Below are 72089 nucleotides of genomic sequence, written 5' to 3'. Positions count from 1 at the left end.
GATTTTCTTGCTAAAAAATATCTCTATTTCTTTTCTTTTCTTTCTTTCTTTTTTTTTTTTTTAATTTCTTTCTCCCTTTCTTTATTTTTTGCGTTTCAACCCCTACATCACAAAAATAGCAGCAAGATATTATCAACTCAAAATAGCAAAAATTGAATTTCTTCAGTGAAGAGCCTTAAGCTTTCTCCACTCAAACTTCCTTTCCACTTCCAAAATACAAAATTCTATATTTAATTCTAAGAAGAAAACAAAAACTTTCGACTTTGAAAACAAAAATCTTAAAAAAGAAAACAAAAGCAAAGAGGAAGAAAAATAAAACTCTTTTGAAATCGATATATATCCAATGTTATAGAAATGTTTTAAATCAAGATTATCATAACAATAATTTTCGCTAACAGAACATTTAAGCAATAGTAAAATTTTTAAGGCCTCAAATTTGTCTTACAATACATATAGTTCAAGGAGCTCTGTTTCTTAAGATAATTCCATGTATTCATAAATAATAGTTATGCGTATATAAATTATGCTTACACAATAAATTATTTATATAGAAATAAGATTTTTTAACATAAAAATCAGTAGAACTATATTTCTATACTTCTTGCTACCAGCATTGCCAAGGGAAAAAAAAAAAAAAAAAAAAAAACATTTACTAAAATTGAACAGCTTAAAATATAGCATCTTAAATTTTTTGCGTTCACAATCTCTTTTCAACATTCCCACAACGCCATACATGCTTGAAAACATTTTCTAGGGACATAAAGGGTACATATTAGAGTTGAAATAAAATAGTTCGAAATAGGAATTATTATATTTAAAATAATTAGGAAAAGCAAAAGACTAGTCTGTGTCCCACCCATTGTACTGACTACGCCATTTTTTATTTTTCATATGAAAGCTCATAAACTCTAGATAAGTCATCATATGTTTTAATCCCACTCCCCAATTTCGGGAGTATCTCAAAATAATCTCTTCAATCTCTATAAGGAAAAAGAAGCCATGACATAATCCTTCAACCATAAGTTTGCCGATTTTGCCGCTTTGAATTTCATATGAAAACTCATTGTTCATTAATATATCATACATGGTCGCATATTTCCACTTTCCAAATACAAAAGATATGGAAAAAAACCTCCCCAGTCCCAACAAGTGGACCAATTTCGCCACTTCACAGGAAATAGCTAAACAAATGGAATGCTCTATCTTTAATAAACTAGTGCTATTTCAGATAATTTTTTCAGTCGTAATAAGATTTAATTTATTATTATTTATAGATATAATTAAACTAATATTATTAATATTGTGGGCGAACAGTTAGGGCTAATAATCAATTATAAATAAAAAATGCTAGTTAAATGCAAAATGTAGCAAAGTTTCTTGCAAATTTAGTTTCTTTGCAAAACTTAGTGGAAATTCAAAACAGGGTCGCTTTTTGTTATAGTTTTATTTAATGCAGAATACATGTATGTAACCCCATTTAGGGTTCAAGTCCAATTTTTAGAAAGTCCTAGCCAATAATGAAAAACTTTTTATGATATGGAGATTTCAGGTATCACACTTTTTCATCTTTCTTATTTCACATCTTATAAAAAATATGACAAAAAAAATTACAGTCCTCAAAATTTTAACATAATATTTTGATGAATCTCCATAGTTTGACCTCCAACAGAGAGGAAAAAAATATTTGAAATCATGTCGATCTATCTACTTATGATTATGAATGACTCAGGATAAAATTTAAAATGAGCCTTAACAAGAAATTGAACATTTCTTCCAAATCTATTTATGTATGAATACGATAAAACAAGAAAACAAGTAAGTTGCTCGGTGTGAAATCTGACACATATAGAATGGCAATAAAATAACTTTCATATTTGCAGACTAAATGAATAAAAAGGAATGAGCCAAATTTTTTATAAAGTTTATCCAAGACACAAATGATAAATTTCGAAGCCCCCAATACAAGCATACACAAAGCAACAGATATCACCGACAAAAGGGAATTCGGCGCTGTCAAAACGGACACAGTAGAATTATTAATTACCTTGCTTTTGTTTCCAACACATGCAGGGAAAATAATTATGCAATATTTTATTCATGTTCGAGTAATAAGAAATGTACATATATGAGAGTGCATTAGCAGCTGCTGATCTGTGTATAAAATATTGCATTAACAGCAAAAAAATGTGTGTGTTTTTATGCCTTACACAATTTGCATATAAAATTTCAATTCATTCTGTTCTTTAATTTTAGCTCGAAATGCTCCTCAAATGAGAAAATTATTTTGATAACCCTCTTTACTTTTATTACTGGAATTCTAAATTTGATTTTTATTTTAAACTAAATCCATAAATGAATAAACTTTCTGTTTGTGTATTTGTTTACTTATCTGTATGTATATGCAAGCTAGAATTTAAAACTCAGCAAGCACGATCAATGAAACTTGGCATACGGTCTCAAAGACCCAAATTATAGAGCTGCATCAAATTTTAGATTCAAATTATCAAAGAGAACAAATTTAAATTCTGCACTTGATTTTATTACTAGAATTCTAAATTTGTGTTTCATTTTGAATTAAATCCATAAATGAATAAACTTATTGTTTGTATATTTGTTTACTTATTTGTGTGTATATGCAAGCTAGAATTTACAATTCAGCAAGCACGATCAATTAAACTTGGTATACGGTCTCAAAGACCAAATTATAGAGCTGCATCAAATTTTAGATTCAAACTATCAAAGAGTGTAAACTCAAATTATGTACTTGATTTTTCTCATTATGCTACCAAGCAAAATACAAAATGTGTTGTATTGTATTGTTCAAGTATATGAAAAAGTCGTAGCGCTACAGAGGCCTGGTGGTAAAATCTCGGCTTCGGAACCAGAGGGTTTCAAGTTAGTGACCCGATTCCACCGAACAAACGTCGTTTAAGTGGGTCTAGTGCAAGCTAAATTCGTTCGGGCCAAACGTTCTCCCACTGGTGTGGTGTATGGTGATGGGGTTGCCAATTCAGATGCCATACTCGTCATCTGACCACGGTTCAAAATTACTAGGTCCGTCCCAAAATAGCCATAGTGTTGCTTTTAAACGGGATGTTAATATAACGAAAGATGGAAAGATCATTCGCATTGGTTTTCTTTTCAAATTTTCATTTATCAACTAATGATATTTAAAATTTTGAGAAAATTTGACCCAAGCTCAATCTTTGCTAGCTGAAATCATACACATCCGCTCGTATTTTTTCACAAATATATTGGCAAGCTAAATAGCACATAAACCGATCACAGACAGTTCCGAAATACTGCTTCTATAAATCAAATGTTTATGCTACACTTCATCGCAAAAATCCTTTCCATCAATTCGAACAGGCGTAATTTCAGACAGTTATATAGAGTGTTTCTGACCCCGGAAACTGACGCCATCTTTAACCAAGCATGACTCCAACAACTGCGGTCACGGTTAAACTGGCTCACACGAGTGTCGCGTGACTGTTCGAATTAAACACAACCGTTTCTTCTATTTTTCTCTTTTTTTCTCATTTTTTTCCCCATTCTCATTTTATGTTGACGTTAACTATTCCAGGTGATAAAATGTACCCCACCTTGAAAATTCACTGGAGTTTGTGTTTAACTGTAACTGCATTCATTCCAATGCTGGGTGTGGTTGCAAAAAAGATTTCAAAAGAGAAGTAAATAATTAAAAAAAAAGCATGGTTTTATTGGAATCGTGTGGTCGGCACGACATGTTATGTATTATTCAAAATCAGCAGAAAATGAGTTTTTTCGCTTTTTGTTGCCAGATTTGAAGTCTGAGTTCTCTCTGATTAGGGTACTTGGGTCTAGTTTAATGAGTTAGATACATCAAGGTCGTGTTTTGGACATTCAAGAGATTTCAGGCAAAGAATACGAGCACTTGTTTCCATTATTATTATCTCTTTAAAAAACAAGGCATAAAAATTGAAAGACTATGAAAGGAAACGAAATCTATTCTTTTCAGGATAAAGATATTAATTAACTTTAGTAACATATAAACAATTCATCTGAATTTTTTTAATTCTCTTAATCTAAAGAGTGATAGGTACTTAAATTTTCATTATGCGCGAATTATTATATGCATCAAGTTAGTAGCTCTCTCTTGTACCTTTTTTACATTACATTACATTAATACATTACATTTTACATTACTCTTAGTACATTTTTATCTATAATTTCTTAGTCTTTAATTGAAAAAACTAGTTTGTTCATCACAGGAAAGAATTCTTTGTGATCTCCTCACTCAGGTTTGGACTATATTCACACAAACATTGCATTTACGGAGGCGAAGGTGATCCAATCTATTTCGTAATAAAATGCCTTATGACCGAAAATTTTCATTTTATCAAAACCAGTATCGGAACTTCATCGTTATTGCGCCTAGTTAGAAAATATTGCTCAAAATAAGTTTATAATGTTCGCAAAATAAATCAAAACATGATATCATTACTGATTAAGGGTGACTTTCATCGCGTTTATAAGCCTTTAAAACATTATTTCAATACATTATTTTTTCACTTTGTGCGATTTACGTTTTTATTTCATCCTCTTCTATTTGTGATGAAGGGTCTTTTTTTTTTTTTTTTTTTTTTTTTTTTTTTATGACGGGATATTACGACTTAACCTTAGACCTTATCAGACCATGCCTTCTTGATGGATTATTATTAATAATACTTAAATATTCAAATTAAATAAATTTTTATTTATTATTTTATACGCATAATATAATAACGAAGTCCCTGGATTTTTTGATAAAACTGAATATTCTGAAACCATCGTGAAGCCAGAAAAAAAAATGACCCTAATTGACCGGATTTTTAACAAATATTTATAATTACAAAAGGGAACTTATTCAACGTAAAATCATTTTTTTTTTTTTTTTTTGCATTTAAATGATTACAACAATATGCAAATTACAGCAAATAAATAAAATACAGAGACGAAAAATTGAGGTTTTGCGATCTTAAAATTAAAAGTTGTGATTTCCGAAAACTTTTAACGTTAGTTGTCGAACCTGAAGTTTCTTTAATCTTCTCAAAAATCCGTGAAGATTAAATGAAGAGAGGTTTTTTAAAACTTATTTCGTGGAGATATATAAAGTATGTCCAAATAACCAGACAGGTCTCTTAAGAACAGAGGTTTATCCTAGACAAGGAGAGAGGTTTGTCCTACTCTTCTTCACAGTAATCTTACAGCAATGGTTTCATTACCGTCCTGCCTCTAATAAATGCATTGTAAATAAGCACGATAGGTAATACGCCGTATTTGGCCTTTATGCATATACAGGGAGTTCACCTAATCGTGGCCAAATAGCTAATTTTTGAACAATTTAAAACAAGCATTTACTTCCATTGGAAAAATGACCCAGACGATAAAGTAATATATTTCATACTATTTCAGTCAATACATAAGCTGCTGAAATATAAATTTTTTTAGACAGCAGGTTCATATCCCAGCTGTACGCAATAAAATGTTCTTGATACACTAAAATTTTAAACAAAAAAAATCATTATTCTGTTTAAAGCCATATCCCAACCGCATATAGTAAAATATTCTTGGCAAATAAAAATTTTGAACAAAAAAAAAAAAAAAAAAAAAATGCATTCTTCAACTTCAAGTCCTGTCCCAGCCGCGCATAGAGAAATATACTTGAGATACTAAAATTCTAAAATTAAAAAAAAAAAAAAAATGTTATTCTTCTTTAGCCCTAGTTAAACCGAATATGGTAAAATATTTTCAGTATACTAAAATTCTACGCATAAAAATGACATTCTTTTGTGACTAAAACGGAACGATTTAGAAGATTTTAATTTTATTGTTTTAAGCTATTAGGAGGTAGCTCTGTGCTTTAATTGTGAGATCTTCCTCTTGGTCGCTTTTAAACCAGTCTAAGAACGTCTGAAACAGGGATATTCAAAATTTATATTTTAGTCGCAGAGATGCGAAACTTATTTGTTCAAGACATTAATGTGTAAGAATATTTTACTAAATATGCTTAATATGATCTGAGGAATGTATAAAAATTAAATCTTTATATTTCTTTCAACAGTACCTTTATTGACCCAAACAACATAAAATATAATTTTTTACGTTATTTAAAGTTGGAAATATATGTCTGCTTCTAAAAGTTTATTTAGCTTTTGGGAAACAATTCGAATGAACATCCTATCCTGTATATACGGGATATTAAGACTTATTAAAAATATATACATTTAATTTCAGAAATGATGTTTAAATATGCATTTTGTATAGTTTTTTAATCTATTTTAATTAATTTTTTAAATATAATTCCGTCCTTCTCAATTGACACAGAATATATTCTAAAAGAAAAGTGGATAGTTAGTATTTCCTGTGTGAATAAATTTCAACATATTATTTGCTATATATAATGCTATCAATATATGAAATTATATATGATAGTATATATAATATATAATACTATCAACATATTATATGTTATTAATATCTGCTGCAAGTTGTGATTGCAAAAAAATATAAAAACCATTAAAATTTTTGGTTATAAATAAGTTTATTAAATTTTCTTTGTGATTTCAAAATCCCGCTAAGTCACAAAAGAAATACATACTAAATAACTGCTGTTCCATTTCAACATTGACTGATAAGTTAGATGTGATAAAATTCTGCCTTAAATTCAGAAAGGGAATTAAAATAAGGCTTAAAGTACTTATGCATTAAGTTATCTTTTTTTTTTAAAAAAGAATATTATAGTAGTATTTGTCAGTCATTACAAATTTTGCCATTAACTTCCAAACAACAATTTCTTTAAAATTACTAAATACGTCTGCGTGATAGAAAGAAAAATGAAAAATTTCTTCTCCATGTCAAACAAAATAATTTAAATTATTTGCTTTTATGTTTTTTTTTGTTGTTATATAATGTCCTTTCAACAAACATAACAACAGACTTTTTTAGCTATAAATGGATCAATTAAGTTTTCAGTTTTCGATATGTTCATACTAAAATCAACCATTTTTTTAAAAAATCACATCCAGAATTCTTGTTGATAAACCTCTTAGCCGCATAAAAAGGAAAATAAGAGTCCTTTATCTCATTTTTATTTGTTTCTCCTTATGTTGAGATTAGAACGTTCACCTTGATCGACAAAGATGACCTGTTCTTGACAATGAAGCTATCTCGTGCTTGAGAAATGACTTTTTTAAAATGTTATTTCTTATTTTAAGTAGAAGATAAAAATGACTTTAACCCATGCTTACTGCAGCAAAATTGATATGAGAGTAGAAAGTACTATGATTTGATCAATAATTTATGCTCAAGAGCAATTAGAGATTCAGCAATAATTTCTTTTTGGAACAAATTAACTAGAAACGCCACTTTTGAAGAAAGCCAGTCTATATAAGGTGAAGATTGGAATGAAAGTGAAACGAGTTTTATTTGATTTTAATTACGATTATTGTATTTAAAAAAACAACCAATCTTGATAAATTATGCTTTTTTCTTTTGTAACATTTGAGAGTATTTTATTTGAAGGATTTCGATTATACCTGGATATTATGCATGAAAGACAAATTTTAAGACTTTAGTTTGGCATGCATTTTTTTTTCCAATAGAATATGGATTAACAAAATCAAAAGGGGATTGCTACGAGTATGAAAACCCTTTGTGTTGCTTAATGTATATGTTACCGTTAAAGTATATAATGCATTTCATAGAATACCTAGTTATTCCATGAAATAACTGATCATGTCCGTTAAAGTGTGTAATATGTTATTAATTTGACACTTTAACTAGTTATTCTATGAAATAACTAGGTATTCTATAAATTAACTAATGAGAGACAGTTAAAGTGTAAAATAAACAATTTATCTATAATGAAATTAAACTAATGATAGACAATTAAAATGAAAAAGAAGCAATTTATCTAATTTATGCAGCGTATAAATGGTATTTATGGAAACGTACCATAAAATCATTTGTTACAACAAGGATTACTAAAATGACACTTGGAATTACAAAGAACATTATTTCTAAAACAAAAACATTTTTTATTTCTAAAACAAACAAACAAAAACATAAATGCAGTAGGGGTGGAAGGTAAATGTATTTGTCGTGCGAGATATATGATATAGATTATTTTACACTTTAACGGGCTGCAGATCGTTATTCTATGAAAAAACTAGTTAAACCGTGAAATACAAGAGAGTTTTACACTTTAACGGACACGATCAGTTATTTCATGGAATAACTAGGTATTCTATAAAATAACGGATTTCATACTTTAACGGTAACATATACAAAACCTGTTTAGTGGAATAAAATTCAGTAACGCAGTTTACTGAATTTTAAGCATGATTATCAACATGCGAAGCTTGTATCACTCAGGACAGCAAGTCTTTTCAATATTTACTTAAATTATACCAAACATTTGTAAATATAAGAAGAAATGACAAAAAAAGAAAAAAAGATTTATTTCATGGAGTCCCTAATGAGTTAACTTTAATACAAATGAATTTTTACTCAAGAAGCAATCATTCCTTCAGTTAGCCACTCAAGACCCAAATGCAAAGGGTGTGCTCACAGAAAAAAATAAAAACGATTTTGCATATCTCAAGTAATACACTTTGCATAATATTGTGATATTTAAAAACATAATATCATGAAATATTATTTTAAAATATTGTAACAGTGCAAAATATAAGACTTCTGTTATTTCGTTTAAAATTATGCCCCAATATTGTACAAATATAGTTTCATCGGTATTGTATAACGTAATTCCCAACTTATTTATTCCAATAATACAAAATTAACCTAAAATTACTTTTGTATATAATATACTTTAATAAAAATTGTTGTTATTATTATTTATCGTATCATTTCTCTGGCTATTCCATTTATAAGTTGCCTTGAGATTCGAATCAGGGACTTTTAAGGGACTGCTCTAACTAGTAGAATTTTCTATATTGCCCACATGGGACCACGCAATATTATATAAGATTCGGCATTTAATTGAAAAATTATTTCATCGAATTTATTAAAAAAGAATCAGAAATAAAATGGATTACTAAAATAATTTTTATATTATATATTATTATTATTATATTTTTATTATATTTATATTATTTTCAAAAGTTTCAATTTCTCTTCATTACCTAAATTTTCTACATCAACAGGATTGCTAATAAGAAATCCGATATCAATAACATTGCTCAATATTTCTCAAAATAGTTTGCAGTATTGAAGGGTAATAAGTTACATTTTCACGCCAGTTCATCAATGTTACATAAAAATGATGCAAATTAAAAAAACCAAGTTGTAACAATAATAATTGCTGCTAAACTGCAAAAGATATATATAGAGAGAGGGTGTTCATTAATTATTGTCGGGGTTTCCGTACCTCATAACTTCCGAATAAAAAATATTACGCAAAAACCGATTACGTATTCGTAAATTACAACTCAAAGAGTTTTACGTGGCAACAATGCGATCTTAGCGCATTTGCAGTCTGGGTAATTATGACGTCATAAATAAAAGCGATCGTGCAAGAAAAAGCAATGTGCGTATTGTGGTTTTTCGAAACTAAATCAGTCATAACTTCTCAACGTCGCTTCAGGACCATGTACAAGAAAGATCCTCCTTCGGATAATTCTATCAGACGCTGGTTAACACAATTTCAGGAAACTGGTAGCGTTCTACACCGAAAGGGAGCGGGAAGACAGAGCACCAGATATATCACCGCTGGACTTCTTTCTATGGGGGTTTGTCAAGAACATTGTGTACAAGACCCCTGTGCCCTCCCTTAATGAACTGAAGCGCAGAATTGTTACTGCGATTCAAAATGTTACCCCACAAATGCTGGAGAACACGTGGAGGGAAATCGAATTTCGTCTCGATGTGTTACGAGTCACGAAGGGCAGCCATGTGCAAATTCATTAATCTTTTTAATATCATTAATAAAATTCTTTGAGTTGTAATTTACGAATACGTAATCGGTTTTTGCGTAATATTTTTATTCGAAAGTTATGAGGTACAGAAACCCCGACAATAATTAATGAACACCCTGTATATATATGTATGTGCGTGCGTGTGTGTATAAAACATATATTTTTGAGCAATTTCGTTGCCGAAGATAGAGAAGACACTTTTTTTTAGGCATATAATTTTTAAACTTCGCTTTTATTCCATCCAGGGAGGCATACTTTATGTTCAAGAAGCGATGACGAACTGACGTCCGTTCAGAAGTGATACAGGAGCAGAAGAACGAAAATGACACAGAAATATTTATCCCCAATTATTTTATTGTATATAATGAGATTCAGATAGGGATTCTTTTACACGTTTCATTTTAAGTAAGGGGAATATAGGTATCTTTTAAGAGAATTGGCTTAGCTTGACAGATTTTTATCCCTTCACTCGGAGCGTGAGAGCAGCTGATTTAAGCATTTTTACAGAGCTTCCGTAGCATTAATTAAATAAAAAAAAGTTTAACTGGATCAGGAAATAAGAGAACATTTTAGAATTAAATTAATCTGGGTTAAATTAAGATAAAAATTAGGAAAATAATTAGGATTAAATTTAGATTTTAAAATATCTTTAAATATATAATATAGAAAACGACGTTGAACGTTTGAATTTCGGTTTAATAACAATTTTCAAGTATTTATTTAAAAGAAGGGGGTTCAAGAAATTCCCGAGAAAAATTATCCTAATTTTTAGTAAGTGAACCACTATTTTTAACAGATATGGCTAAATAAAAAGAACAAACCTACATTTTTAGTTGTATCCTTTGTATCACATCGTTCAACTGACCATCCCTAAGTAAGAAAAGATTGCCTTTCTGCCTATGTATTTCTTACTGAATGTCAAATGACAGAAAGTGATTGGGGACATCTCTAAGAGTATGGAGGTAATTTTAGGATTAAGAGAGGGAGAGTAAGAGAGGGAGGTAATTTTAGGATTTTTCCTTATTTTTCAGATTCTAAATAGTTGCTGAACGTTGATTTCTCTTATTTATACTGGATAAGATAATGACAATATGTATATCCAGTAGTCACTCTGCTGCAATATTTTCTCTATTTTATCTCCTGTTATAAATGGTGAATACAGGAAAAATATTCCGAATATAAGGAATATTCCGAACAAATATGTATATAATGGGGAATAAAGTTCATCTACTTGATTGAGCAAACTGAGTTTCGAATTCAAAAAGAAAAAAAAATTCAAATTTTTTTATACTATTGAATTAAAGATTTCATTCCCGTCCACACTGTCATATCACGAAACTTGCTTTTTGAAAAATGGCTAAAAAAAGCCGCTATCGGAAGAAACGATAGCCATTCCAATTTATTAGCTAGATTATTGCAAAAGAAAAGATAAATTTCAAGGGAATACTGTAAATGATAAGGTTTATGTTATTTTTCTCACTCTTAAAAACCCGTGATAAGATGGAAAGGGGTAGGGGAGATAACCCTTGAAGGAAGTAAAATAAGAGACTGAGACGCAAATTCTTAACTCAAACAGACACCAGTGCTCCCGTCGGCTGAAGTTCACATTTTTGTTGCTACTGGTAAAAGCAATTTAGATTTATATTTTTTTATTATGCTGACAATTTATTTTTTTATGTCTTATACCATAACCATTCTTTACTATATTTTAAAAAAACACCTTCATTTATTAATTTGAAATTTAAAATTCATTTACATTTAGAAATATAAACGATTTATAAAACCCTCTAGCCTTTTAGAAAAAGACTTTATGTTTTAGCTATTTTCAGTTTAAATCAGCCTTATTTTTTGTAATTATCTTGGATCATATTTGAAGTTCATTTATAATATTCAATTTCGCAATCTAGACAAGCCAAATGTAATCAATTATAGTTCTTGCACGGAACATTTCATTGTATAAACTGATTTAACATTTAGAGTTAAAAACTCAAAATTGTCACTTTTGATTTAAAATCTCTCTAAAATGATGGATAATGTCTGCATTGGAATGCAGAATTAATTAACTCTTTCAGCAATCTAAAATTTTCCCTTAAAAACACTTCGGATTTTGTGTTTAATGTACAAAATTTTATGAATAGTATTACTATGGGGGAAAAAAATATATTCTTTATATTCATAAAACATATGAGTAAAATCGCAAAATCAAGCTTAATTTTTTTGGAGCATAAAATATTTTTTTAATACGAAACTTCTATCACATAATCTTGTCTTAAGGTAGAAAAAAATAATGTTCTTCTGTCATGTCAAGTATACTAACTTACAGCATTGTTTTATGATATGATAAAGCTGGTTAACAAATTAAGAATTCCATCATTTGTTTGTTGGAGATCTCATGCTAAGTACCAACTTTATATGAAAATAATAGTGAGACGTGCGACGGATATTTCTATCAAAACGAATATCTATTACTGTGATATACGTAGCATTCACTGAATAAAATAAAACTAGCCTATAAAAAAATCCATGTTACCTTAATTTGCTTTAGAATCTTCATAACAGCAAATTATTTTTGTATTATTTCTTGTATATTTATTCTTTCTTTTGTATATTTATTTACATCTAGGAAATCAAAATATTTTCATTGAAATTGCTGTTATATTTGTGCTTCTAAAGCTAATCAAATAAGTAAAATCTTTGATCGGAGCATATAAGCAAGCGCGTCTGTACTGAATTACTTATCATACGACTAATCTTAAAAGAGGAGAATCGGGAATTACACACAAAACATTTCTGGAATATTTGTAAAATTCTGAACTCTACACATTGAGTATTTCTAAATGCTCACAAACATTTGATCAAATTTTTGAATGTTCGAAAATACCTCTCTTTGGAGATAGTATAGTCTTATTCAGGTCTTTGAGAATATTAGTATCTCAAAGTTTTGAAAATTGCCACGTTATTTCGTCATGATTTATTTCAGAAATACTTTAATAAGTTTGCATTATACATTTCTTTGGAGGTATTCATGTGAAATTTCACCAAAATGGCTGGAGTAGAGACTTTAAATAATTCTTGCATTTTCGAGATTTCTTTAGTCATATAAAAGACTGAATTAAGCTACTCGCCCACAAATGCATTACTCATCTCAATATGACGTAGTTTTCATAATTTTGAAAATATGATACAATTTACGGTAAATGATCTGTAACATGGCGATAAATGAATGGATAATAAAGCATTTGCTTAATCCTATATATAGATATATCAGATGCTTACGAGAAACTTTAGGTTTATACATATTTACAGTAATTTATTTATGTTAAATGATATGCAAAATGAGAAGCTGATTATTAAGCTAAAAAAAAATCAATATTTGGAACGGATCTTCTTAAACCCTGGATTGCAAAGCGCAGAAAAATATTAGAATGCTGACATTTTTCACAGGGTTCCTCCTTCCCTTTCTTGTTTTTTTTTTTTTTTTCCAGATCTCCAGACCCTGATAAAGAAGATTTCACTATTTTTTTTTCATTGGATATATTATCAATTTAAATGTCATTTTCTTTTCATATTTTCCAACTTCTGAGATATATCGTGAAAGTTCCTCCCCCTCCCTTTTACCAGTCAAAAAAAGATCCACGATTCAACATGAAGAATTACAGAAAAGTTAAAGACAGCATGAATTAAGCAGCAGAAAGCAATTCATGAAAATTATCAAAGTACTCGTAATGAAAATGATGATATTGCTTTTATTTTATTATAAAGAAGGTTCATTTCATAAATTGCAAATTAATTCATTCTAATTTTTTAATTTAATTTTTCAAGAATACAATATATTTCTAGAAGTTGAATCAAGCTTAAACAACGATCATATTTTCATTTCAATGTGCTACCATTTTACATTTCAGTATAGAATAAATCAAAACTCATAATTAAAAAATTCAACTATCACTTATATTTGTATCAGGGTTAAGAAGATGGATATAGTATATTCATAGCTGTTTTGAATTTTCATTCTTCTGATACTTTTTAGAGCATTGATGTTTGCCATATATGAGTATTTTAACACTATATTCATTTATCCTAGCATCCGATACGAAAAAATCTTTATAATGATGTTAGAAACAAGAAACTAATTCCCCACAATTTTGTTAAATTTAATTTAATGATTGTTTACTCTGAAAAAGCACACGGTTTTGCATCCTTTGATAAGAGAATTATCAATATTCTTATAAATTCCAATAAGAGTTCATAATTGTTAATCATAGTTATTTAGTAAATGTCTAAATTGGAATCTTGTTATTTTTACATTTTAAAATGACAAATATATCGACATATCTTCTGAAAAGGACACAATATGTTTGCTGCTTAATTTAACCCGATTGTTATTATCATCGGATAAAAAGAGACCTTTAAAAGATTTAAAACTTTTAAATACTTCATTAAATTATACATAAACTGCACTAACAATTGTGAGAAAAGATGAAATAAAGACTAAAATTTAATTTATCGGAATTTGCTTATCATCTGTCAAGTGTTCAAAGGGGAATAAGAATGATTTTTATCGAGTCACAGATACACAAAAAAAGTAAAATTAACTGCATAAGTGGTCGAATATTCAAAGTCTTGTTGTATTACCAATGTTACCTCGTTTTTCTCTCTCCATGGATTCTTCGATCATCCATGGATTCTAAAATTCATATGATGCGCGTCACTTAATGCAGACAGAAATTTAGCCCATTGAAATGCAGATATCAGATATACTATGGTGTGCAGAAATTCACTTGGAAAAATCAATAAATACACAATTCTACCTTTTTATAATATTCCAAAAAAATCCATTAAAAAAGAAAAAAGGAAAAAACATATAAGATTTTCTAGAAAATTAATTGTTCTTTCCCACTATTCACCCGATTTTTTCTACTTTTTTCATATTAATTCCAAATTATTCTATAAATTTTGCAAAAAATTATTTTTTAAAAATTTTTTAAAAAATATTCATTTTTATTTTTCAGAATTCTTGAATCAAGATGTCAACAGCTGGCAAGGTACAGTATGTCGTTCATTATCTTCCAACGGATGAAAATAAAGTAATGTCGCATTTTTTCGCATTAAAAAAAGAAAAAATATCCTCCTTTTCTTTAAAAAAATATCTATATATTGAAAATAGTTTTATGGAGAATGGTAATGGGCTGTTGACTGTTTAATAAAGTTAAATGATAAAAGATTATAAACGGTGTACTGCATCATACTCACAACTGCAATTGAAATTAAATGCAAAAAAAAAGTAAAATAGATATGATTAAAAATTAATGACTTGTCAACGATGTTACAAAATAAATTATATAATTAGTTCACATATTAAAATTGAATCAATATTCAAAAATTATAGAATTAAAAATAAAAATAAAGTATTTTCTAACAAATTAAATATTAAAGTTTTGTAAATCTAATGTGATTACATGATAAAAAATAATTTGTAAATACTTTTAAAATTATTTTTTACCGTACAATTTAACCAGACATATTTTACATTTTTGAAAATGGAATTAGGTAATCAATTTTATTCTAAATGCCTTGTGAGTAAGAGTTTTGAAATTTTGTTCAGTTATATGTTCTCAGTGAAAGCATATTATTTTGTTACTTTCAGAACTCAATTATTCAATTAATTAATTTATTTAATTACATTTTTATTTAGTAGTCGAAAAGTCATTTGGTAGTGAATTCGAGAAGTAAAATTGATTTCCAGAGTCCATAATATTTAAAATGTTGAATTATAAATTAGGACTAAAAAGTAAAAAAAATAATTAAAATTTAAACGATTACTTTTTAATAAAATTATACAAAAGAATTAAAAAAATATCTAAGTAAATTTATTTAATGAAAAAATAAACCAGTAAAACTAAAATTTAATTAATCGAATTTACTCTAAATTCCTCGTGATCTGCAGTTTTGAAATTTGTTCTGTTATATGTTCTCGATGAGAGTATGCTATTTTGGTACTTTCAGAACTTAATTATACAGTTAATAAATTTATTTAATTAAATTTTTATTCAATAGTTGAAAGGCCATTTAGTAGTGAATTCGAGAAGTAAGATTGATTTTGAGAATCCATAATATTTAAACTAACGAATTATAAATTAAGAACTAAAAGATTAGACTCTCTCCAACTCAAGAAAGCAATAGGTTGGCGTGTTAGATTTCATATCCTATATCCTCAACACCTTCTTCCTTCGAACGAAGCTCCTCCCCCTTTTTCTTGAAGACGGTGATGAACCAGATTCCCGCCCTTTCAACCAATGACTCGCGTGATTTCACAATCCTCTGAGGAGTTAGGTTACAGAACACCACTGACACACTTTCTCGCAGTGTTTGCAGCACGATAATGTGGCTCGTGTTGTCGATTCTGTGGAATCGAATAACTAGAATAACACACAAGATCTTTCTCTAGATAATGAACATTGTGAGGGGATGTTTATTTCCGCAAAGTTAATAATGGATTCTAAATAAAATTTGAAATTAAATGTTAAAGATATAGTAAGATATCTCAAACAATTTTTATCCACAGGTTTTTATACTATTTCGTGCCCCGCAGTGTAAAAAGTCTCGATTTCACCATAATATTTTATACAGCGACTCATGAAAAGTTCTAAACTAGTTCTAACCCAAAAATAACAATATAAGCATCTAACAGATTCTAACAATTCTTGATCAAAAATAAATCCCAACTCATCTCGATCAAAATACTCCATCCATATTTGAAACTCTTAAAAGATTAGACAAAACATTTAATCGAATTTTTGTTCAGTTATCTTAAACCAAATTTTAGAAAAATGAGTATCAGGCAATCCTCTATAAAACATCCTTCAACTATAACTAAATTAAGCCTCATGGGGCCTATAAGCAGACTTGTCTTTCCATTCTCCGACTTTCAAAGTAAGATTTTTTTATTTTAAATTATGTTTTTATTTAATTTAATCACTGTAAAGCATTTTTTGTGACATATAATATGGCAAATTGAAATAGCCAAACATTTATTTATGCTTTATCTTCCAATACGCTGTTTTTCATATCTCGCATCCGAAAAAAATTTAAACTTAAAAGAATTTTACACAAAATTATAAAAATGAAATAACTCTCTTGGCGCAGTCTTCAATTTTACGACGAAATTAACAACTAATCAGCCGAATGCAAAGAAAATCGGACTATACTGGAAGAAATTTGGCATTTCATTTAAATTTGGAACGAATTATAGATTAATATTCTGAAATTTAAAGACTTTAATTTGAATAAAATCATTCAAATAAATTGAAAACCAAAATTAAATTTCCCTTGAAAATGATTCAAATTAAAATTCTCTAGACCCTCTCAAAGTTGTGGAGCAATTAGAGAGTTGCCAACTTTGCTTATTTTCTAATCTTGAACCTTGATTCGGAGCACTGTGATGAAATTTTACAAATAAACATATTCAACTAATCTTTTCTGTGTATCATAAAAAAAAAATTGCTACATCTTCTTATTTCTTCTGTACTATAAAAGGATTATATCATATTCTTCAATCATAGATGGGTCACAGAATATTTTTGTAGCTTAAATGAAGCTGCAATTAGAAGAAAAAACTTAACAGATTGATTTGAATAAAGAATCATTTTCACCAATAAGTTTGCTCTCACTGTTATTTTTGCAGAAACGACTTTAAACTATATTTCCACCGAGCAAAATTTATTTCCATGTATTATAGCAATGTATCGTTTATACCAGTTTCCTTCTTTACAACAAGCCTCCTTCTTTAGTGCTTGCCATCGTTCAGATATACAATCTGAAAAATTCGCTTAATGTTTATAAGTAATTAACTTTTGTAAATATCCATGTTTTGGTAATTTTTTCACCTTTTCTCTGAACTGAAATGAATCTAGATCGTTCTTTTTCAGCCAATCACATGCAAGGCTGCAGTCACATGGAAGATCGGAGGAGGCTTCTCTATTGAGACGGTAGAAGTGGCACCGCCCAAGAAAGGAGAGGTCAGAATCAGGGTGAGTATAAAGTTTGACTATCATAAGAAACATATGAACAAGGCCAACTTTCGTTGAGATAACAAGAGAAGACTCTTACTCTTTGAATTATTTTGCTTAATTAAATAGTTTTGAATATGATTTTTGGGCATTAATAAATAATTCACAAATTAATTGATCTAAAACACATTTATTATCTTAATATAAATAAAAGTCATTGTGGCAACGTATGTTCCACACATGTTCCACATTTTCTAAACGTCTTGAACGATTTCAATCAAACCTTGCCCATTTATTCTATAGGACAAGAGAAAGAATCAAATCTTGAACTCGAATCATCACTTTTCAAAGTGAGGAAGTTAATTAAATATATAATTTATTAGAAAACTAAGATTGTGCTGTTTTTCTGCTGTAAACTCGGTACAATTTATTTTGCATAAAATATTTTAATACAGTTTTAAAAATCTGAAATTTTACCTTTTCAATAAATAAAAAAAATTCTGTGCTATTTTTTCTTAATAAAAAAATATTTAAAAAGATTTTAAAAAACGCATCCGATTTTGAAATCCAGTAACAAAAACCACGACTCCAATCAACTCCACCACTAATTTTTGAAATTTGGTATTTTTTTTAAAAGTATTGTTTATTTAAAGCAATTATTTAATGATGCCTAAAAGATCTGATATACTCTTCATTTCAAGCGAGGACAAGTGATCAAAACTCAAGGGCGGTCAGTCAAATGGTGTGATATAATAAAAGAATTATTTGTATTATAATAATTTATGAATAATTAGTTTTTTGCTTTTAAAATATTATACATGAAACTATTTATATTCCGAGCGGCGACACTTATATCATCTAGCTATAAATAAAAATTAGAAAGAACTTTTTACCTGTCGACCCTTTGAAAGATGCGGCATCATTTGTGTTTAGCTTGGAATTATAATGCATTACATCGGCTATGCGTTTTGAACCCCTTTCTATCAACCGAATGGATCCAAATTTTGATACGGAGCTTCATTCATGATGTCAAGACTATACACCAAATTTCATTTGCATGCTGTATCTGTAAGTGTCTTTGCCAAAATGTGCACAAATTGCTCATTAATGGATTTAATCAACTATTTAATGTATATTTATAATTTCGATATAGAAATGTCATTCTGATATTCACCCATACAGCTTGTTGAGCTTATAACTTATTTGAGCTATTGTGTTCAAAGATAGACAAAATCATTCATCCCCCCCCCGGATTCGGAAAGATCTGAAACGTGGACATTTATCAAAATCTAGAGGATACAATTTTTGATGACTTCAATATTTTCTCTTTGTATATTTCGTCTACGAGAAAGAAAAAATAAGCAATTTAATCTGATATATTATTTCTCAATTGCTCTTGCTATATTCAACAAAATATATTATGCTTACAAGTGAAACGAATGTCATATTAGCAATAAAAAAAAACCAAGAAATCTTCCTTCATTTTTTTTTCTTATTATTTTTTTTATTTTGGAGAGAGGGGTTAGGGTAAGATTTAGCAAATCTTTAAATGCCATAAAGACAACGTCATACTGAAACACACTTTTTCAAAAGCTTAACTGATCTTTTAAGTGTATTTTTCGCCGCTAAATGTAATAATTGAAAATAAAAGTTATGAACTACGACTTTATAAAGCAGTTACAAATAATTTTGCAGTTTTTATTAATTTATAATTATACTATTATGAAATCTTTCAAAAGTTGCCATAAAAAAAAACGAATTTTCCAAAACATTTGCTTCGTGTCTTTGTTATATTTAAGAAAAATGTTTAATAAGATTCAAATTTCTTGTCCGAAATATGACAACATGATAATATTTTAGCTTTGATTTTTAATATATATATATATATATATATATATATATATATATATATATATATATATATATATATATATATATATATATATATATATATATATATATATATATATATATATATATATATATATATATATATAGGTTGTAAAGGTATATTAAATATATTTTTAGAGCAACCAAAAGTGTATGAATATGGAGTTCGTATAATTTATTTATTTACTTTTATTATTTTGAATTTTATAATGTTGTAAAAATAATATTTTATGCAATAAATATGCTATATGCCGGAATTATTGAGAAAATGCCACAACATCGATTAATTTAAATTTAAAAACTATACTTAAAATTTCAAAAAATCTTTCCTCAGTAAGTAGTTGCAATCCTGGCACAATATTTGCCCTACATAATATTTTCAACTTTAAGTGCATCACGCATCTCACAGCATACAGATAGTATGCTAACCTATATATATATGATTACATTAAAATGGATCTTAGTACTTCAATAAAAGATATCAGTAAATCGTGGAATAAACATACATTCGAGCAATATTCGGATAAATAATGTTTTATAAAAGTAAATCAACCACAATATTTATTTCAGAAATCTGACATGATCTTTTTGGTTACTCGAATGAGAATTCGTAGCGCATTCATGTTTCAAATACTGCATTCTCATTAGAATTTATAATAAAAATTTTAATAGGATGAAAAATGAAAATATACAGAATGGTTGCTTTTTCATAATAATAGTCAAGTCTGTAAAATATTGATTTTGTATTCACTGCATGTTTATCGATTGTTTTCATTTTTCGAGTCACTCACCGCTTCACAATATTTGATATTTTGTATCTGCCGTTGTTGCCTTTTTACTACTATGTTCGTTCTCGGTTGCTATTGGAGGAGATGTTATGATATTTGTAAATAAATATCTTAGTTTTTAAATACAGAAACCATTTATGGTCAATAAATACTCAGACTATACGCCATTTTGATTTTCATCTTTAATGAAATAGGCATAATATAGCACCATATTACATATAGAGCAACCACTTTAATATGTTGATTTTTTTTGCCGGCTTTTTTCCCCCCTTTTGCCGAATTTAATGAAATAAAAATGAAATTACATCTTATTGATTTTAAGATTCTGAAACATATATTAAAATTTCACTGTCAGTACAGAATTAATATACCATTATGTTTTCATGTAAATCAAAGTAGAAGCAAACATATGAAAAAACATGAATAAAGCTTTGATCTCATTTCAGAGAACTCAGACGACTTGCACGTTTAAAAGAAAAAAAATGATTTTTTCAATTTCAATCTCATAAAATAGAAGAAATTTCGTTTATTTTAGAAATATATAATATGTATAAGCTTGAAAAGTTGAAAATTTTTGAATTGATTTTTAAAACGCATATAATAGGAACTCCTACGATTCAAGATATATTTTTTCTTCAAACACCTTTTTTTTTTTTTTTTTTCAATTTTAGTGAGCATATATAATTTTTTAATATAATAGGATATTTTATACTGCAGTATTTACAACAATTATGCATCTAATAAATATACTTTTTTTTATCCATTTTTACAAGCAGTATTTAAAAAAAAAGCTATTTACAACCAAAAATATCGTTCTCCTCCCCCTCTTTTTTTTTAAAAAATTTTTAATTCTCATGACATTTAATATTTAAAAATGTTTTATTTTGGATACATTAAAATGAAAAGAGTTCACCTCAATTATTCAACCTATAGTCACATATTATACTAATTCTGGAGTGATTTTATGCAGAATTCTATTTTTTGACCGTACTGATTATAAGTTATAAATTTAAAGATAATTGCACCATAATACATATCCAATTTTCTATTAGGAAACACATATTTTTATGCTATTGTATGATGAATAAAACAGCATCAAAGGTTTTTATATTTACGTCACATATAAGACTTATTTGCAAAAAGGTCCCTCCCCCTTAATTTATAATTCAGTTCTCGTTGTTAAAACAACTGAGCTTCCGTCAACTCAATTTCTTATATTTGAAAGTATTCTCTATCATTTCAACCTCGTCTTGCTTGCATTTAAACACACACACACACACACACACACACACACACACACACACACACACACACACACACACACACACACACACACACACACACACACACACACACAGATATATAGAGAGAAAGAGAGAGAGAGAAATCCATATTTTTCCATATGGATTTAATCCATATAAGATTTTCAGTCAATATGTGAAATAACTTTACAAGTAAAGATTTAATCACTATTTTGTGCTTTGATGTCGTCTTTTGTATTAAGAAGCAAGTACATGCATAAATATTGATCTGTTTATCTGATTACAAAAAAAAAAAAAAAAAAAAAAAAAAAAATGTTTTAAGACGGTTGAACGTCAATTAAGGGATCTAAATGTAATACTGCCATTCTTATTTAGAAATAAAATTTTGATTGAGATAATGTTAAGCAAATGAAAAACATCTAATTATCACTGTTACGCTTCAATTTTTTTAAAAGAATTTTTGTTCTGATTTTTCAAAATTAAAATTTCAAAGAACGGTTTTTAAAAAAATAGTGAGTATAATGGAAATGCAATTACTATTAAATTTATTTCGATTTAACTTCTGATAAGAAAATTGAATCGAAATGAATTTAGTAAAAAAGATCTTATTTAAAGCTTTCTTATATAAGCAAAAAAAAAAAAAAAAAAACAATGATAAAAAGGTACATTTTTATTACTTTACAAACAGAATTTACTTATTTTTATTTGAAATAATTTGAAAGTAAAAAATGAGTTTTAATAATTCAAAAACTTTTCAAAATATTATTAAAAGTTCAGAATATCAAAAAGCTTAAATTCATCGCAAAAAAACCTCCTTATGAGATAAAAAATAAAAATTAAAAAAATAAACTTCTTGGATTTTTAAGGAATAACAGCATGCAGGTAACACATTCATTAGAGATTATTATTATTCCTCTATATTTATTATAATAATAATTATTATTCCTCCAATTCCTTTATAATTATTCTTCTATAAATTATCCTATGAAATCACTTGTGATTTCATCCAAGAACATAATGTTTTGAATTATTTAATGTGTTAAAAAGCTAATGAAATCCCGCAAAAAATGCAATGAAATGATAAAAAAAATTAAACCAACAAAATATCAAATAATCAAGGATTTTTTTAAAAACTTTTTTTAATTTGTTCCTACACTTGGTAATTGCAGTCACATTAGCTCGATATTTTCAGTGGCTCTTTGTTGTTCCATTTTTATCAAAAATGGTTAGTAACTTTTCCTACAAGAACATGAAAGGTAGATGTAATTCACGATTAATTGAATGTTATACATCTAAGTAAACCTGACACAGTTACGAATTGGTAGAATGTGATTATTATCACATATCAAACATTTCTATTTCCAGCAGCAATTGCTCAACGTTTTTTCCCTCGTGAATACGCGACGTAGATACATATTTAAATTCATAAATAATTTTTTATAATCCTGTCATTATCAATCTGTGAATCTGGTTATGTTCATGTGTTATGCGCCTTATATTGTATATTCGACATATACACTATGCACGATACAAGCCATTATCACATGTTTCTATAAAATTATCGCAGTATTGGTGTTGGCAGAAAACTGAATGTCAGATAAGAGAAATTTTGTCCAATAACCTTATAATAACGGGTTGGGCGGTTTCAGCTAAATCTGTTACTTTTTATTTAACGACGAGGAATATCATTTAAGCTGTTAGGACGATTTGATTCATAAAATTGTCTTTATCAAGAAATTACACTAATAATTCATTTCTTTTACCGGAAATTAATACTTTTTAATGGTATTTGTTTTCACATCAGATGACGTCCACTGGGGTCTGTCACTCGGACTTGCACGTCATGGAGGGGATCGACAAGGATTGGCCTTTCCCCGGCGTCCTGGGACACGAAGGGGCTGGGATCGTTGAAAGCGTCGGCGAAGGAGTCACTAGCGTTGTACCCGGTGAGTTGGAAGGATTTGTAAGAACAATCAAATTCGTTGATATTTGACATCTAAAACTGAATTGCAAAAATGATGGTTGGTAATGTCCGTTTTTCATTGTAATATAATCTTGTGTGCCATAACTCTAACCGGAGTATCAAATTTTTTAGTCTCTTTCCTTAATCTGAGATATTTAAAAGTATTTTATTATTTTTAACAATGTTTTACATTTCTCCCGTGCTACATTTCCCAGTACAATCCAACATTCATTATTGAAATTATCAAGGCAGGTAGGAAAGATGAAAATAAGACGAAATTATGCAAAAAAAAAAAAAAAAGTATAATCGGAAACGCTAACTTAAGAAGCTAGAGGGCGTTTGCTCGTTATCATCGGAGTTGGAATGTCACTATTAATTATTTGAATTTGTGACAGCCTATAAAGAATCTTCAGTAGTTAAGAAATGAATAAAAGAACCACCACCACTTTAAATATCTTCGAAATTCTGTGCATTTTCGAAAGTGCTCGACAAATTCATGTGTTATCATTATTAAGCGCATTATTTGTAGGGTAAGAATGTGAGGCAATTTTTCTGTAAGTGAACATGTGCGCATATTTACAAAATGTAAAAATATCATCTAATAAAGAATTCCCATCTGTTATTGTCTTGCTGTTTCTGCATCTTCATGTATCCTTTGTCTGATTTGGATGCTGTTTCCGCTCTTATTCGTTTGCTATATTGATATCTTACTGTATCTTGATTTTGTGATTCTTGCTGCTCTAACAGATAGTTGTGTAATTTTGAAAACTGTTTATGAATACACATTGGATAAAGAATTGTTACAAAGAAATTCGGAGCAAATAATAATTTAAAAAATTACTAAATTTCATTAATTTGCAAAAAAAAAAAAAAAAAAAAAAATCTTTTGCGAAATAATTTATGTATAAAAATTATTCAGTTAACATCAGTATGAACGGCGTTATCTGATTCAAAGAATATCTCACCATCGCTCTTTTAATTTTTGAATAAAATAATAAATTTCTTTTTGAAATGCAAGATGATAAAACTCTTTTACATAGTGAAATAAACCATATACTTAAAAAAAAGATATTTTAAAAATAATGATTAATTTTGGTATTCGTTCTTTTATTTTTATTTTTCGAAGAAAAATGAGAAAAAAAAAATAATTTTGAAATAATGTCCGAAACGAATAATGATTTTCATAGTGAATAGAACAAACGACTTCGCATTTCATTAACCATTTCATAAGAAAATCTTCACTCGACTTAGTAAATTCACAAAAGATTTTTTTCCCGCTTATTCTAACAGTTTTTAAACAATTCTTTACTCTGATTCATTTATGGATGCCATATAATTTATACAATATCTTTAAAACTCTTTTTCTTGATAAGTTAAAAGTTTTATAGAATTTATAGATATTCTGCGAATTTTTAATTTATTGCATCACAATATGCTCAACTAAAAATTGAATTCATGTGTAATCTAAAAAGACATCACTGCACTCAGATAAAATTCAACATGAATATAATTTTGACGTAAATATTTTAATTTATAGCATTAAAAATTGTTCTATTTTCTCCCCTCTGTTTTTAAAACTGCTCTTCATTTTATTTTATAGGAGATACTGTTGTACTAGTTTTTGAAGCATATTGTGGCACATGCGATTTCTGCAAAGATCCACGTACTTGTATGTGCAAAACGCAAACAGTAAGCATTTCTTTGTTACACTGAATTTCCTTTATGCATTTATATCATTATTTTGTTTCACACTGCAATTCAGAAAACAGCCAATTCAGTGTTATTTATTTAATTCAGTTTGAATATTCAAAATTACAAATAATAAACTTCAAGGTCATTTTAACTGCTCTCTGTACCACAATTAAATGATATCTAAACATGAAATATATATTCTGGTACTTAGTAGATTATCATACTTAATAGCTGTCAACTATAACTATCAAAATTCAACTAATATTTCTCTAATATTAGTATTAGTCTTGTACATAAGTGACTATCACTGGAAACTAGTAATGCTTTGAAAGAATATTGCTATTCAGAATAGACAGCATTAAGATTTTTTCATCAATGTTAAACAAAGTGCGCTGTTTCGCGTTAATTTCCTAAATATCTATATATTATATTACATGGAAAAAATTGCATGAAATAGGAACAGAATTTCAGAAAAGTATCAAAGGCTGTAAAGACTTGTATTTTAAAGAATACAAAATTTTGTTTTGCCATTTACTCACAAATTTTGAATCAGTAAAATGTACACAGTACACTAATTAAGTATATAAAACATTTTAATTAAAAATAGCCCAGTAAAATGGCTTAACAAAAATACTGATTTAGGCCATTTATCGATATCTTTATAAGATTAAATTAATTTCAGTGACTTGCCTTTTAAGGCTCCTATGCCAGTTACAAAGGGGAAATACAAGTGTGTAAAGAACTAAAACTTTGAATGTGCAATTCGATAGAAGCGGTATTTTTACTAGGAGTTTATAAAGCTTATTCAAAATGTTTTCCATCCATTCCATATCTGAATAGTATAATAATATCCATCTTCATTCAACCAAGCCTAATTTTGTTGTTAAATGTTTGTAAGAATGCTTGTGTGGCAGTCTATTCAAAAAACAATATTATTTGTATATACTTATAAGCTGTATTATTATATTATTTGTATATACTTATAAGCTGTATTATTATATTATTTGTATATACTTATATTTCTAAGTCATGAAGATATGCATTTCCATAAGCAATAATCTCAATTCCTATTTTATAATTAATCTTGCAAGATAACATTTTTGATAAATAATGCATTTTTGTCATTCAGCTGAGTTTCGGAGTGTTCTTAATCTAATATACTTTGGCAAAGGTTGCATCATGGCAAGGAAAAAAAAAATGTATTCTTAGCGATACAACACACGACTGTATTTGCTATATTTTTTAGGGAAACAATAATATGCCACGCCTGTAAAGTGGCCTACCTATCCTGCATGCTGAGGTAACTTTGCATGTAACTGACAAATATATGATTAGGCTCCCTAAATACTTGAATAAAAGAGTGAAAACAATAATTACTATTTCGCGATCATTTTTAAATATTCGAAAATGTATTCTTTGAATTGTGTGTTTTACTTTTTTCATTTTTTAAATTGATTGTTTGCAGAGAAATCACTTGCAACTCGACGGCACATCTCGAATCACTTGCAAGGGACAACCAATTGCTCAAATGTCAACCATCAGCACTTTCTCACAGTACACAGTCACAAATGAAATCAACGTCGCAAAAGTAAGTGAAACAACCATATTTCAAATAAAGAATGTAAGAATGTGTTGATCTATTCATAGAATCGCTAACTACGGCTTAAAATGCCATAATTTGACCACAGTGTTTTTATTTTCCTTATTTATTTCATTTGAAACAGTAAATTTAATTGTGTGCTACGGAGACGTCAACTGAAAATTAAAGGAGAAGAAAATTTTATTGATATATGAACTCATTTGAATCATACATCTTTTATGTCGATGCCGTGCAACTACGAATTTCTATAACCAGTTATTTAAAATAATAAAAGAAAAAAAGATTTCTGGGGGCACAATTAACCGCAATATAACAATTTTAACATATTTAATAGAGAATATTAATAACAAAGAAAATTCTCCAAGAATTGAGTTAAAAATATCTATCTAATTAATTCATCATTTAATATATTAATATTATGGGGATTCTGTTTTGTTTGGTTATTTATGGAAAGAAAGTTTGTATTATGTTTTGAAGTTCGAATTGATTAAAAAATTCCGACTTTCATTTAATTGCAACAATGTCTTAAATATATTTAAAAAATTAATTGCATTTTTTTCTCAATAGCAAATAATAACGCAATATATTTCAACATTTTTTTTGAACGAATACACAACTCAGAGTTATGAAAGCGCTAAATTATATTTACAAAAAAAAAAAAAAAAAATCTATTTCAATTCTATCCTGAATTAAAAATTAATATACAGGGTGATCAAGAAATAACAGGTGGTGTTTGGAGCCCTGTAGCATGTTATGTACTGGAAGAAATATAACAAAATTTGGCCACCGTATACAATAAAGTATGCGGCTTCGATTTATTAAAAGGGGAAAAAATAGTACCAAAAAACGCCCATACGGGAAATCCTGGCGGAAAAAGAATACATAACTGCCAATGGAAACAGTAAATAGCAACACACCAAGTACCAATGAAAAACGTTTATTATAGCAACTTAAAAATTTAGTTCAAGTTAACCGCCAACTTGATGTTCCAATAATTACATGCGGTACACGAGGTTTTCGAAGGCGGCTCGCAGCATATCGCCATTTATTCGTCTGACAAGTAACTTTATTTGATCTTTTACAGCAGGAATGTCAGGAACATGTCCTTGATACACAACGCCTTTCAAGTTTTCAAGTAGCCCCACTACCACAAATTGCCAAGATTCAGAGCAGTGTCATCAGTTAATGGGTGTTATCTTATATGGATAAAATTTCAGGATCTTACGTAATATCTTCTGCACCGTCTAGAATGGTATATCTGTTTTTCGTGATATTGAACGTGCACTGCTGGTACTCTGCTTATTAGCTCTAGCCTGATCCATAACGGCAGTTGCAACTTTTTCAACTTGTTCCAGCTTGGCACCTTAACGTCCTCGGCCTGGTTGCCCACTAAGGATTCCTTTTATTTTAAATCTTTCAACCATTCTTCGTAAGTTAGTTATGGCCATCGGTCCTCTACGTAACTGTTTTAACCGCCGATATTCAGGAAGAGCAGCACTGAAAATTTCATCACGCTGATAAAACAGCTTGACTAATAAGGCGCGTTCACGTAGTGACAACACAATCTACGGACGAATTCTTGTAAAATGACTTAAATTCCCACAACCCTTCCTTTTATTTTCGATGTCATGCCACAAAGTACCCGTATAAGCAAATTACATAAAAAAGTTTTTAATCGCAGCGCCAGGATTTCCCCTATCGGCGTTTATATATATATATATATATATATATATATATATATATATATATATATATATATATATATAAATCGAAACCGCATGCTTTAATTTGTGTGGTGGCCAAAATTTGTTATATTTCGTCCGGTACATAACACGCTACAGGGCTCCGAATACCTCTTGTTATTTCTTGATCACCCTGTATATATTCTAATAGTTAACAAAAAGCTGTTGGCTATCCGCAGTTTACAAAAAAAAAAAAAAAAAAAGTCTACTATAAAAAAGAGCTACGATACTTTTCTTGTAAAGACATACGTTTTACAAAAAAAAAAAAAAAAAAAAAAAAAAGGTCAGCGATTAAAAAAAAAATAGCAACAATACTTTGCTTGCAATGACATAAGTTTGCAAAAAAAAATTATGTTTCATTCATAAAAAATAGCCACCATAAAAAATTATTCATACGACGAATAACATTCGAAATATTGCGTGTATAAGAGCTGCATTAAAAAGTCGTATTTTAAGTGTGTCGAAAGATTTTATTGCAGCAAAACACATGTATAAGTTAGCTCTACCTACTCGCAAAATTCTATACGTTTGTTGAATGCTATCACAATATTCCATATGTCGCTAGCTGTTCTGGATGTTATATCAAATTTTTGTGCGTTTTACTGTTTGTGGCTTTTGACACATTACTTTTCAATAAAAAGGGCAATAGTCAATATTTTAATTTTGAAAATATGTGTCAAACAGGATCTCGATTTAAAACTTAAAAATAAACTTCAATAAGAATAAATTATAGTCTTTAATCATAACTTCACATAACTTTAAATTTGTTACAAACTTCAAATGAATTCAAACTAAATTTAAATGCATTTTACAAAATTTAAACTAATTTGTTCCATTTCGTATAAAAACAAATGTGAGTAAATTTTATTAAGACCTTCATATACTTCGAATTCAAATGAAATTATGCTTAACATTTTTTTTAAAATTTTTAATGGACAAATCATGAATCATCTTTTAGAATTATTTTTTGCTATTGTAATGATTTTAATTTCATATTTATAAGGAAAAGCTGTATGATTAAGTTTAAATGAAGGCAATGAAATAAGTGATACAGTGGCAGATTTCTGACTATGCAAACAAGTTAGGCTAATGGGACTCACATGAATTTTGTTTAAAAAGGAATCAGTGAATTATAAGTTATTAAGATAATATTAACACTTCGTCAAGTATAATTGGTCAGGTTCATTGGTCTCTTTCAATGTTTATAAATATCAAGCCTCATGTTAAATAATCATTTGTACATATGTAATGTCGAGTTATCGTAAATCATAATAAATAAATAACGGCATACATTTTTACAAAGTTATCAGTATAAAATATTAACTAAAAATAAATAATTAACATATTGATTAAGTTAAAAATGTGCAAGCCCACAGCAGCCTATAACCACAAATTGTTTAAATCTCCCACTGAACGATATTGGAAATACATTTAAGATTCCATTCCCTTATAACTAACGATAATTTTAAAAAAATAAATAACAACGAACCGGTTAGCAAAACTCGTTTAATTTAAACCAGTTACTTCCAGATTATTTATTAATAATTCTATGAAATTCAAAATGAAGTATAAGAAATTCGATTTTTTTTTCCAGGTAAATCCAAAGGCCAATCCAAAGACCCTCGGTTTAGCCGGCTGTTGCATTCCCACTGGCTACGGTGCGGTCATGAATGCGGGAAAAGTCCCTCCTGGCTCCACTTGTGCCGTCTGGGGTCTTGGAGGAGTGGGCATGTGTGTCCTTATGGGGTGCAGGGATAGTGGTGCTTCCAAGATTATTGGAATAGACACAAATCCAAACAAATTTCCTTTAGGTATTCATCTGATTATTATTCCTCACTTTCCTGTAGAGATTATCGTAATGATATGGTAACTGTTTGTCGCAATTAAATTTGGTTTTTATATAATTTGAACAAAAACTGTATTCATTTTCAAGAAAAATGAAAAACTCATGCACTTTTCTTCAAGTTCAATATTTACGCTAACATAATTAGATAATTATTATTAAAGTATAAAAATTTTTATACAAAGAGAAGGTTTTAAGAAATTTCCGTTATCGATAATATAAATTAGTATTTCCTCTTTTTAAAAATGTATCAAACAATGTTTGTTTGGACGGTTTGGCCTGATTTTATTAACGCGCCCACAGCAATCATGACATAAGAAATATTTGATCATACCACCGCAAGATAAAATGTTAATATAAAATATATACATCCGTAGCAGTTAAAAGGTAACATACAATACCATAATAAAAGGAATATAATTTGTTTGAGAGCATGAAGAGACAAAGATGAAATTGAGATTATATAAGCAATTATTTTTGAAATGTACGAATAGATGTAAGCAATTAAGATAAGTTATTTAAATCAATGTTTTTGAATGAAATGTCTTTTAAATACAAGAAATAATTTCTTTACTTACTATTGCTCACTCTTTTATGTTTTTAATAAATATTTAGCCGTCATTTTGTGATAAGATGACACTTCTTTTTTTCAGCAAAGGAATTCGGGGCGACAGACTTCTTGAATCCGAAGGACGTAGATAATGTTCCCGAAAAGCTGGCTGAAATGACCAACGGAGGAGTAGATTTCTGTTTCGTATCTGTCGGTATTACGCCTGTCATGGTATGAGCTTTTATTGGCATTTAGTTCAGTGATCTTTTAAAGTTGGTTTTATTGTTTTTAGATGGATTTGGGAAGGATTATCTATTACAAATTATTTTTACATTATTAACAATATGTTGCTGTGTATAGATTTTTTTTCTTTATAACAATTTTAATGTATTATAACTGTATTAAATCTGATTAGATTCCTTGCAATAGTTTTTCGTTTCTGGTCATCAGTTCATTTAAAAGAAATTTTTTTCTTAATTATCGCAGTAATGTTTGAAAAATGTTATACAAAATATCTTAAAATTATAATAATAAACCTTTAAAAGAGATAAATAACATCTAAAGGTTCGAAACAGAAACTAAAGACCGGAAATGCCATCGGAAGATGATAAGTAGTGTCGATCATTCAAGCTGTCGTGCAAAGTATCAGTTGGCGAAAGATGGCAAAAAAGGAAGAATCGCTCATCCCATGTGTGGACGAAATTCCTGGACAGAAATATGGCGGACTCCACTTGCTTGTATATGTGTATCAAAATTTCTATCATTATGGGCATTCAAGGGTAGCTAGTTTACTGAGGGTAGATAATGATCAACGAGAATTCCCATCAAGAAAGAAACGGTATCGGATGAGGATGACAATAATCTTTGTATAGGACACATAACGCCAATATTTTAAGAGTCTCATTCCTTGCATTCCTTTATAGGGTTTAGATTCCGCATTCTGACAGTTTTCGACATTTACCTTTTACGTTGTGATTTTCAAAGAAATTTGTTGAAGACATGAATCTTCAAAACCTTATTTTGTTCACAGAAAAGATTGGTTTTTTTTTCTTACTTGGGAAGTCGAATTTCGTGTAGCATTGTTATTTATAGATATTTAAAGTCGTTCTGTTAAATCGAGTTTTCTACCAATCTTCTCTTTCTCCCTCTCTTTTACATTTTTGCTTTTTTGTGCTTCTAAATCTTTGCGATTATGAATTCTTATTAATTCCTCTTCGTTTTTGATCTACTCTAAATATTTTGAGATCTTCATTACAAACATACATTATCTGGTCTCTATAAATTAATTATGCCTTTTTCAAATATATAATTTGTTTCCAACTTTGAAGAAAAATCTTTTTTTTTTTTTTAAGTGTTTAAACTTCACGTCGTTCTTAACAAACTTAATAGTTATAAAATAGTGCCACACTTGCTTTATATGCGTCATATCTACTATGTTAGGTCAGCTTAATTTGTACCATTTTACGTAGACTGAATCAATTTCTTTCGGTATTAGAGGTTACCTGCCATTTAGGTTGCTGGGAAACCCCCATCCCAGTCTACTCCGATTCGCATCGATTACGAAAACCGCGGGTGTGAATCATGCTCCACTTATCCACCATCAACAAAATTAACTGCTGTATTCCTGAAATAACATGAATATTCTAATCTACTGAATGCAGATATTAACAAGCCCCTCCAGATACTAAGAAATTCTAATGTATACAAAACTACAGAATCTGCTTAATATCACTAATTATAAGTCTATTATTTTTCCTCCTTTTACCGCAGTTTAATTTACTGCATTTTCTTACAAACAAAAGATAGTATTATAGGAGTTGCATTAAACCATATTTTCACTGAGTGTCAAGGATCAGCAATAATGTTCAGCGAAATTATCGGACAAATCTAGCAAAGAAATTGCAAATGTCATTAAATAAAAGGCGCAATTTTTTTCAACCAATTCAGGTACTAGGGAATTTTAGTTTCTTTAATGTAACAATGTTTATATATGTTGGATACTATATGTAAATCACTCCATGCTACTAGCACGATGCAAAAATCTTTCAAAACGCTCCGCAGAGGAAATTGCTGGATTTAAAGTTACTAGATCGTCTAGTAGTACAAGGTAATTCATAAAGAAGTATACACTTTCCAGATGCTGTAAAACAGTAACAGTCAAAGACATGCACTACCTCAGTGAACTGTAAGATAGATGTATTCCTAAAGTTTGTCTTTTGCCCCTGACGGAAGTGACATAGGCAATAGCGTGCGTGTCATGTGACTAATCAGTTGAAATGTCTGCGTTCTACAGTGGAGAAGGCTTTTTGTGTTCTTCATGAGCAAACTGTCACGGGAGCCACTTTTTTTTTTTGGATATGTTAATTCTTTGCTTGATGCCACAGTTGCCGGATGACTTAACAATTTCATTCTCCAATTGGATTGTACACTACCACACTGGTCAGGTAAAGTGCGAGATTACCACGATGAACATCTCCCTCACCGATGGATTGGACAAGTCGCGGACTACAACATGTCACTTACCCAATGACCACCAAAAGTCCTGACCTTACTCCTGGTGATTTCTGTGTTGGGGTACACAAAGAACCCTCCCCTTCCTATTATTATAGCGGAACTGAAACAGCTACTATCGATGGACTTGATTAAGATAATACGCGTTTGGGTGGAAATGAGTTACCGACATATAGCGGTTCGATATATGTCGTGTGACGAAGGGGCCACTTATAGAACATATGTAACATTCTCTAACGAAATTCAAAATAATCTCATACAATTTTGTTATAGGTAGCATATAATATCTTACATTGTTTTTTTATTTATAGGGCATTGAAATGCATATTTCTGTATGAATCACCTGTATTACTATCATATATAGTAGGCATTCACGAAAAAAAGCTTTTCCAAACATTTATTGAATTATAGTTAGAAATTAATCATAATGTTCCTATTTTTCCTCAGTAATCCAGTGATACCAATTATATTTTTCAAACTTTAATACATTTTTTAATATATTTTAGGACAATACTTTTTTTTTGTTTTAATATCTGTATGTATACGAACACATGTTGCGATAATATTAAATAAATTTTTTTAAGTGCACGTTACTATGTTATAATAAGAATAAAATTTTAAAAATACAATAGAATACCTATAAATGAAGTGAATTCAGAGAATTCATTTCAGAGATAAAGTTAAAGTGAATTCAAAGAATTAAAATTTCAATATTCTTTCGATAAAAGGGGAAAGCTTAACAAAAATCATTAGAGGGCAAACTTGTATGATATTGACTTGGAAGTTTGTATCTTACATATTAAAAATTTGAAAATCTTTGCTGTAGATTAAAACTGAACGACCATTTGAGAAAATGTCATAAATATATACTTTCATCAATTTTATGCAGCTAATTTATCATGTTTCCCATAATGCTCCTTACAAATGCCATATCCAATCATTCACTTAAAATCTAAAAGTATACACGTATAAAAAATAAAAATGTATACGTATATACGTAAAACACAAAAATATGTATGTATATATACTGCAAGCTAATCTATATTAATTTTCAAAAAGGAAATGTTGAAATATGATTACAAAGAATTGCACTTAAATTTATTCTAGCTTCATCTGTTATTATTCATTTCCAATTCATTCTTAAATGACAAAACTGGAAGATGTCTTGATTACATATTTTCTCCATTACTGCCCATTAGAAACGATTTAAATCAGTTTATCCGAGTGATACATTTGCAGAACTGCTGCAGAAGCAATTTAAGCGCCGTTACACGTTTTACCACTCAATCTCTCTGGCCTCAAGACCTAAAGAAAAAGAATGCGGGGAGGAAGGGGGGGGGGCGAACGTCCTAGAAGACGTCTGTAACGTTTTACTTACTTGCCACGAGACATATAAAAAACAAAAAAGCTACCAAGAAACGAGATGGACAGAAAATCAATGAAAGAAAAGGCAGAGAGATGTTTTTCAGGTATCTGTCGCGTTTCATTTGCGGGTAGAACGGAATACCGAAATAAAAATCAATAAGGTACAAATTTTCTCGAATTATCTCGCTATGGCGATTTTGGTTCCACGCACTAGGATGGCACGTGTCTCAGAAGAAATTCATTAACCCACATAGTAGTAAATAATCTCAGTAGATGTTAAGATATTGTAAGTTGTAGATTCATTTCTAATTTGTTGAAATTAATAATTACAATATTCGCATATAAATACTCACCTAGACTTTACCGACAACGTTTATAAAAATATGCTTTTATTAGTGAACTAACATTTCGAAAATATCTTTTATCAAAAATATGACGCCAAAACAAAAGCGTAAAAACAAGAAGTGATAGAAATTCTCTAAATAAAAATGAGAAATTTAATCGCATTTATGATATATTTTAATTTTTAGCAAATGTTTAGAAATTTCATTTAATTTTCTTAACAGTATTATTTGTAGCGTGTCACTTATACGATTGTGCTTTGATCTCAGTAGTTTTAATAAAAAAAATATTTTCTTCTTCTTAGGATTAGTATATTTCATGATTCATCAATATAAATACTATGCAATTTTAAAATAAATTTTTAGTTCAAACTCTCAGCCAGATGATGCTACTCGTATGAAATCAAAATTTAACTAAAATTAATTGACTAATTTATTATTAAATTCTGAAAATTATTGCATTATGACAAATATCTATATAAATAATTTGTTTCCATATTCTAATTATGCTATATTCAGTTTACAAAACAAATCTTAGGTGTCACTATGTTGTTTGCTCACACAATATTATACATTAAGAATGGAAAGAATTTTTATCAATAAGAAATTAACTGCTCAATAAATTATCATGAAACCACCATTAAAATCTTCCTTATTCCCATTATTTATGAACAAAATTTGAAAAAAAAAAAAAATCTATTTAATACTTTAGAGTTAACAAGGAAAATAATAATTAATGTTTCAGTTTTATGTGTACTGATTCATATATTTTTATTTGAAAAATAATTTTATTTTGCATTTTAATCATTATTATTTTAATATATTCTTATCCAAAAATATTTGCATTCAACTGCTGTTGTATATCTATTTAATGCGTAAGATAATTTTGAAGTCATTAATAATTTTGAATAACTTCAAAATAAATCCATTTTTACATTGTATATGAGATTCAATTAAGATCTGCTCATTATAATATTACATTTCTTTCTTCCTTTTTTATCCCCATGTTCGAAATTTGTTACTACATTCCAGAAAAGTAATCAATTTCTATTGTAATTCTAAATGGCCACTTAATATAACTTGGTTTGTTTATATTCGATTAGTTAACATAAGCTTAATTTTTCTAAGTTCTCACTTTAAGTAGGTTTGCCCTTTCTATCATGCGTAATGTAACTCATCATTAATTTGCTTAATATCCCGATTTTCATCATCTTCGGAACTTTTCATACAAAATCAATAGAATTTCAGACAATATTTGCCATGGAAAATAATTCATTCCTAGATTAAATTACATTTTAATAAAAAAATTCTTAAAAGTAATATAGATATATTATACTTTTTTATGTAACTTGATGTGTATTTTCGTTTGTTCTGATTGAAAAAAAGAAAAAAAAAAAAAAAAAAACAGCTTTTTTACTTATAACATAAGTGAAAAAATAATGTCAAATTCTTTTATTCAATTTATGAAGGGTCAATTAATTTTCCTTGATGACTTTTTACTATCTCAATATTTTCATTATTTAATTATCAATTAATTATTTAATTTCATTCAATTTTAAAACTATAAGAAATAATAAAAGCAGAAACTTCTGCCTAAAAGTATGTTTTGGTTACTATACTAAAACAAACAAACAAAAATCTAACTATTTTTTTTAATTAAAACTTTAAGGGTAAGAAAAATAAACAATAATTCTTGCTGAAAACAATATTATAAAAGAATTAAGATACAATGAATATTAGTTAATGAAAAAAAAATTCCTTTCATTAAAAATTAAGACATATTATGAATATCTTAAGGAAAATATTATGATATTAATTATAGCAGTGCTTCATACTTTTCTGATTTTTGCTTTGGTTTCTAGAGTTTTGGTTAAAGATATTTTCTGCGTTTTAGTACACTAATTAAAATGCATTTTTATAAGCTTATTTTTAATTCTGTTATTTTTAAAATTACAATTTCTTTTAGCTAAAATGTAAGATAAAAGGATATTGCTTCTGTCAGATTCCCCTTCCCCTCGAATAATCTCTTAATATCAATTTAGTAAGTTTCCCATGTGCACTTTCATTTCTCTATCAAGATATTTTCTGCGGTCGCTGAATCGAATAGCGTTCTGGTCCCTCTGGAGTTGCACATGGGTTCCTCCTTTTTCCCGCGTTCATTGAGAGATACCTTTGCTGAGTTGTTTTTAGACAGAATCGGGGTTAAAGACCTCTCCCAAAAAAGCAATTTCTCTGTGCTATATGAAGGCTATTTAGGAAATTCATTAGCGCAGACTATAAACGCCTCAGATGATACAAAATAATTTTAGATAGTGTTAACAAATTGTCTCTTTGTGTGATACTAATCGTCTTTCTTAATGATGGTAAAATTCGCTGCGAAATAAACGGAATTTTATTCGGAAAATATTTTGTTTCCTAGTGTAAAGCTTTTTCTTATTTTGATTTGTGAATGTTTTTGTTTTTAATATCAAAAATAAAGCTTAAAAGTGGTGAACATTTCTTTGATATATTAAACATTTTTTTAATAAAATCAACACATTCAGTTAAAATATGGAGTAATCCTAATTAAGTTCGTTAAGTGCAGAGTTGATACTCACCGTTAAATTTGGAAATCTCAGCAAAATATTGAGCAAATTCGTTTTTTTTATTAGTAATAACAAGATATGTAATTCTTATAGAGATTAAGATTTATCGGAGTCAGACTGTATTTTTCGTTTAAGATAACAAAAATTTTAAAAAATTGTAAATGGTATTAATTTATTTACAATTAACTCTAAGATATTTAGAGAAAAAACAATTATCAATCATATAATTTTAAATCTAGTCTTCTAATAAAGAAATCAGTTCAGACGGTCATTTATAATACTTTTTAAATCGTATAGCATAACTAATTTATGAGTCTTTTTTTTATTTAGAGAAGAGAGTCTTTTCTTTATCTTAAGATAGGTGAATGTAGCTCAAGAATGGTCTTTTTCTCAACAGATCATCTAAAGCTAATTAACAACCAGAATCATCCTTACAATACGTTAAGTCTTCGAATACAATGACTTGTTTGCCACGTGCGCAGGATTATTTTTGTAACTAAACCAAATTAGCAATTAACTTGAAAGACAAAGTTCATTCGAAAACTTATCTCAATGGCTTTCATTTTCTTATATGGACTGAAATAACAAATTCTGCAAATAGGACGGGTCATCTAATTAGGAGGTCAAAAAGATAAATCAAGGATGAACGGAAATAATATTAAACGAATTTTAATATTAATTGACCCATAAAGTTAACGGACCTTCCTTTAATAGGTTAAATTATCAACATAAAATAAATATCAAACAATTCAAAGCAGTTAAGACGATCACTTACAAAGACTATTCATTTAGAAATTACTTTAGTTAATAAGAAACTGTTTACAGAAAGCAATTATTAAATGGTTAAACCAACCAAACGCTTTCACAATGCATACAACTTTTTCAACAGCTCGTGCAAATATTAGCTCTCACCGGAAGTTGAAAAAGTAATCTAAACATTAGCTGCAGTTTAAACATTCTAAAGTACCTATTCATTTACTAGTAGCACGCGGAAAGGCGTTCACGTGCTTGTATCTCATTAATCGATGAGGCTCGCCTATTTTGAAATATTATCTTTTACCTTGTTGCCTGCTGTATTACAACGTTTTCTCTGCTTATTTTAGTAATGGCGAAGAGTTACACAAATCGATGAACAGTCGGAGTTATGAATATTAACCAATGGGAGATAAAGGGTTATTTTGTATGTTCAAAAGGACATGGCTGATCGCCAGTTTTCCTTCGCTGTGTGAGAGCATCATTTTAACATATTTCATCCAGCCCATGACTTTTTTTGTCGCGAGTTTGAGCAAATTGATTAACTAGGGTGAATAAATTTAATAGACTGGATTAACGATAATGAGTACTGTAGAATGCATGCATTACAAACTTCTATTTATCTTTCGTTATATACTTTTATTTATCTTGTTTCAATTTTAATAAAGATGGTATTTTGTCATGGATTTTTCACTCATTCTCTGATGTGCTAGAGTAGGATTTCTCAAACGCGAGTTCGCAAATTGTACAGACTAAGTCTATGGCAAAGGATACCGACGTGCTCTCATTGGTTTAAGCCTTGGCATCTTTTTGGCAATGTTTTGACAAAAAGATGCCAAGCATACCGAAAAATATACCGAACAAAACATACCGAAATATATTTTTATAAAAATAAATAAAATTTGTGAATTTATCCCCCCCCCATTTTTTACGGTTTACATGTAATATTAATCTGGAACACATATACAGCGGAAAAGATCAAATCCTGAAACCTAAATGCAGGAAATATAAAAATTACAATTTATTAAAAATAATTTTTGTATGTGTTTCTTCTTAATATTATTTTGATATAACTAAAAGAATTAGCTACGAAATCACATATTCCGTTAAAGCTTACATATTTAACCGTTTTGGGCATGAAATAATCATCTCCCCATATGTATTTGATGGGAAAGTAAAAAACGTTCAGCAACAAGTTTCAATGACTGCATAAATTATCTAATAAAGGCACGAAAGTCATAGAAAAATAAGAATTATTTAATTGCTGCACCATATATTGAGTAATTACTTTCATATAGTTTTTATACTTGTGTGCATAAACAACATTAGTTATTTGTATTACTAGTATTATTGGTAATATTTATTATTATTATTAATAATTAGTATTAGTAGTATTACTAGTAATATTTAGAGAAAACAATTATATTAATAAAAATTAGATCTTGCTGATATTCACTCATATCTTCCATAAAACTAATGAAAGGTACAAGGTTTGAGCCAAATAAGCGAAAACTACACTATTTGCAAAACATTGCCAAAAAGATGCCAAGGCTTAAACCAATGAGAGCACGTCGGTATCCTTTGCCATAGACTTAGTCTGTACAATTTGCGAACTCGCTTCTCAAACTATGAAATATGTATCACAAATGGTACACATTATTTTATTTTGCTGATACTTAAATGTTAAGTCAAAAGATGCAAAATGATACTTCTATTAACTTTCTGCTTTGATTGTTATTATTCAGATACTTTAAACTAATGAAGACGAATCCCAACTTGTCGAAATTGATTACGATTAAGCATGCTCATTCCGCGCATTATTTTCATCAATATCAAATTTTAATATTTGCAATTTATGTTTTATCCCTTTCTATTAATTACAATATATAATCAATACTTTATTACAAAGTAAAAATTTCATTTGCGAAAATAACAGAGAAATATAAATTCAAAATATTTTACCTTTTTGTTATAAATACTTTTTTTTGATAATACATGAGTTTTTTATTCTTATTATATGTTGTATAGATCTTTAAAAAATCTAAGATCCGTTTTTAGAAGTTTGAAATTTCGTACATTTATTCGACTTCGATATTAATAGATTATTTTAATATATTTGTAACAATTAAACAAATTGATTTATTAATTAAGTTTGATTCCATATTTGTGGTGTTACTTGGCAGCGAAGATGAAAAAAAAATTGATTTCAATTTTATTTAATTTTGTGTTTTTTTTAAAGTTCTACTTTTTTAGTACACTAATAAAATTCTAATAGAATTGTTTTTATCATATTTATGCTTATCGCATAAGCTTCTTCGCGAATTCTGACGCCAATTTTCCTTCCTATCGAAGCAGAATTCAAAAAAACAATTATTACATTTATTTATTTAATTAACTTAAAGAAATTACAAATTTCAAATCAAAACGATGTAAACTAAACTTTCAGCGCAACAGTAAACTTTCAAATGCAGATATCTATAAACTTAAAATTTCTAGCTATTGCCTCATTGAATTATGGTATTATATATCATTTAGATCCGAAATCTTTTCAGTTCGTTCTTCCTTTAGTATAACTTCATTTGTAAGCGGTACGTATTTACAATAATTTAAATCATAGAGCGATTTCTAGAAGGGAGAATTCATTTTTCCCCCTCTACAGTTGTAATTTTTGATTCTTTATTATTCTGTTACGAGTGTATCCGCCTGTTTGGGTACTTTTCACATAATTGATATTAGACATATATGCATTTCACGATATCACATTCGAAAATGAGTTTAGCAAATTATGGCGCCAAGTCGAATAGTTTTTTTTTCCATTCGTATTCAATTTATAAAGTGAAAATCTTTTCAATTAAGATAATCCAAATTCTCCAGTTATAAGCAGTTTAAAATCTTTTGGATGTTTATAAATTTAATGAAACTGGAAAAACTAATGAACTAGTTCCTTCGCCTAATCAAATCACCAGTCCAATTTTTATTTTATACAAAAATCCATGATCTCTAAATATGTTCTCAATAGTTGCATGTAAATTTTAAATTGATTTTAAAATAAATTTGTCACAATTTAATTTAATCTATGATAAAAAAAAATGGCATTCTAGAAAATCGGCATTTAATCTATGATAAAAAATTCATTGACATTTAACTGTTTGTTTATAATTGAGTATTGTGATCCAATGCATGCTCGCATTTAAAATACTTTTCAGAATTTAACACAATATAATAAACATGTTAAAATACTCAAATTTATTTAATAACACATAACATCTATTTCTTTAGTTAAAATGAATCTCCCATTTAAGAGTTCATGGCTATGAATTCAAACAGAACTGTTCAATTTTACTAACTCCCCTCTCTCTCTAATAGGAGCAAGCTTTCATGTCCAGTCACCCTCAATGGGGCAAGACAGTGATAATCGGTCTTGCGGACATCGGCGAAACAATGAAAGCCGGAATCTGGGAATTAATTTACGGAAGGCAGCTCGTCGGAACTTTCTACGGATGTAAGTAACCAAGCGTGATTTCCTATTTCGCTTTCTAACGATGCATAATGCACTACCGAAAGAAAAAAAAAAGTGTAAGATTTCCCATAATTAACAAAATTCTGTCAAGATCTGCAAAAAAAAAAAAAAAAAAAAAAAAAGAAAGAAAGAAAGATAGTCGCTTTTTGTAAGTTTTTTTTAAAAGAATGATAATGTTTATAGGCTGGATACGATCAGTAAATTACGTAATGCATGCATTGAAAGAAAAAATAATGAAACTAGTGCTAAAAAGAGTCGCTATCGGATAGACAAATAAATATTCTTTTTGTAAATTGCGTGATATAAAAGTCGTTCTGCACAGAATGTAACAGTTAATGGAATCAGCCTAGACGAATGAAGATTGAAACATGCTACAATGTTTTAGACTAGAAGTAAAAAAAAATCGCTTATTTTTCCTTTTGGGATTTTTTCCAAAATTCTGGCTATTGATTTTTTTTTTTTAACAGTGCAAAATTACATTGAGACGCAACTCGATGCCAAGTGATCCCATCGAAATGACATGGTGTCGATTCCACATAAGCTCTTTCCGTGCCCTTATTGAGAATTGACAGTGACATGAATTTTATGAAATCACATAGTCTTTCAATTGGCTCAGAACTATCCCAATGTAAAATCGTCTTAAATTCTTCTTAAATATGGATTTCAATTGCAACAGAGAATGGACGTCTGAAATGTATGTAAATTGCCGCATTTGGGAATCAGTTGATTCTCTGGGAATATTGGTTGCACTTTATTTAAAACAAATTTCTTAAACATGCTGTTCATGATTTCGCCAACAAAATATTCTTAAGCGTTAAATTGTAACTTATGTTACAACTGTCTTATTTTATTCGCCTCATACTTGTTTTGTAAGTGCATGAACATTTTTAATAGGGTCAAATTCCTTGTGGCATTAAAATCTTTAGTGTCTGGGTAATCAAACTACAAATTGTCTTTTGCGGTAATACAGTTACACTTTTCGATGTAAAACTGCGCAGCTAAATTAGCTGAAACTTTTTGTTTTTAACAGTTAAAAAAACGACGCGATTAAATATTTTCTGAAACGGTGAGAACAGTTTAAATTTCATTGCAATAATTAAATTCATTGTTGAAATTTATGCAAAAAAATATTTTTCTTAATTCTTAAAATTTATATATATATAAAAAATTAAGACAATTAAGCAGATATCACGAAAAAAAAAACAATTTTTAAAATTCGAAATGGTGTAAACATAAATTTTAGGCACTGATTTTGAGACTTCTTTTTAGTTAAACGCTCAAGTCTTGTTTAATTTTTAATGCTGAGATAAATAAGTGTATTGCAATTAAGATAAATAACTGTACTTGCATTTCGATTAAAATACAGATGAATACCAGAAGTCTCATTTCACAGATTAAATTAAAATTATTAATTAATACAGAATCATTTAATGAAAATTAATCATTACGAGAACAGTCTTTATATGATTAGAGGCGTCTGATCTCTTTTACTGAGTTCCTAGACTTTCATGCTCTAAGTGGAGACATTTCTCATCTTTTTCCCTTTCTGACTATCCACATTTCATATAAAAACATGGTTACCAGTAGCGCGGACCGTACACGTTACGAAACACAGGCAGAATTCTACATATGGGTACTAAGAAATACTTGGACTCCAATATAGCTATTATTCAATTAGGCTATATATATATATATATTCGTTTTGATTATATATATTCTACACTATATATATTTGTTTTGATTCCAGCTTACAAGGCCAGACTGGGTATCCCTCAACTTGTAGACAAGGTAGTGAGCGGTCAAATCCAATTGGAGAAATTGATTTCCCACCGTTTACCTCTAGAAAAAATCAGCGAAGGATTCAACATGCTCAAAACTGGAGAATCGTAAGTAGTTTGTTCGATTTACCCACTTTTTTTCATCTTTTAAGCCTTTTTTACATTCTGTTATTTTTCTTTATAAATTTTCAATAAGTATTATTCTTTTATGATATCATGAGGCATATGATTTTTAAGAAAAATATTGGTTTGCTATAAAACCACTTGCGACAATTTAAACTGTTTTTTTTAAAAAAATACATCGTTTTTAATTTTATACCTTGTATTTAATAATGTTTTGTTAGCTTAATATTATTAATTCGCATAAAAAAATACATATTTAGAAATCACACAATCTGTTTTGTTTTTCGTTAGTTTAGCTTAAACATTTAACTCATGGATTATAGTTTTCTTATAAGAATTTTTAAAAACGGAGTTAAATATTAATCACAACAAAGTTTTTGATTAATATTTTTAATAATAATCAAAAATGATATAAAATATGTATAATATGAAAAGTAAATAGAAGTCTATATAATGACATTTGTAACAGCTTTTTTTTTTTTTTCCCAAATTTCTTGTGTTTAAAAATAGGAAGTTATAGATAAACAGCAACAACAAAGTCATTTGATAATTTTTGTCACTGACATTGATGATAGAATTCTGAGTTACCGAATTCATTTTGTAACACAGAATTATTGCTATTGCAATCTGAATTTACCGATGAATTCGATAACTAACAACCTATAGTTTCTCACAGGTTAAAATGCTGTTTATCTAAAAGTACCTTTGATTGTCCTTTGCACCTTTGAGGGGACTAATCCTTCATATCACTAACAGCTACAAAATCGCCAGTGTCAAGAAGTAGGATGACACTGGCAATTAGCGTAAATTGTCGACATGAAGGGCTACTAACTAGTAGATTTCAACTAAAAGAAATTTTATATATGACTTTTCCCATGGTGAGCAACCGTATGTCTTATAGAACAAGGGTATTTTAAAGTTTTCTATACTATAACTTCTTTAGGGGAGAACAGAGTTCTTGAGTCAAAACTTTCTAGTTAAACAATGATATCCAGAGAGAATTTAAAAAAAATAAATAATGTGTTTATTTATAAAAATAAAATTATTTATTTTAACATTTCTTAACAATCATAATACTAGTGTGGATATATTTTCAAGAAGCGATCAAAACTGTTTTCCGTAAAAGATTTTTTTTTAAAAATAAATATAGTAGAAATAAAGTTTTTATAATGCTTCAACAATTTAAAATCCACAATTTAAAATCTATATTGTACAAAATATTGTGCATATACTTTTTATTTAATTGAAATTAAATAATGCAATCATAAATTTTATTGCTGTTTCTGAAATAATTCATGCTAACTGATTTTTCTGTTTGGTTTTATAGGCTTAGAGCTATCATCGATTTTAGTCTTTAAACTGTAAAGGAAGATTTTCTTCCAGATAAGAAGACAGGAGCTTTGTATAACATATACACACAAAAATAATTGTACAATGTAAATTGTATATTAGACTTTTTCTTCTTATATTAATCATTGTACAGTAGCACAATTATTGCTTCCATAGTAATTCAAAATAATATTTTGATATGCAATAGCTTTCAATAACTTGTATTGAATTAATACTGTACGTTTTTGACATAATAAATAGTTTTTTACTTTAACTATTGTTTTGAAAAATGAAACGGAGAATTTGTGCATTATTTTTTATGTAAAAGTATTCAACTAACAACGAATATCACAAATATTATATTTTGAGAAATGTTTGAATTTTTAGGTAATTTCGAAGCAATGAAATTGTGGGTTATCATTTAAGTCTAGGACACGATATATGGGATATTTTTAAATTTTGTCAGCTTTTATCTTTTAAATAAAAAGTCAGATAAACATTTTTCGGATAACAAAAATCAATCGTGTAGACTATAAAAATGATAATTAGTTAAAAGATTATCAAAATACTCAAAACTTTTCACTAATGTATCAAAAGTTTGCAATTCTCATTTTCAATTTCCATTCTCATCTTCTCACCTAGCAAGTTTCATGTTACTTCAGGCAATCATTTCGTATTCCACTTTCAACATAATGATAGTATGATGCCAACAAATGATAGCATGATACATTTCCATAAATGTTACATATACATTGTGTCACTTCTTCTTGTGTTTGTATAATAAAATGTTTAATATTAGAACATGTATTTATTGTCCGAAGAGAAAAAAAAATCTTCTGAAAATTGTTCATCATTCGATTAGCTACGGTATAGACTTCGGGTTAGTTTTCATCAACTTTAGTTTGATGCTAGGAGTAATCAATACGCTTACAATAACTGATACATCTTTTCTGCTCTTTTCTTTATTGCCTACTAGCCGCATTTGGCGATCAACAGACCAGTCGAAAATATTAGTTGCGTTATGTTTCAATTTATATGAGACATGATGACCATGATTAAGTAACAATAAAGCTATGCTATTTTAATAATCTTACTTTTTGTAAATGAATCTGTTCTAATTTTATATGACATCTTAGCACATTTAAAAATGCTACAGTCCGAGTAATATTCCTTCTAATTGAGTTAATCTTCGGGGTACAATAAGTCTATTTCCTTATTTCTTTCTTGCTGCCTTTAGTAACCTGTAGGTTTGCCAAGATTTTATAAATTTTAATGAAATTATTTTAAAATCTTGGCAATGAAATTTTAATGAATGAAATTTAATGACTAGCTAAAAATTTTAAAGAAATTTTTTGTGTTACTTAAATCTTTGATAGCTAATTAATAAAAATATTTTTTAGCACATTTTAAGAGACACATAAGTCATACTATAGCAGAAGTCTTACGCTGTCCTTTCCCTGTGCTATGCATTTCTCTAATTTTCTATCTATATCTTTATGCATTTAGTTTCAACACATAACAGACGTTTAAAAAATGGACACACTGTGATATTTCTAAATAAAATAAAAAGCTTTATAAGTAATTAATATCGATTATAAGTTACATTTATTCCATGTTGGTATCTATTATAAGTTATACTTATTTCAAGTAAATTATTTAAGATATAAACATGAGAAGACAAGATGAAAAGAAAATAGTTCTCAATTAATTTTGAATGTAAAAAAAGAATCCGGTATTTTTTGTTAAAGTTAAGGATAAATGTTTATTTGGGGGGGGGGGATGGGTACTTTATTCAATATACAGTTTTGAAATAAGGGCAGCTCCTTTAAAATATTTTATTATTCCTTGATTCTGATGTTGAACTTTAATTGTTTAATATTTGAGTACATTAAATTTAATTTTTAAATATTTGAATACAAGCATACCTTAAACTGAGACCTATTCAACATGGGAAAATAAGCTGAATCTTCATATAAAAACAATAGTTACGAAATATAGATATTTGGTATGAATATAACATTTTTGCTGAAAATATCGTGCGAATATGTATTTTGGAACCTTTTTGTCCCAGCCAATTGAAACCAAAATTTCACACTGAACTGCAGGATTTCAAGAGATTTACATACCGAAGATTTCATACCTTATTAGATTAACATACCTTACAAGAATTTTACTGATTTAAATTATTGCATTTTGCGAATTATTGGGCTTACATGCATGCGGAAGTATAAACCAACAGGCTGTTAACTCTTTGACAAATTTGAAAAGAATCTACATTTAAGATATCAAACCTGTACACCAAGTTGTTTATCGATCCAGCTTTTTACATATTGTAATTATCGAGTTCACTTGCACTCAAACAGCCAGCTAGCCATACTCCCAAAGAAAGGATTTCCTTCAAAATTTGATAGAAATTTACAAATTTGATCTAAAGAACAAATACAAAATTTCAACCATTCTAACTCAAAAAGCTTTTTAGTTAGCTTGTAGACATAATACTACTTTAAAATCTCCAGTTCGCCTTTTTTGACTATTACAATACCTTCTTTATACATCGTATATAAGAAAGTAAAAATAGTTATTTTTTTTTCAGACATAGGAATATCTAAATAAAAACAATCTGAATTTCCCTTTAAGAATGAAATATATCGTTGTAAATTGTGTTTAAAACACTATGAAAAAAATTATATGGGGAAAAAAACTGATGTCATTGAAAATATATGTATATTTTTTTTGATGATGACTTAAAAATTAATAATAATTTTGTTCTATAAAATTTTCGGATGTTATTATAAACAAATGTTAAATTTTGATTATTTTTTAGGTAATTAAAATTTCAAAAAAAAAAATCGTTCTGAAATGTATATTTCCAGCCTCTATGTTGTATATCGGCCAAAGTCAGTCGTTCTAGGTCAAAGGTTTCGACCTGTAGAAAGCAAAACACTCAAATCCATCAGTATTATTTGTAGATATATAAACTGTGAGCGGATAAGTCAACCATCTGACTCTCCGACCCGCCACGAAGGCACACGGATTTAAACCATAAAATTGAATGACCGGACAGCCGCAACAGCAACACTGGCGGGAACTGTGGTTGTGTCCAAGGGTTATCACCGGACACGGTACAACCTTCCTCGAAGGAAGTACGTCCCATCATCGATGGGAGGAGTCATATCCCCCACCTATTCGTGTACCCTCCAGGGTGGCGAGATCCAACCACCATGCCGGAAGCATCTCATTTTCATTTCGAGGTGCCCCTCCTGGGGGTTACTGTAAGCGGATAAACAGACTCTTTTTTTTTTTTTTTTTTTTTTTTTTTTTTTACAATTTTTAACAATGGAAAAAAATCACGCAAATTAATATGGATAAAGGACTGATTTTTTCTTTTTTTTTTGGAACAATTAAATGTATTGTTGAAAATTATAAAAGGAATTTTTTTTTTCAAGATTCAAGGAAAAGATTGCATGACAACTGAAATAACAACTAAATTTAAAATTAGAGCTTTTGATAAAAACATATTTTAAATAAAATAATATTTTTGGAAATTATCTTAGAAATGAGACCAAATTTTATTTAAATTTTAATTAATCAAATTTTTTTCCTTCACTTCGAATAACACATTTTCGACTTTCAAACTGCATTTGTGCTATATATCAAGCAATCTGACTTATAGAGTGCTCAAACCACACACTCCCTTTTTATTAGTACAGATAAAGATACAGATTTAAAAAATTACTGCAAAAAGGCAGAAAAATTAAAATAATATTAATATGTTCAAATCTTTTTATATGGAAATTAGTTTTAAGAATAGTTCTTTATTGAATCATCAATCATTTTAATGTATTTCGCAGTCCAGTCTGCAGATCATGTGAAAATGTAATTATATTTGAGGAAATAATAAAAAAATTCATGCGTAGTTTACTAATTAAAGCAATCAAAGATTACGGACCTATTCAAAACCTCATGTATTTTACGGAGATATAAACATTTGTTTGAATTTCAAATAGTTCAAAATATGAATTTGAAATATAAAAAAAGTGCATGCCCACGATTCTCCAAACAACTGTATTAGCAAAATAAAATTAAAGTTTTCCTAATTTACTAAAAATTAATTGACTTTACTAAAGAATATGGGCAGACACCGCACTGTAAATTTTTTTAAAAGGCTTAACTCGCCAAATGTGCTTATTTAACTATAGTGATCAGTTGATGTTTGGAGAATTTTCTGCCATGATTAGCGCATACTGGCAAAAATTTGTAATGTATTCTTTAGTATTGCCAATTGATTTACTTTTCATAAAATCATTTATTACAACCTTTATTTACATTTTGAGGTTCTAAACACATTTTAGAAGAATATTGCTATAAAAATAAAACATGATTCTCTCTCTCTCTCTCTCTGGATTAAGTAATTCTGGATAAATCCGGAAATATAATTATCTTTAATCAGACATTTCATTCGCCCTTAAGGAAACGGTATGATCCTTTCGCAAAATCTTGATATTTTATGCTATTGTTAAGTCCTAATTTCATTAAATCTAATTTCAAATACTGCAATTTCAATCTTGAAAAAAAATTCAAGTTTGGTGACAACGCTTTTTTATAAGGGTAACATATAAGGGCTTTCTTATAAGGGTTTATTATAACAATAAAAATTACTAAAAGCCTTTAACAAATGAATTACATCAAAATAATATTAGTCTTAAGAGGTGTTGGTATTACAGAAAATCCTCAACATAGAATGTTTCATCGGAATTCCTTCAGTAACCTAAAAACAATGCTGTATTCAAAATAATTTTAATTCTGAATCATCATATTTTTTTACTTATAAGTTCAGGCAAAATACTTATACGAAAGTGACTATTCAAAGCTGCATAGCAAAAATTTTATTTAATATTTTGCAAGAATTCTACTACAGTACACTCCCGATTATCCGCGGAATTGGGTAGCTCGGCCGCCGCGGATAACAAAAATCACGGATAATCCGAAATAAGCTAAAAACGGGTATAGCAAAAGAGAAAACAGTCATTCCAACTTTGAAAAATCGTTTCATGTACAATAAAACGTAAAATAAACAGCAGGAAATGTTTAACTAACGCTTAATATTTTAGTATATCACTCAAAACGAACCTAAAATGCATTTTGTTAATGAAAACAGAAAAGTGCTTTGTACTTACGAGAGGCGTCAAGGCTCCACAGAAAAATGAATACATATGTACTGTTTTAATACTGTAATGTATCATGTAATTACAAAAGCATAACTGTAAAACTACACCTTTTTGAAGAAATCAGTCATTTGTGTTTGCTTCTTGCTTTGGAAGCATTTTCTGTTTGCTTGGAAGAAAAAAAAAAAAAAAACTTAGTGCGGCAGGCGCGGACAGCGGATAATCGGGAGTCTACTGTATATTAAAAAATATCGTTAGCACGCCAAAATATGGTTTAGTTTAATTTGAAAACTTTTAAAGATTAAAGTTCACTTCAACTAAAAGATAAAAATAAACTTAGTTTATTTTTATCTTAGTAAGAGTAGAGTTGTCCTCGGCTCTCTTTAATATGCGATAATAAAGATGTTAAAAGAAATTTTATAAAAACCAATGGGAATTTTTAAAAATTTAAATTATGAGCAGACACTCATTTCTGTTAAGATTTCAGTCACGCAGAAATAGACAACTAAACGCAATTGAGGCGAGCAAAAAGTATCAAATTTAACAGTAAACATATTTCAAGAGGTTAAGGTAAGTGAAGAAATAATCATTTTATTTACCGATTGCCTTTATTTTAGATAACTTCTCTTCTTTACCTTAAATTTAATATTTATTGTTAGTAATAATTTTCTACTGGCGACGCAACGTAAGTTCTATAGCAAAAATTCCGAAATATTTTCTAATATTTCAGAGGAATATTAAAAACTATTTTCGTGAGGATGAGATATCTCCAAAATAGATTTAAATGATTTACTAAATATCTAGTCATATTATATATTAGGTAATTTATTTTATCATGAAAACTTTCAATGCCTGACCTTTTTAATAAAGAAAATAAGCCAGACTTAAGATTAATTTACAATTTATCACAAAACTCATCAAATCGTGCCAATCATCCAAAAACTAGCCAAAACTTTGCCATCTTAGAAGGTTACTAGAAATGGTAACAAAAGGCTTTTAAATTGCAATAAAAAATATCACGATTACATATGACCAGAAATCTACCCAAAATATTTAACTGTACTTTAATCTATTATTGAATTATGAATCTATTATTAATCTATTACTGCCTTAGTATTGAAGCGTTTTAAGGCATGATCTAAATGTCAAAAGATAGTGCCGAATTCGCAAAACTCGTCAAATCGTGCCAATCATCCAAAAACTAGCCAAACGTTTGCCATCTTGAAAGGTAACTAGAAATGGAAATAAAAGACTTTTAAATTGCAATAAAAATTATCACGATTACACATGACCAGAAATCTACCCAAAATATTTAACTGTACATTAATCTATTATGTATGGCCTTAGTATTGAAGCGTTTTAAGGCATGATCTAAATGTCAAAAGATAGTACCAAATTCGCAAAACTCGTCAAATTGTGCCAATCATCCAAAAACTAGCCAAACGTTTGCCATCTTGGAAGGTAACTAGAAATGGAAATAAAAGATTTTTAAATTGCAATAAAAATTATCACGATTACACATGACCAGAAATCTACCCAAAATATTTAACTGTACATTAATCTATTATGTATGGCCTTAGTATTGAAGCGTTTTAAGGCATGATCTAAATGTCAAAAGATAGTACCAAATTCGCAAAACTCGTCAAATTGTGCCAATCATCCAAAAACTAGCCAAACGTTTGCCATCTTGGAAGGTAACTAGAAATGGAAATAAAAGACTTTTAAATTGCAATAAAAATTATCACGATTACACATGACCAGAAATCTACCCAAAATATTTAACTGTACATTAATCTATTATGTATGGCCTTAGTATTGAAGCGTTTTAAGGCATGATCTAAATGTCAAAAGATAGTACCAAATTCGCAAAACTCGTCAAATTGTGCCAATCATCCAAAAACTAGCCAAACGTTTGCCATCTTGGAAGGTAACTAGAAATGGAAATAAAAGACTTTTAAATTGCAATAAAAATTATCACGATTACACATGACCAGAAATCTACCCAAAATATTTAACTTTGGAGACTGTGCATTAATCTATTATGTATGGCCTTAGTATTGAAGCGTTTTAAGGTTCCCGGGCAGGATCTAAATGTCAAAAGATATTGCCAAATTCATATCGATTACTTATTTCCAAAGACATGATGCATGAGGGTCTTCAGGGTTATTAAATCTAATAACGAAGAATGGAAATCAAGACATAAGTACATTACAGCCACAAGTGCGGGCAAAAATCGTTTTTAGTTTTCTCTCGAATACTAAATGTATATATTCACACATAACAGTCGGATTTAATAACTCATTGCACTTCCATCCCAAGTTTCTTAAATTTTTGTCAATTGCTAAATCTTAATTGCATTAATAAAATATCAATTTGGTGGTTTTTGCTGATGAAATATACTTTAGTGTGTCCCTTCATATTATAAAAACGATGAAAGTCGCTAATGCTAAAAAGCAAGATGATTTTTAAAGCTAACGAAATAGTCTAACATTTACAATTATGATTTAATATTAAAAGCCTACAATATTAAATGTTTATAGTCCAAGTCAATTTTCAGTTTTATGAAAAAATTTTATTAAATGTAATAGATTTTTGTTTTAAATTTTGAATCTGTATTTTCAGGAATTGCTCTAATTTTCTATGTCTGCTTTTTGTATATGTATGGGCCATGATTCCTATATCTCCTTTGTGTTTTGATATAAAGTATCTGGAGATCTTTATAATAGGAACTTATAACTCGGGATGTGTTCGGTATCAGTTGAGAGTATCAAGCAGAACTATTTTTAAACTTAAAGAAAATCCTTGTGAGTGGAAACTCAGTAACTTCACAAACATTGAAAATAAAAATTCTGATAAAACTGGTAGAGAACAAGTACGAAAAGGAAGAATTCTAAAGCAATATCACTTACAAGTAGAGTCACTACTAATGACACTTTTTACTGATATCATCAACTAAAAAAAAAATCAACTTACCTTTCTTTCGTTTCTCAGCAAATGATGACATACCAAAAGGGAATCGTAAACATCAGGCAAAACGGAATGAAAAGGTTGAACCATTTCATTGGAATAAAAAGATTTTATATTAAAATGACGAATCGTAAAATAAAGGCAAACGAAAGTCAAGCAGACGATTTTTATAAAAACAATAAAATCAAAAATTCATTCATAAATATACGAAAAAGATAAATTATTCTTTTCCGAAATTCACTTCAAAAATATTGCTAAAATATATTTAATAACATTCAAAATAATTTTATTTAATAGAGAGTAAAATAAGATTGTAATTTATAAATCAATAATAAATTGTTAATTATTTTCATTTTTCAGCTGCTTTAAAATTCTTGTAGCAGATATGCATCTCAACAACGAAAAACATTATTCGAAGGCTTGCTAGGGAAGTATTTGATTTGATCGCCAATATAGTCATATTGGCGACTAATTCTAGAGACACACCAAAATAGTTCGTTGCAAATTGCAGCATTTTTTTTTTTTTTTTTTTTGCTACAAAACTGAAAAATTTAACATTTATTAATGAATTTCTTTTCGGTTATTTGGTATTTTACTATTTCGCCGGCGCAAATCCCACCAAGCACTCTATTAGTGACAACACATACTAGTTTACTCATAAAAAAATGTTCATAAAGCTGCTAATTTCAACAAAGGAATAATATGTCCTATTCTTCTTCTGTTCTGGGCAAATCTCAAATTTTCATCAGTTTTTCATCCATTTTTGACTTACTAGAAAAAAAAAAAAAAAAAACGTGAACGATAAGAAATAGCTAGTTATTTTGAAAATGTGGCAGTAAAAGATTACCAGCGAATTTATTCCATTTGGCGTCGGTTGTATCATATTTGGCGACTTCATCGCTTGCACTGGCGAAATTGGAAAGTACCGATTGTTTTTTTGAAAATCCTACTTTGCCCTTCTTGCCGTTATCGCATATTTCGATCATTCAGTATTAACAACATGCCATTGGCGAACTTAAATATTAATTGTATACCAGTAGCAAACATTAAGGTTCGATCCTTGCTAATTTTTTTTAACGAATAATTTTTAGTAAGCGATTAATACACAAGTACCAAGATATCTCTTTTCATAAATTACGTTGCTTCCAATTTAAATCTAAAATTTCACTGGGCAGGCACAAATATTTTACTTGTATTGTGATAAGTTATTTTACAATATTCTTGAAAGCTTTAAATGTTTTTTAAAATCATCTTTTATTTTAAAACTTACTAAAGCCCGAAAATAAGTATAATATATTAAATTTTTAGCAAACAAATTGATATCGGCATTCAGAGAAATAAGACTTTTATTATTCTTCCTAAGATTCAATTATCCTTTCAAAAAGATTTGATAATAAAAACACAAGATCTGATTCTTTTTTGTACTACGCGGACAAATGCACTGTTAGATTTCAAAGCAATACCTGCAATATTTTGGCAATTTTTTTTATAGCACAATTAGTGAAGACTAGGAACATCACTTAAAACTTGTTAATATAAAGTTTTATACTTGTTTAAACAATTCCCTCAACAGTATAGCTTTTACATAAATATATACGTTTTTTATGAGTTTTTAATAAGATAAATTACTTTATATATATCCTGAAGTGTGGAAATTTTTTTTCTAATGATACAATATTATGAAAACGAAGAATGTACAAAGTCCATGATATTTTTAGAAAGGAAATTGTTATGATTATTTCCAAAAGTATATATATATATATATATATAAAACACACAGATTTTTCGTCAATCCAGGTAATCAAAACTAAGTGTTGTTGAAATACGGATTGATTTCAGCATGAATCCGAAATAATTATGCCTCTTTCAGCAGTTTTGTTTGAAAAGGGTTTAAAGGTTATAGTTAAGAACAGCATTTTATATCATTCCACAAGGAGAATTATCTCTTTTAGATTTCGTCAATTCATAATATACGTTGTACTTTAAAAATAAAAAAGAGTATGTAATTAACGGCATGTTTTATAACATTAAATTGAATTAAATCAGAAATGTATACAGTAGACTCCCGATTATCCGCGAGCGGATTATCCGCGGTGCGGATTATCCGCGCCGGTCGAACAAAGTTTTTTTTTTTTTTTTTTTTTTTTTTTTTTACTGATATTTTCAAAAAGGTGCAGTTTTGCAGTTATGCTTTTGTAATTACATTATACATTACAGTATTAAAACAGTACATATGTATTAATTTTTCTGTGTATCCTTGACGCCTCTCATAAATACAAAGCACTTTTCTGTTTTCATTAACAAAATGCATTTTAGGTCAGTTTTGAGTGATATACTAAAATATTAAGCGTTAGTTAAACATTTCCTGCTATTTATTTTACGTTTTATTGTACATAAAACGATTTTTCAAAGTTGGAATGACCGTTTTCTTTTTTGCTATACCCGTTTTTAGCGTTTTTCGGATTATCCGCGATTTTGGTTATCCGCGGCGGCCGCGCCACCCAATTCCGCGGATAATCGGGAGTGTACTGTATTAAAAAATATTTTTTTTAGATCTAAGGAAATTTAGTTAGAGGATTTTTTTTTCTTATATTATCTCCCGAATTTAGACATAAGCCATATTCTTGGCGTTAAGAATCTCTATTTTATCTACTTAAATAATCAAACTACCCCCCCCCCACAAAAAAAAAAGAGAAAAGAAGATCAAGCTATATTTGTATCCTCTAATTAGAAAAAAGATTTTAAAGTATCCATTCATTATTTTATTAGATTAATAAACAAAAATTCTACACTGTTAGCAATAAATTTAATCCGACTTTATACAAATTTTAGGAGAATCAACTGACGAAAGGTGTTATGAAATATTACTAAATGCATCAGATAAATGAATTCCTAAAACTTCTTAATATTTGTTGTCTATAATATGTAACTAAAGATAATAGACAATGAAAGGAATTTTTTTATAGAATCATTTTTTTGTCAAATTTTACAACATCAAGCTAATGAAAATTTTTAAATACATTATTGCATGTAGGATTTCTTTTACAATCCAATATATATCAATAGAAGTGATTGTATAAAAATATATCTCCAATAATGAATATTTTTTAATTAATTAGCTTACTTAAAATTTCATAGATATGTTCTTGAATTTGGGAAATTAATTTTTATGTTTCTGCACCATTCATTCACACAATACACATTGGACTTCTTTTATATAGTTGTTATCTATACTTATAATAAAAGCATTACAAAGATTGCTATAGCGATATATAAAATACTAGTTTTATTTCTTCTTCTTTTACATCTTGATTGGTGCTATACAGAATGATTAATGGCAAAATACGTTAAAGCTTTTTATTGAAAAGATAAGATTAGAAAATAGAGTTTGATACACTTGTTCCACAAAGGCATGGTTAATTGACTCCTTTCTCTGAATCTGTACCTTGCTGTTAATGTTATAATAAGATGATGAAACAATTTGTTGCCTTGGATGACGGTTGTACAGGAATCTAATTATGAGCTAAGATATACTTAAAATTTAAAAAATACAAAATGAAAAATAAATCTACAGAAAGAGAGAGAGAGAGAAAAAAAAATCATCACTTTTAAACTTTTTGTTTTATTAGATAGGTTGGAATAGCATTTTGAAATGGCGTCATGTGCTTGCATTTACTAAATGACAGTTACAATACATATCGTCTAATTTCACGTTTGTTTAGGCTGCACTTGAGATCGTGTCCTTTTTCCTCTAAAAAATATGTAATCGGTTTTGAATTGGCAGAGAGCATTAAAGTGAGTATGGATTCTGTATTGCATGTAATTTCCCAGAACATAAAAACAATTCACCTTTCAATACTCAATTTGGCCATGGTCTTCCTATTTATTCATCAATGCTATGAAAAATTTAACAAGAATATCTGGTATTTCATTTAATGACATTAACACAAAAAAAAAAAATGCCATGTAGATGATTTAATCAAAAAGTATGTTTTTATTTAAGTATTTCACACAAAATAATATTTTGTTCAGCTAATATTTTGCTCACCTAATGCATGACTGAAACTGAATTCGAATTTTTAACAGCAAATAAAATAAAATACAAAGACATTCATGATTTGTTTAAGAATAGAATTCTTCAAAATAATTAATTTGTGAAAATTTCTTTTCAGAATTACAGAATCAAAATGTCAACTGGCAAGGTATAGTTATTACTATTCCTCAACCTCTTTATTGTTCCTCATAAAAATTAAATTCTTATTATTCAACAATTTAAATCATAAGATAAAACGAATTTTCCAGAGGAATTGCAACATAAGTTAATTTTTAAAAAATGTAAGCATTTCATTTTAGTTTCGTTTTGATAAATTTATTCAAAAAAAAAAAAAAAATCATTGAAATTACACTGTGGTAGACAAGGCGTAGAAATTTCACTATTTTGATGTTACTAAATTGAACATTATTCACCTTTCAACGTTATTTTGTAATACTTGTATTCATTTCATAATTACTTCCTACAAGATAGGAAATATATCCTCTTTTCATCCAAGGAATTAGAAATACATCCTGACATTAATTTTCTTTAAAAAATATATAACAAGAATATCTTTTCTTTAAGAAATATATGATAAGTCCTTTAGTGAGCTAATGTCCGAATATAGGGAAATATGCAAATGAAACAGCTCGAAAATATAGCGATTAGGATTAAGAATATTTAGTATGCGGTTCTTCCAACAACTTTGTATATTTATATCAAGTGTTGCTTCTGTTAAGTAAATAGGAAGAAAACATAAATACATTCTCAATTTTCTGTATATGATACGAAACGCGTCGTATTGCGTTCGTATAGGGCTATAAATAGTCGAGCATAAGAACAATTCCACTTGTTCTTATACAAATATTAATTTCCTTATTAAATAAGAAAATATTTGCCATTTATTTAAGCCGGCAAACTGATTGCCAATATTTAGTAATTAAAAAAAACAGAGGGAGGGGCCTCCCCAGAATTTTCTCAGATACTCGAAATGAATGTATTTGTGTATTATTGACCACATTCAACTGGCGAAAAACAGTTACAAAAAAGTCTATTAGAGAACGAACTTTGGCGATGTTTTTTTCTTGGCGAATAAATCGTTATGATGCGAATGATACATATGCTAGAACACTGAATACGCTAGAACACTGAATGTATATTTTAGATTCCTTTTCTCCGATCGACTGAAACCAATTTCGATACAGAATTGCAATTGTAGTCACAAGATCGCATGCAAAATTTTTTATATTTATTTAAGTTCTTGCATTTTTGAGTTCACGTGCTTTTGAAAGATCTTTAATTGAAGGTATCATCTAATTTTATTAATAATTAATTTTGTAATAATTTTATTTCAAATTCTTTACCAGATAGAGATATTCATATTGAATGAAAATTTAAATTAAATTGATCGATAAGCGGATAATTAATTTATGAAAACTATTAAAATAGTGTATTTTCAACGAGAACACAGCAACAGTCTCAGAACTCTAGCACAACAGGAAATCGACGAGAAATAGAATACAAATGTGATATAAATAAAGTTACTTCAAAAAGAATTAAAACATTAGTAAAGCATATTTTTGCAATATGAATAAGCAAAAATAATTCCGAAAGCTCTCTTGATTAAAAATATTTCATTAAAATATAATAAACAAACAAATTAAACTTTGTTTCTGTTCGTTTATCATCAATTAATGTTCCATATCTCTGATCATAAATACAACTAGGAATAGGATTACTATGATTTATAAATGGGTCAAGAATTAAAATGTTTAAATTAATTAATTTAAATAACACCCCATTTCGAAACTATATGAGAGTTAATTACAAATGATGGAATGGATTTTATAATTGCGAGTTAAAATCAGATAGTAAGGATGACACCTGAGCCAATATCCCCCCCGCCCCCCAAGAAATTTCTGCATTTCATCTGTGGAAGGATATACGATGATTTAAGGATCAAATTCGTAACACGCGAATATTCCATATAATCAGATCTCGAAACAGAGATCTGACGGCGAGATTAAGAAACCGTGTTATAAAATTATCAGTTATGAGATAAGAAATCTGCATTATTTTTCAGCCAATCGTTTGTAAAGCTGCGATCACATGGAAAGCTGGCAAAGGCTTCTCCATTGAGACAGTGGAAGTAGCTGTGCCAAAAAAGGGAGAAGTCAGAGTGCAGGTAAGTGTGGTAAAAATAGTTTGCTTAATTAATAAGATGGATTTTGACTAGGCATGACATTACAGCGGAATTGCTATAAATTTAGCTCCTTTCAGTAATTACTGGTTTAAACAATTTGCATGTTAATCAAACAAATACAGAAGTATCCATTTTCTACAAATTTAAAAGAATTTATACAAAAGAATCCATCTAAAATCTAACGTTTTATCTTTCAAATTTAAAGAGAAATACAAATGAAAACTACAGTAGAACTGGGTTACTTTAGATATTCTTTCTGCTCTGAAATATTTGTCAATCGAAAAAGGGTAAAAAAAAAATAAAAAAAAAAAAAAAAAAAAAAATCTTTACAGAGCACAGCATTTTTAACCAGTCCAAATTTTTTTGCACTACGCAGACGCAGCAACAAAGAGATCGCATTTTTCTTTATATATAAGTGTAGGAAATATTATCGAAATATAAATTCCAAATTGTATGAAATATTAAACATTTTTCACGAAACGAAATGAGAAAATAAAGAATAATTACTGATAAATAAAAATAATTAAAAATATTTCTGTCTTTTACCTAAGCTTAAATAAAAAAGTTTTTGGAATTCTAATGATCTTTTCAATAATTTTTATTTACAAATGATAAAGAATCTAAAGACCAGAAAAAAATTAATCATTGTAGTCACATTTAAAAATATCTCAACACAGATCTAAATGTATATACTAAAAAAATAAATTAATCATTTTCTTTGCATCTTAAAAAATCTCAAAATTACATCAAAGCCTGAATTTTACTTATCAACAATAAAAAAAAAAAAAGATATATTCTGAATAACAAGTCATAACAGAGATAAAAGTGTCATAAATCTACAGATGCGAGGCAATATGACACAATATCAACAACAATAACAAAAAACAGTTTAGGAATATTAAAAAAAAATATTCTAAAGATTTATCATCCGAAGCTAAATACGCTTTATAAGTTATTACCAATGCAACATTGTTGTTTTATAATTTAAATTATTATCTATCATACATTTATTTGTGCTGTTATTTGTACCCGATGTATTCTTTTCTTTACTGAATTCCTTCACAAAGAGTCCTTTGTATTGGTAGTCATTTCGTTTACGAGCTCATTTGTAATGTAAAATTGGTTTGTTTCGACATTCTTGTCCTACTTTTAAAATTTATACACGCTCTTTTGGAACACTTTATATATTTTCAGATTTTTCTTCAGTTCCTCCACAATATGAAGGCGTATTTATTAGACTATTTTTAATCTTTCTTGATAATTAATACAAACAATCTTCGCTTGTTTTAATCTCTCTTTCGAAAAATTAAAACATAAATTGGGCGCATCTGTATGCTCCATAACTAAGTACCGTTTCATGTATTTTGGATTCTCTATTGTAAACTGCATACAGTTTGTTCAGCAAATCTGAAAAACCCTCAATCCATTGTATGTCAGATTAACTATATTTTAAAGCGATAATAAATTTTTCAAAATCGTGGCATTAATTTTTTTTCTGTAATATTTTCAAAAAATAGCTATTTCTTAAAATGACTATTTTAGAATTTAATTTCCAATATAATCCACTTGAAAAAAACACACACTTTGGAATTTAAACAAAGGAAAAAAAAAAAAAAACATTCCCGGCTGTAGAAACTTTAACTATAATTTTTGAGTTGCGTAGATTGTTATTTTTCCCACGGAACTAAATACTGTATCGGCAAATTCCTTTCAAAAACTACCGAAACTCAGAATACGCTCTTACGCTGTCTCTTTTATGTCCTTCTAGTAGGTTCGCTGTACTGCTATCGAATTAGCTTTAAAAAAGAAATCTTGACAAAAGATAAAACTGGACTATGTCCCTGAATTTAAAAAATCATTCAAGAACTTCATGTTTCTTCAAACATATTTCTTGACGCGCACATACACATGTAAATGTATGTGTCAAGAAACAAAAAGAAACTTTACTTTGTTCAAATAAACAGTATATTTCGATATCGGTGAACCATATTGGAGAGTGATACAAATCAACGATCGGGCGTAAGATAATTATTAACATTAAACGTAACGACATTTAATTTCTACCTGCTAGATCCTTAATCAGTCAAAAGTTTTGAGATAAAAACTTCATTTTTCCTGACCGGATGTAAGAAATATCGACTGTAGTAAGGAAATATTCGTCAAACTAATTTTAAGGTAATAATTCAACAAAAAATTTTATCAATCCCTATAATGATATCTTTTGCACAAACTCTCAAAACCATTATGCATGATTTTGTCGATATGATGAAGACATGACATACAATTCAAGCCTAAAAAATTAACATGTTACCATTTTTAAAATTAGCTGCTTGAATTTTACTTATTGTCTTCATAGACAGACATGTATGTGAAATAAGCAGGTACTTCCTATTTTCTAAACGTTATATTATAATAAATTTTGCATCTATCGAAAATTATTTATCGAAGTGGATTATAAATAGTGAACATTAACTGTATATATTTCATATTAGTCGCCTTTGGCGATCAGTTGAATCGCCAAGGATGTTAATTATATTTAATTTCAGTTAAATATTGAGATATAACTTCATGTCTATAAGTCCCTCAAATTGTCGGATATTATAGGGCTGTTATTTTAATTATCATACATATATTCTATTTATTCTGTATATGAACTTTTACTAACATAGAAACGTTCCACAGTATGAAAGCGCTATTAACAATGCAAAACTAATAAAAAAGATTCATTTGCTTTATAAATTTCGCACCATCACATTTTCAATGTTTTGTCTTACACAGATATTTAACAGAGTCGTTCTTCTTTAGCTGTCGATAAAAATTTGACTGTCGCTTGAATATTTAACGAAACAATGGAAACATTTGAACTTAAGGGCAATAAAGTAATCTATTATAGGTAAAAAAATTTTAAATGCCAAAATTCAGAAAAGATTTGCATGAATAGTGAATTGGCATTATTGAAAGTAAAACTTTTTAAATTCTGAATTATCGTGGAAAGACACCAGAATTCAGTTATATTTTTTTATGAATTAAAATATCAAAAACACTTCGAGGCGCACCAGTTTTGGAAATTTAAGGTCGGACAGAACGCCACACATACACATACACCTTTGTTATTGTTAGAGAAGACAAAAAGTCATCAAATGCTAAAAAACGATAATTTTTGTGAATTTCAGTCATAGTGCGTTTAATGCTAAGAAATAAGTATCCGAAGAACTTACTTAAAGGCACAAAATTATTATCATTTTTTTTTATTATCGAATTTGCTTTTTATTATGGTAGGTGAAATCCAGCGGCCTGTGTCACACCGATGTCCACATGATGGAAGGGGTGGAGAAGGATTGGCCCTTTCCCAGTGTCTTGGGACACGAAGGGGCGGGGATTGTCGAGAGTATAGGTGAAGGAGTAACTGACTTCGCACCAGGTGAGTTATCATATATATGTATGAGTATTTCAAACATGGGTCTTTCTAACTCATGGAGATGTGAAATGTGAAGATTCATCAAAAACCTCTAGTTCGAATTTTTTGACGATTACAGTTTGATTCGACTCTCAATGTATTTACTTCGTATGCACAAAAGTAAAATACAAATATAATAGAGTAAATACATTACAAAATTCAATATAATTCTGACATTTCTAACAGTTTACACAAAAGCCAGTAAAAATTAAATGTTTATAGATTATTTGTATTTATCTTACAGGTGATATAGTCGTCTTTCTATTTGAAGGATATTGCGGAAATTGTGATTATTGCAAAGATTCTCGCACTAATATGTGTCGTCATCAACCGGTAAGATATACTTTCGGTAAATTTTTCGAAAATACTTATGAAAAATTACTTTATTACAAAAAGATCTAGGTTAAATATAATCCCAAATAGAAACTTTTTTTTTCGTCTACTTCTTGTATTTTTTTTATATTGTTGACAATCCATTTTAGAAAATTTCTTCACATTGTTTCCATCTACTTAGGATTTAAATATGAGATTAAAATATATAAATGTAAGCATTATTATATGTGAAGCAGAATGCAGTCTGAAGACAGTGAAGATACTTTTGATTTCGTGATGTCGTGAGCACACAGAACGACACAGAAAAGGAATGAGGAAAAAGCTCTTGGACATTTTATCCCTGCGCTTATATAACCTATGATTTTGATAGGGAAAATATTTCTTTACAGTGCTAATATATTATTAAGATTCTGATAGGGATTTCTGACGCATGTCAATCATATGTAAGGGAAACACAGGGATCTTTTAAAAAAGAATGTGCTTACTGGACATTTTTTACCCCTTCACGCCGAGCGTGTGAAAGAATCGGCGTTTGGCCGATGCAGCAGTTTTACAAAGCTTATCTTGAATTAATTTAGAGAAAGTGTAATTGGATCACGAAATAAGAGAATATTTTTAGAATGAAGTTACTATGGGCTAAATTAGGATAAAATCTTGGAAATTAATTAAATTAAAATTTAAAATATCATTACATAAATATATATAGAATGCTTGTTGCAACGGGAAACGAACAAACTTGATTTTTTTTTCGTAGTTTCCTGTAATTCCTTTTTTTTAAATTTGCTTTATATATATATATATATATATATATATATATATATATATATATGATGCATCTGTTCATTTCCGGTCTGGTGGCGCCAGAAGGGATTATTATTTATATTGGTTTTTTTGTAATTTACTAGTTGTCAGTTAGAACTCCTAAAGGAGTGCTTGTATTTTAATAATCTGCATTAAAAATGTTAAAATGTTAAAGAAAACGTCCTCACTGCTTTTGGCATGTGATCAGTAGAGAAGTTATTGGATATTTTTAGTGTAGGCAAGCTCTATCCCGGACACTTTGGTTCGAACTTTGTTCAGCAGAAAGGTATGTGGATTCTTTTTTGTTGATCAGTAGTAATTAAAGAACATCAAATCCGCAATAATGCTATTTGGTTGTACTTCAATCTCAAAAAAATTAATTCTTTTCAACATGGCCAACAATATTTTCATATCAAACAAACGAAAGAGTCAGACATTAATTAGGAATACAGCAAAATTTCGAAAGTTTGATATGCATGCTATATAATTACCATAACGATTGCTATATAAGCAAGCATTTCTTTAAAAAATATATATATTGAGAAAATAAAGTCGTCATACGTTATGAAAGTTACAATCTTTCGATAAACCACATTTCAATAACTGTATTTTTATTCTTTTATTAGAGAATATCAAAGAAACAGAGACCGCCTTAATTTTAGAAGGGCATTGTTGAACTGAAGTCATCTCTTTGTTTTTGAGATGCATTTTGCACACTTTTGTCTTCTGTTTTTAGAGGAACCAGCTTCAGAGAGACGGAACATCTCGGTTCTCTTGTAAGGGAAAGGAAATCTCCCAACTGTTTAGCCTTGGAACTTTTTCAGAATTCACAGTTGTGTCCGTGTGCAATATTACAAAAGTGAGTACGGTTACAAATAAAAAGTCGAATTTCAAAATATTATAACTTTTTCACACACTCATTTTGCTTTCCTTTATATAACAGGTGAATCCAAAAGCCAATCCAAATACTTTGTGTTTGGTCGGCTGCTGCATCCCCACTGGCTACGGGGCAGTCATCAATGCTGGCAAGGTGCCCGCTGGTGCAACATGCGCTGTTTGGGGTCTCGGGGGCGTGGGTTTGTGCGTCCTCATGGGCTGCAGGGACAGTGGGGCATCCAAGATCATCGGCGTCGACACCAATTCCGATAAGTTTTCAGTTGGTGAGAAAATTTGTCTTTTATTTCGAATGATATAACATCAAAAAGATATAATATTTTTTGTATTAGACTAAAGACATTCGACATTTTTTATTTCTTCCGCCAATTCCAATTTTAAGCTCTGTTTTCTTGATAGTCGCGTTTTTACCTAATAACAAGGGCGAATGGTATGCACCTCTTATATATATATATATATATATATATATATATATATATATATATATATATTATGAATATGAAATTATAAATTTATATTGAACTAATAATACTAATTAAAATTAAAATCATCGTTTTTGCTATTGCTGCATCCTTAAAGCTACTACGTTCAATCTCTTGCATAAAATAAACAAACTCTTCAGTGATGTGTTATCACTGACAACTACTTTTAATAAGTCATGCTTCTTTTTTTAAAAAAAAATTAAAATATGAGCTAGATTTAATTTTTAAAAATTTAGCTTCTAAAAAGTTCTCCTTTCACTATTACAGTAGGGGGATATGATTAACACATTTCCTTCTGCTTTTGTTTATTATTATTACTAAATTGTGGATTTGAAGGAAGGAAAGTGTGTTTCGATGGACAATACAAATAAGAATAAATACACAATGCAATATTGATTTAAGACATGCTTATTTTTATATGATGAATCATGTATGAACAGATCAAATGCCCTAGTATAGTCCCAGATTTTAATATTTTATTTTGCTTTGAAAAATTGCCCCCGATTTTTTTTTAATGCAATGTCCAAGATTGGAAGTTTTTTATTATAAATAAACATTTTGTATGAAAAGAAAACTTTAAATAGATTTAATTTTTAAAAATAAAAAAACTTTTGCTAATGTTTCTTCCCTCATTTATAATATATACGATATAGTCACCTATTTTAGAGCATAATTTCTGTATCTTAATTCTTTGAATATTATGAATGTTTTTTTTATGTGAACGTTAGTACTAACATTATCATCAACGTAAAATAATAAGACTAATAATTTCTAATTGGAACATACCATATTTAATTATTTGTCCCGCTAGACTCATTTCTATTGGCTATATATATATATATATATTTGAAATTATTACTAGGACATATGAGATTTATTCGATTTATCTGTTTCGGAAAAATGAATTATTTTGTTCACAGTCAAGCATGAAACAAAGAAATCAACAGATTTTTTCATTTTAAAAGTTTTGTGCAGAATATTAAATATATTACTTACAAAACTAATTTGTAATACAGAATGTGGCACAATTCTCATCATCGCATTATTCGCGGGATCACTATCATTGCATTGCGGGATCATGTATGAATCACTATTGTGATCCGTACTTGTTTGTTTTTAAGGTAGAATAATCGGATACATTACAAATTATGTAAAAAAGAAAACCTGACAGGTATTAAAATAAAACAAGCATACATTTTTTAAACACATTTTTGTATTGAATGTGTTAGTAATTCTCTGATATATAGTATCTGATTATCAACTTTGGATGTTTTACGGAATAGCCATCCTTCCCACTTTATGGTAAATTTCACGCAGAAAGGCATGCTATCAATAAAGAAATGTTTACCTCAGTTGTTCTAGGACTTTTTTGTAAGTCATTTGTCAACGAATCTGAAAAGTCTGTATCTAAATGAAAACGATGAAGAAATTTCAACAAAGAGAAGGCCAATCAAAGTCACTTTGAGGAAAAGAAGACTGATGATTGGATGATTTTCTTTAAGACAGCCATTGGCTTAAAATTGTCCAAAATAAGGATATTCAAAGCTTCATTAAATCGGTCAATTTTGGTCACGATTTTTTTTTTTTAAATTTAAAATTCTAGTCTATCAAGAATATTTTAAAATTTATGACTAATATGAATAGGAAACTGTGCAAAAATTTAGAATTCTTAACTTTTTCAGCAGCATATTAATTGAGCTCAAACAACATAAAATATTGTTATTTGTCATTTAAAATTGGAATTATATAAAATCTCTAATGGCTTAGAAATTAGATGTTGTTAAATGTAGCTAACAAATTCTATGTTCAATATAAATGCATTCATCATAAAAACCATGAATAAATTCGTCAGTATAGACATATATGGATGAACTACAGTAGAGTTCAAAGCAGTTCATAAATGATAATTTGATGTTTATATAAAACTAGCATAATTGTGAAAGTTTTCTCGAGAAATTTAAACAAGATAGCATGCATTAAAATCAAAGGGCTCTTGATATTAATGTTTTAAATTCTCAAACAGAAATAAACTTTTTAAAATGAATTTCAGCTAAAGAATTTGGAGCTACGGAAGTGCTGGATCCGAAAGAAGTGGGAAACGTTCCGGAAAAAATAGCTGAGATGACCAATGGAGGAGCTGATTTTTGTTTCGCATCCGTTGGAAACTCTGAGACAATGGCAAGTTTTTATTTTCTATTTAAACAAAGATAGCATTACTTCATATATGAAATAATGTAATCGTAAAAAAAAAAAAAAAAAAATCATACTTCAATATTTTAATCAATTTCCAAATTTCCTTAAGTTAACCAACATAATTTTGGATTTACGTCTGTCTGTCAGTTTATTTATGGACATGATAGATGTGTTATGAATATGACACTTTGGTAAATGATCTTTAAGACAACTTTGCAATTTTTACTAAACATTGGTAAGCAGCAAAAAAGAGTGAAAAAACAGGAAAATACCAAATTTGATCCTAATTTCAAGCATACGAAACAAAGCTTAAAGATTTTTCTTCCCTAGTATTTCAGAGAGGAATTATCGGACCAGATTAAAATAGTTCGAAGTCGTAAACACTTTACAGTTTTGGTAGCCCTATATATATATATTTTGATACAGAAATACAGATACAGGGGGATTTTTTTTATACAGAAAAAAAAAAAAATTCAAAAATTTCTCAATAGAGGGCCCTGCACACAAGCAAATCAGTGGAAATATGCAAATTAAAATCTTATGAAAGGCAGAGTGAGCAATTGACACATCATTTCTAAAGGTTTGCATAAGGTTTGTATTAAGATGTTGACACTGGTGGATAAAGCACTATTGGTAAAGTTGTTTTATGTCAGCAACGAATCGGCGGCTGAAGCCTTACGAAAGTTTAGGACCCAGAAAAGATTGAAGAAAGGTTCAGGTCCGATCACTCCTGCTGGACTTGTTTCCCTAGTACGCCGTTTCGAAGAAACTGGAAGTTTGTGTCATCGGCCACGCAGTAGTGCACCTCGTTTAACAACAGTCCGTACCCCCGATGTCTCTTCGCAAATGGACACGCTAAGGGAACAGTCTACAAGTGCAGTCAGTAGCGCACGAGAAGTGGCACGAATAACTGGTATACCAAAGACTTCGGTGTACCGTATCCTTCATGGTTTATTGAAATTGTACCCATACAAATTGCAATCGCTACATCAGCTCTTACCAAATGATACAGCTAAGAGATTGGAATTCTCAAATTGGGCTTTGGCGAAAATTGAAGATGATCCGCGATGGCTGCTGAAAATATTGTGGACAGATGAGGCTCATTTTGCTTTGCATGGAGCAGTTAATACCCATAACTGTAGAATATGGGCACATGAGAATCCACATGCTTACACTGAGAAGCCCCTGCATTCACCACGGGTTACTGTTTGGTGTGGTTTCACTGCATCCATTATTGTAGGCCCTTTTTTCTTTGAAAAGCCCTGTAAAAAAGCAGGATGGAAGACATGTTCAGTTAATGGAACAAGTTACTTGGAAATGTTACAGAAGGATGTGATACCGTCCTTATTGGAACACGATTTCCTTGACACAGTGACATTCATGCAAGACGGGGCGCCTCCTCACATCGACACCGAAGTGAAGGCATTTTTGAGAAGAACTTTTACTGAAGAACGGATAATCAGCCGTCACTTTACACATGAATGGCCCCCACGCTCACCAGATTTAACACCCCTTGATTTTTGGCTATGGGGTTACCTTAAGTCTCGGGTGTACCGCCATAGGCCAACTTCGTTAGTGCAGTTAAAGGAAGCCATTCGCCATGAAATCTCATGCATTCATCCGGATATGTTGTATGATGCAGTTACCAGTGTTGTTTCCCGCTTCCAAACTGTTATTTGTGGTGATGGCGGACACATAGAACAAGTACTGTAGTACTGGTGTGATACGCATGTAAGCAATTGCTTGCATGCAAATAAAAGTATTTTTCCCGTAGAATTGTATGTTTTGCTTGTGTTTAGCGCCCTCTATCGACAAATTTTTGAACTATTTTTTTTTTGTATGAAAAAAAAATCCCTTTTTATGAGAATAACAGTTTTGCAAACCGCATTTAAATATACTCATTCCTTCAATTTTTATGAATTTTTAAAGTATTTACAAATTTATTGGACACCCGGTATATATATATATATAACCCCCCACATATATATATCTTTTAATTGAAATTAAATAAAACTTATAGTAAAATGGAAAATAATGTTTATTTTTATATATTTCTTTATTATTTATATTTCGAAAGTTCATGACAATTTTTTTTTTTTTTCATTTTAAAATCTTACCAGATCTTTAAATTTAATTTTTTGTAATACATCAGTTTCTATATTAAATTATACAATAGAAGTAAGGCGTTTGCCACGTTGTATAGTGGTTCAGATAGATTTTTAATAAATTTCAACTGACAAATTGGGCATCCATCTGAGACCTTGTGACCAATTTCGTTAAAATATGCAAAACTCGATAGCTACATAAGGAAAGGTTATTCCGTATTGTCTTTTTACGATTACTTTATTTTCACCATCACTGAACCTTACTTTTATAAATTTTTTTGTAATGAAGTTATATATGAAATTACTAAAGCTCAACTGAGAAATTATAGCATTAATAAGCAATTGGCAGCACTAATACCTTTATTGTGTTAGCACATGATGGAGTGACACATCTCTTAAAAATAAAATACCTCTATCATTTCGTTGTACGTCTATACTTTTCAAAATCGGAATAATTACTGAAGGAGAAAATACACACGAAGCAGTTAATTTCATTAAGAAATAGACAGATGAGGAATAGATAATTGCTCCTTTTGAAAATAATTTTTAATCAGTCTTCGGATGACTTTTTTTTTTTGCAGGAAGAAGCTTTTATGTCCAGCCATCCTTACTGGGGCAAGACGATTATAATAGGATTGGGAAAGATAGGAGAAAAAATGAAAGCTGGAATTTGGGAGCTCCTTTATGGAAGAGTGCTCACAGGAACCTTCTACGGATGTAAGCGCATTTTTTTTTTTAAATATTTCCGATCAATCGCTGTTTCTCAAAAGAAATACACTCAAGGATTTATGGATCTCTCAGTGGTTACTTACAGACTTTAAGTTAAATTGTCCCATTTAACAAAGTTATAAATACAGGGTGATTATAATTAAAGTTATGATTTCAAAAATCGATCATCATTTAGACTATTTAACATATGTATTTCTATTATTAAAGGTTTACAAATTAGCCGTTGGACCCTGCATTGATAGAATATACAGTGATTTTAATTGAAGTTACGATTTCAAAATTCGATAATTTTAAAACTACTGGCCAGAACGACTTGATATTTCAGCAGAACAATCGTGAGGCAATGGAAATTTCTTTGGCGAAGGAAAAGAAATAGTTCCAAAATGTGCTGATAGATGGCGCTGTAAGGGGAAAGACCAAAAATGGATTTGTTAAACAAAGGAATAAGAAAACAATAGAGTTCAAGGATTTACTAAAAATTTATTAGCGATAAGACAAGAATACATGTTTATAGCGACAACAGTGATAATGACTATAAAGAGTTTCATGCAACAAACTCATTACTGATGGGTGGTTAAGGCATAAGTTGTTCGATATACCCTTGTTCCGCTACTAACTGGAAGCGCAAAACGGCATGTTCCACAACAGATCGGAGGGTATTTGTACTGATACAATGGATGTGATGTGTGATGCTTGCTTTCAAGTCTGCTAGATTTTCAATCCGCCCGCTGTAAACAACATTCTTCAGGTACCCCCAAATTCAGAAATCACACAGGTTTAAGTTGGGGGAAAATGGAGGCTTATGATCCAATCATCGAAATGAGCACTCAGCAGCTGCTTCACAGGAGTAGCGATATGGAGATGAGTGTCATCTTGCATGAATATTGTGCGATCCACACACTGACGCTGCTGAAGTGCCGGAAGGACATGGAAGAAAAACGGACCGACGATAAATGCTGCCGTTATTCTGCACCACACAGTGATCTTTTCAGACTGAAGAGGTAATGGCTGTAGCTGGAACGGATTCTCGGTCGCCCATAACCTGAAATTTTGCATATTTACAGAACCGTGCAAATGGAAGTGGACTTCGTCAGACCACAGAATGTTCCATACCCATCCGTTGTTCACTT

At 29.1% G+C, this 72089-nt stretch overlaps 2 protein-coding genes across 3 annotated transcripts; both read left to right on the top strand.

The window, feature by feature from the left end:
* Nucleotides 1–11451: 11451 nt before the first annotated feature.
* Nucleotides 11452–45871, top strand: LOC129972558 (alcohol dehydrogenase class-3-like). Of its 2 annotated transcripts, none has more exons than XM_056086739.1 (11): nt 11452–11575; nt 14966–14998; nt 17882–17983; nt 23707–23848; nt 25466–25554; nt 27023–27145; nt 30494–30710; nt 31396–31523; nt 42214–42349; nt 44115–44253; nt 45596–45871. In XM_056086739.1, the coding sequence occupies exons 2-11, from the start codon at nt 14981–14983 to the stop codon at nt 45624–45626; spliced, it is 1125 nt and encodes a 374-aa protein (XP_055942714.1). In that variant the 5' UTR covers nt 11452–11575; nt 14966–14980; the 3' UTR covers nt 45627–45871. The 2 variants fall into 2 exon arrangements, with proteins under 2 accessions (XP_055942714.1, XP_055942713.1); XM_056086738.1 differs by having other exon boundaries at nt 11471–11575; nt 14966–15040.
* Nucleotides 45872–53430: 7559 nt separating this feature from the next.
* Nucleotides 53431–71198, top strand: LOC129971791 (alcohol dehydrogenase class-3-like). Its single transcript, XM_056085768.1, has 9 exons — nt 53431–53634; nt 59846–59947; nt 63245–63386; nt 63667–63755; nt 65293–65415; nt 65500–65716; nt 67983–68110; nt 70812–70947; nt 71167–71198. Exons 1-9 carry the CDS (start codon nt 53431–53433, stop codon nt 71196–71198), a joined length of 1173 nt encoding a protein of 390 aa, XP_055941743.1.
* The last annotated feature ends 891 nt before the right edge of the window (nt 71199–72089 follow it).

Source organism: Argiope bruennichi, chromosome 6 (assembly GCF_947563725.1).
Source record: "Argiope bruennichi chromosome 6, qqArgBrue1.1, whole genome shotgun sequence".
Classification (NCBI taxonomy): Eukaryota; Metazoa; Arthropoda; class Arachnida; order Araneae; family Araneidae; genus Argiope; species Argiope bruennichi.
The sequence above is the reverse complement of the archived record's forward strand: the minus strand, read 5'-3'. Positions and strand labels throughout refer to the sequence as shown.

What these genes read in the sequence shown, in the direction of transcription:
- LOC129972558 (XM_056086738.1), top strand. Translation starts at nt 14,981, where the DNA reads ATGTCAACAGCTGGCAAGGTACAGTATGTCGTTCATTATCTTCCAACG. An exon ending in AAGGAGAGGTCAGAATCAGG is followed by an intron (nt 17,984 to 23,706) that starts GTGAGTATAAAG and finishes TTTTCACATCAG; the next exon opens with ATGACGTCCACTGGGGTCTG. An exon ending in TCGGTATTACGCCTGTCATG is followed by an intron (nt 31,524 to 42,213) that starts GTATGAGCTTTT and finishes TCTCTCTAATAG; the next exon opens with GAGCAAGCTTTCATGTCCAG.
- LOC129971791 (XM_056085768.1), top strand. Translation starts at nt 53,431, where the DNA reads ATGATTCCTATATCTCCTTTGTGTTTTGATATAAAGTATCTGGAGATC. An exon ending in CCGTGTGCAATATTACAAAA is followed by an intron (nt 65,416 to 65,499) that starts GTGAGTACGGTT and finishes TTTATATAACAG; the next exon opens with GTGAATCCAAAAGCCAATCC. An exon ending in CACAGGAACCTTCTACGGAT is followed by an intron (nt 70,948 to 71,166) that starts GTAAGCGCATTT and finishes CTATTATTAAAG; the next exon opens with GTTTACAAATTAGCCGTTGG.